This window comes from Rhipicephalus microplus, chromosome 3, assembly GCF_043290135.1.
Source record: "Rhipicephalus microplus isolate Deutch F79 chromosome 3, USDA_Rmic, whole genome shotgun sequence".
Classification (NCBI taxonomy): Eukaryota; Metazoa; Arthropoda; class Arachnida; order Ixodida; family Ixodidae; genus Rhipicephalus; species Rhipicephalus microplus.
Genome location: NC_134702.1, coordinates 203,117,849 through 203,189,937, shown reverse-complemented (window position 1 = coordinate 203,189,937; position 72,089 = coordinate 203,117,849). Strand labels below are relative to the sequence as shown.

Below are 72,089 nucleotides of genomic sequence, written 5' to 3'. Positions count from 1 at the left end.
AATTTTCTAAAATTTTCACCAAGTCTTGTAAATTCTGCACATATATCATCATGTACGTTGTCCATACTGTGATTAGTGCATTTATGTAGTGTATGTATAGTTATTAGTACTATGGACTATGGAAATCCTACGGACTTGGACACTTTTGTTTAAATGTGTAATGTATGTTGTGCTTTGTCTTTTGTTTGTTATTGTGCTTGTTATACAGACGCTTGTCCCTTAGCTTTGTTGCGTCCCATGAGAGAATAAACTTTTTCTAAACAGGCGCAGTGTCAAGTGCCAAGATCGCAGAAGGTGTGAGTCGTAACACGGGACTGCTTGAAGCTCTCCCATAGTAGAGTACCAAGTACTCTAAATAGTGGACAAATTTGTCTAAACACAAAAGCCCAACCCCCGCGCACGCGAGTGGCGTTTTTATTTTTTTATCAGCGTTGTTTTCAGGTGCACTGCCTGTTTCTGCGGGATGGTTTGGAAATGCTGGCTTAGACGCAGTAAAAAAAGACTAAGAAGGCACTGGAATGGATGAGCACAATGAGTGCGCGAACGTGTATAGCGTTCCACGGCTGTCATCTGCTCGATGCGCTGATCGCGGAACCGCGGGGACAAGACCGCATGCGCAACGCTGGCACATTACCCCCGCATCTCATTGCGATTCACGGGGAACAAAAGGGAAACAAAGGACGCTCGGATTTCCTTATTGCGTCTCATTATTGATCTAGAGATTTATTAATCTCTTCAAGCAACAAATACATACACTACACCAGTCGTGTTAAATAATTTTCGCCACAGCACGTGCCACTGTTGGCAACGTCAGAGCATAGTCGTCTATAAAGGACCAACGTCACTGCATCGCCGTGTACGTAGGGCCATTCATACGCGCACGTCATGCCATTATCCTGTGGGCGTGTGCCCTGAACAGGAAGGGGGAGCAGCGTTCATCTTGAAATTTGACCCATTTCCGCCGCACGTAGCATTGCAAATTTTGGTAGACGTGATCATGAACGTCTCATCTATACGCATTGCGCTTGTCAGCTCAAAATTGTCAAGCCTGCAGATGAGTGGCCTTTTTATACTTTCCCATAGTAAAGTCTTACGCACTCTAAATCGTCGAACATTTGTTGTCATTGATGCCCCTGTCTGTGATGATAAGTTTTTCAAAAGCCAGCATCAATGATTTTTTCCCCCAACAGCCAGACACAACTTTGAATCCGCGAACATTGTTTGCATCCATGTTTATTCGCAATGCCCACAAAATGTCACCCCACCAATTGGAGTTAATTAGTGTGTTTCTGAGTATATTTAGTAGGCAACAAAAGGACAGCGCCACGTAGTCGCTGCCTTGTGCGGTTGTGCTAGCCTTAGTGTTAACGATTTAGAAAGAAACGAACACAACGACTTTGCGTGTTTCCTGCATCAATGTACGCACCGCGCTTTCCGTGACAATATAAATCTGATCCGTTCTCGCGTTTTCGTATTTTCGTGAATATACGTGGCAACCCGCGCTTTCAACAATAGCCCACTGCGCAAATAATCAGCTTTGAGGGGTTTCCTACAGCCATGTAGATTATTAAGTGTCGTCTCCTGACTATTACCGGTTGTAATCCCCTCATAGTACTTGCATACAGCATTTGTCAGACCTTTTTTTTGTGCATGTATCACATAACATTGTACGTGGGAAGTCGCACGTACCCGTGTGACTTCCCGCGTACAATGTGCGTGACAGTGACAATGCATGCGACAATGTGCATGTAGACATAAATCTTAAATAGGCCAACGCTACACCGCTTATTTTTGTACGTTAGTTGATATGAGTGGCCGCACACTGCAACCGCATGACTGCAAGTGATTTGCTTGTTGACCGGCTTGAGAGCAAAGCTTTCTCCGCACCCAGTTAGCGTGGTGACGTAGAGTGACCGAAGCCGTTCGGCAGAGGAAATTCTTCGATAGCTTTCAGCAGTGATGGTGAAAAAAAATCCCAGCATATCCACGGAGTGAATGATCATGAGTAGGGCGAAGCGTCCGTCAGTCCTTCCGTCCATGCGTCCGTCCATTCGTCCAGCCGTTCGTCTGTGCGTTCATCCGTCCGTCCACCCATCTAGCGAACACTGCACGTAGCGCCATCTCGCATCTTTTCATCATATATTCTTCATATCTAAGTACCGCCGTCCAGCAAACATTCAAAGGTAATTAAGATAAACAGAGTATTCAAGCAACAAGAATACTACATAAGAAAATAACGCCAACAATACAGCCAGATGTTCTGGACATAAATTCAGAATATGGAACCAAATAAGGCCCGACCCAAGACTGTCTCTCTCCAAACACGGGATGGTACCAGTTCTCACGTAAAAGAAGAAATAGAACAATACATGACGCAGCATTTTAGAACCGTACAAGCAGATTACGACATACCAGTGCACCAGCTCGGAAGTAACACAACAGAAGGCTGATCTACAGTACAACAATAAGACGGAACACGAAACAGGGAAATCTGAAAAGGAAAATAAAAGACGCATTGGTGCCATAAAAAACCAGCAAGCATCTAGTTTCGACGATATCCCAAATGACTTTCTGAAAGCTTTACGTGCAAATGTTAGAGAAGTGATACTCAACTGCTTCAACAACATTCTTGAAACATACGACATACGAGAAACATACAACTCATCCACAAAGGCAAAGGAAAAGCAGAAAATGACTTCAATGCCTATCGCCCAATAGCAGTGCTCAGCAACGTCTTTAAACTCTTCAGCATAACTTCAAATCACAGACTACAATCCTATTGCGAAAAAAAACTACATACTGTGTGAATCACAAAATGGCTTCCAGCCCTGGAGACGCACTAGTGACCACATATTCACTCTCACTCAAGCGATAGAAATGAAACACAAAGAAGAGTCACAACTCTACCTCACCTTTCTAGACGTGGAAAAAAGCCTACAATTCGGTCTCACATGTGAAACTATGGCAAAAGCTTGATAAAGTGCTTCTGGATAAGGAATTTACAGAACTGCTGAAGGCACTCTACGAGGACTGCACTGCAATTTATGAACTACATGGCCACAAATCACGAAAAGTGACCTTAAAAGCGGGTCTAAAGCAGGGATGCCCATTATGACCAACCCTATTTATTATATATATAATAACCTTTTGAAAACACTTCATGAAAATGAACCTTGACTGAGACCATCGACAATGACAACAGATAACCGAGAAGAATACACAAAATCTCATGTTTGGCATTTGCCGACGACATTGTACTTCTGACTGAGTCGGCAACAGACCTACAGGACTTCTTAAATATCTGCTCACAAAGTGCGAATGAGGACCACCTCAAGTTTAACACCGAAAAGAGTGAACGGATGCTCCTGAACTCAGGCTCTGACGAAGTGACATTCACACTGCAAGGAAACCGTATAAAGAAGACGACAAAATATAGACACCTCGGAATTGAAATATCGGACAAAAAAGATTACCTGCAACAGCGATCCGGATTGATTACAAAGAAATCAAACCGCCTAAAGGGCAGGATGTGGCATCTTTCCCGACACTCATACAACCCGTACTCGGTTGGTCGAGTTTTGTGGAAAATGCTGGCTGTGCCAGCGAGAACGTATGCTGTAGACGCACTGACATACCCAACTAAAACCATTAAGTGCTTAAACAGACATCAAAACAAACTCGGACGGTAGTTGCTGGTGGGAAAACTGTACGCCAGATGCCGTCATAACAGGTGAAATTGGGTGGTTTCCTTTCGAAATTCGGGGGGCAAGGTTGAAATTCCAGTACATGGGCAGACTGAAATTCCTGTCCGAAACCAATATCAGGCGACGGATATACCTGCACCTGCGATACAAAGGCATTAGAACTCTCTGGATGCAACGTCTTGCAACATTAGAAACGAAATTAGGCTCAAATCCAAGGCTCCACCAAGCCAAAACAGAAAGTTGATGGCGCCAGAAAGTGAGCGAATGGATCAACAAGATCAGCGCGGACAACTGGCCTAAAGCGGTCGCCAAAAGACGCAGCCTATTGGGTTACGCGTCACATAAATTGGCACTGGGCACCAAACCTCTATACAAAGGCGACAATCAGTGTGCAAGTGCACTATTGTTCCAATCCAGCACAGGTTCTCTGGCGACTCAACAACGACTCCATGAACTCTTCGACTATGACCCGACGTGACGCCTGTGTGGAGCAGCCGAAGAAACAATCGCCCATGTTCAGGTTTGCCCGCATCTGCACGATGTGCCTCGCACCATGCCAAGTCTGCCGGAACTTTTGGGACTGTCGGGCCATACAGATGAAACCCATTTCAACCGGGTAAATTCCACAAAGACTCTCCTGCTACGCTGGGAGGGGCTTATAGAGGGGCCGGAAACGCACTGGCCAAGGAAACGCCCCACACACCTTACTCTTCTTCAACCCCGCCCACCGACAGACCGTTGCCCGGTTTCGATGAGTCGGGGCAAACAAAAGTGATCCAACACGTGAACAACCAGGTTTAAACCAAGTGAATGGTGCGGGTGCCAAACACGGCTTGTCCTTACTCGGCTCGACTTTCACCAAACCATTGTGCGCTTGTATGTGTGCGTGTGTGTGCGCGCGCATAGAGCAAACTACCATGGCGCCTGGCTAGTGCACGAACAACAAACCAATTATTTATTTATTACTAATTTGATTCCTGTGGTGCATGAAACGCCTGCCCTGTATCAAAAGGGAATAGGAACAATGACTTACTTACTAAACCAAATGTGGCTACCTACTACTACTACTCTCCAGCATACATCGGGGACGCATGACCTGCGGCAAGGAGCTTCGCTCCTAAAACATTTTGACGAGGAGGATTATTCATTAAACATGGAAGGTCTGAAAGCAATGAGAGTGACAATGACGAGGAACAATCAGCTGCTAATACACGAAAAGCGAGTCGCACTTAACGTTCCCTCGTGTGTTATTATGTTTTATCGCTCATAAGTCACTTTCATTGTATTTATTGTACAATATTCTTCGGCGAGTTAAAAAAAACGCAAAGTTTTTTTTTTCTGCAGTGCATGTAGCGTTAGTATGGATACTATGCACCGCTGCATGCCTCGAGTACGCTGGAGCTCTATCAGTGAAGCGAAATGGCTAAAGCGATGCTACGTTAAGCTACGGCCACAATCAGCGCCTCTAGGCTAACTTCTCCTGTATTTTACCAGTAGCATTTGAACAGCAATTTCGTCCGACTAATTTTTGGAATGTCGCGAAATTCGGCGATACAAACAGCATCAATATGTAATTTTTTTCCGATATTCATGTTTGGGTAATGCTGATTGAACCTGCAACATCCGCCTGCAGTGAATTACGCACGGCTACAATCTGAGCATGGCTGTGACGCAAGCGCTATTGAACGGGATGTTAAATGCTTGCGTTTCGTTGAAGAAGCAACTCGGTGTTCCTGATTAAGCTAGTAATCACGAAAGCGTAATATTTTTGCTAATCATCATTACGTTCAACATTCGGTTCCGTGCAGCAATAATGACCCTATACTCGCTGGCAGCCTACTACTGCGGCAAATTTGTCCCGCAAGCTCTCTGCATTTATATATACATGAATGTGGCCTTCAGCTTATACCTAGTTATCTGGTTTTCCTTATTACACACATGATTTCGCAGAACATCCTTCACGCACGGTAACGGAGCCTAAAGATAACCTATCCTATCGCGGCAAATATTTAGGTGGCGAGCATCTGACGGTTTGGAAAAGTGTTCTTTCTCTATAGGTTTCAGTGCAGCTCATGACTTCATCCGGTAAAAGTGCTCCGTGCGCTGTACGTTCACTTGCGCTATGTTCCCATGCAGAGAAGTTGGTTCACCCCCTTTAGGTGTCATCTTGAATTGTGAAGCTTTCAAGAGCATTGAAAAATAAACAGAGGCGCCATGGGGACACCTGCATACGATCACCGGGACAAAATGTGCTGAACAGTACACTGGAAGAAAAAAAATCACTCCGAGGTCGGAGTAAAGCGCTTGTCCTCCAGCGTCTCTCGTATTCGGAGCAATTTTTTCTCTCGACATTTAGCGCCGCGCAATTCCTCCGGCGAGCCGAAGCAAAGATATTGCTACAGCTCGTTGGAGGAATCACGTGGTGCACCCAGAGTACTTTTAAAAGGCATTTCACTCCGGCCGACCGGAGTAATTGCTTGGCGCCGTCGGAATACTTTTTACTGGCATTTTCGTCCGGCTGGCCGGACTGACTACGTGGCACCTCCGGAGCATTTTCAGTTGGTTTTTCACTCCGGCTATCCGGAGCTTTTGTGTGGTACCACCGAAGTATTCTAAGAATGTAGTTACTTCGTCCACATAGAATTTCGATAAGGTAGACCAGTACTTTTTTGAAGTGTTTGCTCCACTCTTTATTCATTGTATGCTGATCGTTTCACGCATTGTTTAAATGAAGGAAGTCCCTATTCTCATGCAAGCACTGCAGAGGTACTGTGTATTCTTTTCCACTGAGCTGTAGCAGATGACATTCTAGGAAACATTTGAGTTTTTATTCTTTGATTTATTCAAGATAAGATTCGAATTCTGGATGATTACCCAGAATTTAGAAAAAGGAGGCATAAATGAACAAAAATTGGCAGATCCAACGTACAGTAGGAATCGATGATATGCGAAGCACGAATGAGCAATGTTGATATGTCCCTTTGAAATCAGCACAACGTTACGAAGTGGAGGTAAATGATGCCTTACATGACTTCCGTGTCATTAATATTATGTTTGGATGTGTCGTTTACTTTTGTCATCCATTCACGTCACGTGATACCAAATTTAGTACATGTAGAGCTAGCGAAGCGGCCGCGAGCACGCAATGGGCGTGGTTTGTTGACATGTTCTTACATGACACGCGTGTCAGGATAATCATGTTTGCACCAGTCACACTTTTTGTCATTTATTGACGTCACGTAACACCAAATTTGGTATATGTGGAGCTAGCAAAACGGCCACGACCGCATCATGAAGGGCCTGATATACTCCAATGTAGCGTTGATGCGCGCGCACGCTGGGCACAGTGACGCTACCCCCCTTATTCAGAACCGCTGCTTCACTTGATCTTGACTTGTCACCGACTTCAATGCAGCAAAAACGCGTTTTGAACAATCAGCCTTTAGGCAGTGCCAAGGCAGCGCAAACGCACAGACGCGTTGCGAACAGCTGCATTGAAGGCAGTTTCAAGTCAAGTTAAAGTCAAGTAGCGTTTCTGAATACGGGAGTACGTTAGCAAAACGCGAGCACTCTACAATCTGACGCCAGGTGCGACTAGCACCCGTCGGCACGGTCCGACGGCCACCGGTGCGAAGTGCGACATGCTGCAATTCGCGCCGATGCGCTACCCAGACAACACTGCGTCTCCCTCTTTTCGTGACGGAGGGACGCCGGGCGCACTCAAACGCGCATGCGTCAAAGCAATGCTGCGCGGCGTGCACCTGCTATAGCAGGACCGGCGCCTGGCGTAACAACGCCGGCGTGACGCGACGAAATGAACGCCGGCGAGTAGCGCACCGCGTCACGTCGAAATGTATTGTCGCCTTGATTGTGGCATGTATAGTCATCTTCTCACATGACACGACTCATGATTATCATGTTTGCACCAATTACATACCTTCGTCAACCAATGGCGTCACGTAGCACCAAATTGAGCATATGTGAAGCTAGCGAAACAGCCGCGAGCGCATCATCAGTGTGGCATGTCGTCATGTTGATACATGACACGCATATCGTGATTGTCATGTTTGGATGTGTCATTTACTTATGTCGTCCGTTCACGTCGCGTAATACCCAGTTTGACACATGTGAAGCTAGCGAAATGGTCGCGAGCGCATCATGAGCGCAGCATGTAGTCATGTTGTTGCATGACACGCGTCTCATGTTTATCATGTTTGCACCAGTATATTACTTTCTTCATCTATTCACGTCCCGTAATACCCAGTTTGGTATAAGTGAAGCTAGCGAAACGGTGGCCAGTGCATCATAAGCGTGGCAAAGTCATGTTGTTACATGACACGTATCTCATGATTATCATGTTTGCACCAGTCACATACCTTGGTTATCCATTCACGTGCTGTAATGCCATATCTGGTATATGTGACACAAGCGAAACGGCCACGAGTGCATCATGAGCGTGGCATGTAGTCATGTTGTTACATGACACGCATATCATGATTTTCATGTTAGGATCTGTCGCTTGTGTTTGCCATGCAATCATGCCATAGCATACTAGTTTGCAACATGCCATGTGAAAGAAACCACCGAAACAGGTGCAGGACCATGAACTGTAAATCATGACATTCATGACATACACGTCATGATTTTCATGTTATGGCTAATCAACTATGTTCTTCGTACGGTCAAGTTGTGTCATAGCAAGTTTCGTATTCATCATCATCATCATCGTCATCTTCATCATCATCATCATCATCAGCCTGACTACGTCCACTGCAGGACAAAGGCCTCTCCCATGTTCCGACAGTTAACCCGGTCCTGTGCTTGCTGCTGCCAATTTATACCCGCAAACTTCTTAATCTCATCTGCCCACCTAACCTTCTGTCTCCCCCTAACCTGCTTCCCTTCTCTGAGAATCCAGTCAGTTACCCTTAATGACCAGTGGTTATCCTGTCTACGCGCTACATGCCCTGCCCATGTCCATTTCTTCTTCTTGATTTCAGCTATGATATCCTTAACCCCCGTTTGTTCCCTAATCAACTCTGCTCTCTTCTTGTCTCTTAAGGTTACACCTACCATTTTTCTTTCCATTTCTCGCTGCGTCGTCCTCAATTTAAGCTGAACCCTCTTTGTAAGTCTCCAGGTTTCTGCTCCGTAGCTAAGTACCGGCAAGATACAGCTGTTATATACCTTCCTCTTGAGGGATAGTGGCAATCTACCTGTCATAATTTGAGAGTGCTTGCCGAATGTGCTCCACCCCATTCTTATTCTTCTAGTTACTTCAGTCTCGTGGTTTGGCTCTGCGGTTATTACCTGCCCTAAGTAGACATAGTCTTTTACAACTTCAAGTGCACTATTACCTATCTCGAAGCGCTGCTCCTCGCCGAGGTTGTTGTACATTACTTTCGTTTTCTGCAGATTAATTTTAAGACCCACCTTTCTGCTCTCCTTGTCTAACTCCGTAATCATGAGTTGCAATTCGTCCCCCGAGTTACTCAATAATGCAATGTCATCGGCGAAGCGCAGGTTACTAAGGTATTCTTCATTGACTCTTATCCCTAACTGTTCCCATTCTATGCTTCTGAAAACCTCCTGTAAGCACGCGGTAAATAGCATTGGGGAAATTGTGTCCCCCTGCCTTACACCCTCCTTGATTGGTATTCAGTTGCTTTCTTTATGAAGCACTATGGTAGCTGTTGATCCCCTGTAGATTTCTTCCAGAATGTTTATATATACTTCATCTACGCCCTGATTCTTCAGTGTTTGCATGACGGCTGATATTTCTACTGAATCAAACGCCTTCTCGTAATCTATGAAGGCTATGTATAGTGGTTGGTTATACTCTGAGCATTTCTCTATTACCTGATTGATAGTATGAATGTGGTCAATTGTTGAGTAGCCTGTTCGCAATCCTGCTTGTTCCTTTGGTTGATTGAATTCTAATGTTTTCTTTACTCTGTTAGCAATTACCTTCGTAAATAGCTTGTATACTACAGAGAGCAAGCTGATCGGCCTGTAATTCTTCAAGTCCTTGTCATCTCCTTTCTTATGTATTAAGATGATGTTAGCGTTCTTCCAAGACTCTGGTTCTTTTCCCGTCAGGAGACTTCTCGTAAACAGGGTGGCTAGTTTTTCTAACACAATCTGTCCTCCATCTTTCAGCAGATCTGATGTTACCTGATCCTCACCAGCAGCTTTGCCCCTTTGCATGCTCTCCAAAGCTTTTCTGACTTCTTCTATCATTACTGGTGGGGTGTAATAAGGGTTACTGCTAGTTCTTACAGTATTAAGGTCGTGGTTGTCTCGGCTACTGTACAGATCTCTGTAAAACTCCTCCGCTATTTTAACTATCCTATCCATAATAATAGTTATTTTGCCTTCTTTGTCCCTTAGTGCATCCGACTTTTGCCTACCCCAAGTTTCCTCTTCAATGCTTTGACACTTCCTCCGTTTTTCAGAGCGTGTTCAATTCTCTCCATGTTATACCTTCTTACATCGCATACCTTACGTCTATTAATCAACTTCAAAAGCTCTGCCAGTTCTATTTTGTCTGTTGCACTTGACACTTTCATGATTTGACGCTTCTTAATTAGGTTCTTCGTTTCCTGGGAAAGCTTGCCAGTGTCCTTTCTAACTACCCTGCCTCCAACTTCCACTGCACACTCCGTAATGATACTCGTCAGATTATCATTCATTGTATCTACGCTAAGGTTGGTTTCCTCACTAAGAGCCCAGTACGTGTTCTGCAGTGACACTCCGAATTCCTGTACTTTCCCTCTCAGTGCTAGCTGATTGATTGGCTTCTTGCGTATCAGTTTCTGTCGTTCCTTCTTCAAGTCTAGACGAATTCGACACCGTACCATTCTATGGTCACTGCATCGTACCTTGCCAATCACTTCCACATCCTGCACGATTCTAGGGTGTACACTCATTATAAAGTCTATTTCCTTCTTATTTTCGCCATTAGGGCTCCTCCATGTCCACTTGTGGTTTTCTCGTTTTCGGTAGAAGGTATTCAAAATCCGTAAATTATTGCGTTCTGCGAATTCTACTAGTAGCTCTCCTCTGGCGTTTCTAGTACCGATGCCATAATCTCCTACTGCCTGGTCTCCAGCCTTCTTCTTCCCTACCTTTGCATTAAAGTCGCCCATCACTATAGTATACTGTGTTTTTACCTTGCTCATTGCCGATTCCACGTCTTCATAGATGCTTTCAACTGAAGCGTCATCATGGCTGGATGTAGGCGCGTAAGCCTGTACTACCTTCATCTTGTATCTTTTATTCAGTTTAATTACGATACCTACCACCCTTTCATTAATGCTATAGTATTTCTCTATGTTGCCAGCTATGTTTCTGTGAATTAGGAACCCCACTCCCTGTTCTCTTCTGTCTGCCAAGCCCCTGTAGCAAAGGACGTGCCCATTCTGTAGCACTGTATAGGCCTCATCTGTCCTCCTAATTTCACTGAGCCCTATTATATCCCATTTAACACCCTCTAGCTCCTCGAATAGTACAGCTAGACTTCCCTCACTACATAAGGTTCTAGCTTTAAGCGTTGCCAAGTTCAGGTTCCAATGGCGGCCTGTCCGGATTCCAGAGATTCTTAGCACCCTCTGCTGCGTTGCAGATCTGACCGCCGCCGTGGTCAGTTGCTTCGCAGCTGCTGGGGACTGAGGGTCGTGAGTTATTTGACGTAAGCATGTGGGAGGTGGTGGCCAGATACTGCCAATCCTTCTCTGGTGAGGGAGTGCGTTCTCGGCGGTGTTTGCCGGTGAGGCCGCACCCCAGGCCTCTTAATGCAGTTCCATCAACACGCGGATTTTTTTTTAATCCGGTTGGGAACTGCGCGGTACCGAGATTTGAACCACGGACCTCTTGCATGCGAGGCGGATGCTCTAACCACTACGCCATCGCCGCATCGTATTCATATCATTGGCTAAACGGCCAGGAGAGCTAAAAGTCGTAGATAGATAGATAGATAGATAGATAGATAGATAGATAGATAGATAGATAGATAGATAGATAGATAGATAGATAGATAGATAGATAGATAGATAGATAGATAGATAGATAGATAGATAGATAGATAGATAGATAGATAGATAGATAGATAGATAGATAGATAGATAGATAGATAGATAGACACGCTCAAAGTCGCTGAAGTGCGCTAATAAATGCCTCGCATTTATTATGCTAAAAGCCTTTAAAAACAAAACACAATAAGACAAATCAGATGAAATCAACAGCACTCAAGTTTAAAATGCAGCACTTCAAAATGAATCCCATAATGCTGCAAAACGATGCACGACAAAGGAAGAAAGCGTGGCCACCGAGAACAACTCTTCACCATTCCCGAAGGACCATCCATCAGATTCATTGTTGACACAAGAGTTTAGCTGATTGCTTACTGCATAATTTAGCAAAAAATAATTATAAATGCGAACTGCAAATCATGCGAGAGGCACGGAAACAGCTACGGACATTATACAATCTGGGAGTCTATAAGAAGAAACAACTTCTAAAACTGACCACACACACACACACGCGCGCGCGCGCGCGCACGCACAAAGACAGGATGAGCGTTCAATATAAAAGCACATCCGATGTATTCCGGTGTGGGACAGCCGCAACATGGCAAAAACACACCCCTTTGACGCGAACACAGTTCAAAACTAATATATAGTTTCCTATATATTTCTTGATGAATAGCTATACCTTTGCTGAAACATTCAAAAGCAATTTTCGACTAAAATAATCACATTTCAGTATTCTTGTAGACGGCATTAGTAATGCCCTCGCCGATAGTTTCCTTATTTTACCAAATAATAAATCTGATTATTACAGTCACATTTTAGTGCAGGCTCATCGTCATAGTTCTCGCAAAGTGGTCCCTTACGGAATGCATGGTTGCTGCCTGTCTTTATGGAAAGCCTAGCTATATCTCCTTTGTAAAATAATTTGCGAGATAAGTTGGCATTGTTTTATTTTTTTTAATTTGCACTGCCCGCTCTGTTTTGGTACTCGTCGTTGTGAAGATTTTTTCAAAGTAGCTATTGTATCAGCAAGTATTTCTTCAAGACAAACAGCTCAAAGCACAAAATAAGGAAAAGTTGACTACAACGTAAAAAAAATAAATAGGAAATAAAAGGCACAAACATTACGCCACCTAAGCCAACTGCATTTTCACAGAAATAAGACAAGGCCCACCAGTTTACTCAACTGAAAGCTCCGTGCGCACGTTTGGAGGCCACAGAAGGCGATGCACGTGCAAGCGTCACGATGAGCGTCCCAGGCTTGAAAAAAACGTTCTTTTCACTTCTTCTGCGCAAAAGCCAGTGTCGTTAACTACGTCTCAGCACTGTTCCCACTCCCCTCTTCTGCCGAAAAAAAAACTGCAGCCACGTCCTTGGCAACACGACTGAAAAGAGAAAAAAAAAATTGGAGCAGCAAGGATTGATGGACATGTGAGGTTTAACGTCCCAAAACCACCATATGATTATGAGAGACGCCGTAGTGAAGGACTGCGGAAATTTGCACCACCTGACGTTCTTCAACGTGCACCCAAATCTGAGCACATGGTCCTACAAAATTTCCGCCTCCATCGGAATTGTAGCTGCCACAGCCGGGATTTGATCCCGCAACCTGCGCGTCACCAGCAGCAAGGACGGTAATCTCTCTCATTATCAACACAGAAAATACGGCTAGTTTTTCGAAAGGGTGCCTTCTTTCTCTCTCTCTTTCACTACAATATCCACTCAGTCTTAGAATGCTGAGCCTGGCTGTCATATGAGTTGATGTTACTACCTCTCCCCCCCTTTTTTTCACAGAAACGTCGAGCGCTGCATGAGTCGATCTGCCAAGCAACTCCTCTTCTTTTCTTTTTTTTTGCATTCCTCGTCTCTAGTATCGTCAGTTTGTTTCGCCCCTCTCTTTTTTTTTCCTGAAAGCACCACGTCCCACGAAGAGTCTATTATACGTCTAGAATAATATCTCAGATGCCAATTATCGAACCAAAATAACTTTTTCACAAATTTGAGTGCGGGTATGCGTTCTAAAAGTCTGTATCATTTATAATGCCCTACGTTCATTGACTACATTTATAAAGAATTAACAATGATTTTAGTTATTCAACTTTGATTAGTTCAGCTTACATATTCTATGAAATTATTTTTACGCAGTGGTAGACCTCGACCTGGCATTTATTGATTTTGAAAGCGAAAAGTGTTACCGTTTATGTGTACTGACAAGACCAAAAGTATATTTTAACCAGTTAGGTTTACCTATACCAAGTATAACGTTTGATAGAATCAATCTAAAGTATGATATTTTTTATTGCTGCATATCTATTCAGTGTTCCAAATATCACTGCGACTTCCTTTAATTTACCGAAGGTATTATGACGTTAATATTGCGCAAAACAGGACGGGTACAAAAAAGTGAGCAAGCACAAGCGCTTGTGGTGTTCACTTTTTTGCCCTACATTTACGTCATAATGAATCAGTATTAACTCGCTCAGCTCTCTGTTTTGCTTTATCGAAGCTATATTAACAAACAAAAAACACGTAGTCCAAACAACGCATTATCAAAATCCCCTTGATTTTTCACTGACGTCTTGTGAAATAAGACAATTGAATATTTATCATATGTTTGGTTTATCAACCCATCATTATACAATCTTAGCACTACCTGACAAGAATAACAGGTAATTAAAAAAGAGCTCACTCACTATTTTTTCGCCGCACCAGCAACCGCCGGGTCCCTCAACACTCGCGAGAGCACAAGGTATCGTTAGCTGCCAGGAACCATCACACGATTACCGTTTGCACAACTTCCTTCTGTCGTTGATAACCATCGTTGGTGCTTGTTCCTTGTAATATCGTGAATGTGCTCAGAACGGTTTCCTTTTCTCCAACGCGGTCGAACGCTTCACACGGTCTTTACCGTACCGGCTTGGTCTGCCCCATGTCGGTTTGTGGGAAACGGCCTCCCGAAGGCGAGGCTGCCTACGTCATTCCTCGAACAGCCAATGAGTGCCAGTGAGCGATGACCCAGAGCAATTGGGGAGCATCCACCGGGGCAAAAGCGATGTGCGGGAGCATTTCCGGAGGAACCACGGGCGCATAACCAGGGGATCGGCCCCGCTTTCCTTCGGTTTCCTTCGTCTGGCGATCACCGGAAGAAATTGGTGGCAAACGAATGTATTTGTACCGGTACAATCCTGTTTGAGTGAGGTCACCGGAGCAGAGTGGGCGCATCCTTCCTGGATTCCTCCCAGCTGGGTATATTTTGTTTACAGCGTTTGACATTAAGTTCTATATTGTCGATCATATATACTAAAAATCTCCAATCAGTTGATTTCCTCTAGTATTGTACACAAGGAGTCTAAATCACTCAGTTGTTCTTCAAAACAAACACTCTTTTTCCGGAGTATTTTACTACCTTTGTGGCACAGCCTTACTAGCGAGCAGCAGTACAGCTTGTAACCTTAAGCGTTACTAACCAGGGAAGCTTTCTTTGCGTTTTCAACTAAGTAACTACTAAGCGACCTACGTTGCCAGATCTTTCCTAGATGCCGCTGTATATTTTGCCGCAATGATGACATCATAATCGAAATTTAGGCAAGCTTTAATTTTATTGATTACTTTGAAATAGAAGTTTCGTACCACGTACCGGCACACATATAATCAAGTAGAAGGTCATATGATGATGCGTAGAAAACAATAATTTTCTTATAAATTCGATGGTTCTTAACCAGTATATCGTGTGCGATCCTAAAGCAAGGGTATACGAATATCATACGAATATGTGATCAAGTCTTTATATGTATGTTGGTTTACTGGGCACGGGATGCTTGTAGAGAGCTAGTTAGTCTTAATATAGAGCTCTAACCTCACACCCACGGGACGGCTTTATGCTCTCCCATAGTTGAGTACCAAGTACACTAAATTGTTACCCTTTTTTTCTAAACATCGGCACTTGAATGTATATCAAGATATATTAGCATGTCGTGAAAACGAACAATGTAACGCATAAATGTCTTCTGTGTATCTATATTTTTTTCAGAAACGAAAGTCTCTTATACACGTGCTCTTCCGTCGTAGAGTACTGTTGCGGATCCCACCGCTGCCACCAGTTGTTGTGGGTCGGAAGGAAGGTCTCTTGTGGTAGCGTGGTGTAGCTTCGGGTTGAGGAAACGACCGCTTACAAGATGGGGATACGAAAAAACAAACAGGTTTATGGCACTATTTACACTTATTTACAGCATAGAAAGGTTAGGAGTTCACAAACCACGAACGTGGTGGTTGAACCGTTACATGGTTCAGAGCGACGTCCTGCACTCTGCGGCGTCGTTATAAGCCCTGTCCGGCTCCTCCTTCTTGAGGGGAAGACCAATCACACACACACAACAGGCGAGGGGTACTAGCATGCACGGCGCACGTGAACATCCAATAGTGAGTCGAGATCACTGCACTGAAAGGTGGCGCTAGAGGGGTTCTTCCTCGTCGTGTGTGTCGCTGGTCGAAGGGTTCCCACGCTCCTGACAGCAGACATCAAACGGTCCGCCGATTTGTTCGCTCAATTAGCAGGGCAATTTGTGGCCGCGGCCACGGTTTCTTCCAAGGAAGACGCTGTCTTTGTTGTCCTCTCTGGAACGGCTTACAGTGTCGTGGCGACACGACGTCTCATCCTCCGGCAAGCAGGCACAACACCTGGCGGGCATAGGCAGCCGGCCAGGCGGCTACTTGTTTGAGGATTAAAAGAGCGCCGCTCCCCCGTCATCTCTGGACGCTGGTTCCAAGAAAACTGGGTTCCAAGCGTGGGAACGCTGCCCGGCTATACGCTTCCCAGCGACAGCATGGCGCCTACTGACGACGGTCATAACAGCTTCCCCCTCGCCAGATGAGTCACGGAGGGCAGCAGTCACTGCTGCTGCTCGCAGAGACGACGAAAGGGTCTGTAGTTCAATGCCAGGAACTCGCCTTTGCTCGTCGCATGGTCTAGGTAACTGCCGAAATCTTCGACAGTGGTTCTGAAACTCGACCACATGCACGAGCAAGCACTCGGCCCCCTTCGATCAAACCAAGCCAAAAGAGGGATGGCAAACCAATTTTAATTACTAGCTTTAACAAAAGCTCACACTCAGAACTCTCCGGACTCATTTGCGCTGAGAAACCAGACGTGCAACCTTACACAATTCACATAATAAGATGCACGAAAAAACTAAAATATCAATTTTGATACATCAAGAGCGCCCTAGAATGGCTTAGAAAGAGCGGCTGAGCGCGTCAGCGTTTCCATTCAATTTGCCCTTTATTTACCTAATATCGAAATGATATTTTTGGACAACCAAGCTCCGCCTCACAAGGCGACTGTTCTTTGATGTCACGGTTTGCAGCCAAGTAAGGAGACACTGGTCTGTCTCTACTTTAAATTTAGCCCCTCTGAGATAACACTGCCACTGATGAATGCCCTACACAAGGCAAGCGCACTCCTTTCCTGAAGCACAGTATGGTATCTCACGAGAGCCCAATTTCCGGCTCAAGTAAAGTGCAGCTTTGCTTGTTACCATTGTCGTCCTGACATACGGCTGCCTCCTTCTTTTCATCGCCGACTACTTTCATTGGTTTTGTCCCGCTGAGACCATCGGTCCGGAGCTCGAATTCAGCGAGCGCTAAAATTGTTCTGACGTCAGTCTTTGTTTACGGCTGCCACTACTTGTCGACAACGGCGACATTAAGCTATCTAGCTTTTCTGAATGTTTGGCCTACACTGTGGCCAAAATACTCTTCGTTTGCTCAGTATTAGTAAAAGCCTACTGTTCCGCTCATATGATCCCTTGATTAATCACTCTTCAAAGTATAGCCAACAAAATATAGGAGACAAACACTGCTTTCTAGAAGGTTCACTTGGTTAAAGTTATCTGCCTATGCTAACGCTTCTGAGAAAAAAAACCACTGAGCTCTCTTGAGCGTTTTCAATTACTCTCAGTTCTACAGCGTTGCAAATTACATGGTACTGTTAACCAGACGCATAATTCCTCACAGTTTGTCTTAATGTTCATTCGAACGTTACGTTGTGACACACCGTGTACAACACAAAAGTAATCCTAGGTGCAATACTCATTAAAGCACCTCCCAACAATTGCATAGGTTTTACGCTAAAACAGTACACTAGAATGTTCTCATTACTACTAGCGCGTAATGACAACTCCACTGTGTCGTGCCAAGCTTAATTAATTTACGAAATCGTTCGGTTTATGCAAACATCTTCCTCAAATGCTCATTCACGCCACATCCCCATGGCAGTGAAGGCATATGATGTCGCACTAAACCTTTGAAAAAAAAAACTAGAAAAATGACACCTTTTCTCTCTTTTTACCTTACACAAAATTTTCGCACTTAGGATTAAACTAATTCGATGCTGACTTCAGGCTTTGGCTCAGCGGTTTTTCTGCTGAAAATTTTCCACCGCATTACGTAACTTACCAAATTTAAACTGGTTGAAATCTGCATTTCCAATGCAATACTGAGTAGTCATAATTATTCCGCCTGTGCAAAAGTTACTCATATTGACCGCCCCCTTTTCTCATGGTTCCTTTAATCGTACACGATGGGGTCGTGGTCCTGGCGGTATTCGAGCACGCCAGAGGCTACAAAATGCACAAACTCTAAGCAGTGCACTGCCGTCACACCTCTGTTTCCACTTTGGCCTGTTCTTCTCAGGAATTTGAAAGGGGCGCGAGGAGCAGGGGTGAAACCTGTGCCGTTTTTTTGTGTTCTCCCCTACGCGGTATTTAGCCACTCTGCGCTTTCGACTTTGACCCACCGGGCAAGGCCGCTTTCCCGAAGTCGTCGAACGCAACCGTGCTTTTCGTTGGGGTAACGCACCTCGTTTCCCCCCTCTACACCTGGCTCGCCGCTTGTACCTCTCTGAACGCCACCATTGACGTTTCTTGAAACGGATTAACGGCATACCCTCTCGTCTTTCTTGTGACTGAGTGGGGCCTGTCCTAGGCTTGCGCAGTGACGAACGCCTCCGCTTCTTCGTTTTTCTGCGATGTTTGCAAACCAGCTCGGTATTATCGCTGCACTGCTGAAGCGTGGCGTTCTTGCTCTCATCAGCCACTGCGCTAACCATGCCTACATTTGACGATGTCGAAACGTCCTCTTGAGGCACAAAGGAGGTTTCCAGCATCTTACTGGGCCCATTAGGGCTTCTGGTACCTTCCTCATGCACGCAAGGAGCGTCTTTCGACATCGTCCCTACCTCCAGACCAGCCAAGGCCTCGTTCTCTACATGCTCTGCATTGATGCATTCGAGAATACGCGGGCCCTTCTCTGGCGCAATCTGTTCCGGTCGCGCTTTATGAGGCGCCTCAACTTCCGGCGCTTTGTGACGCGCCTCGCTTTCACACTCCGGTGCGAGTCTTTCTTTCTTTTTGCTAACAGAATTTCCAAATCTTCTGACTAGCTCTGCTTTAACAACTTCGTAGTTGTTCGCGTGCTGCTCACTGAGTCGCGCAACAACATCCGCTGCCTCGCAGGGCAGAACCGTGCGTAGCTTCTGAGACCAGGTGTCTCGCTCACACTTCACTTGACTACACTTTCGTTCAAAGAGTCTAAGATACAGGCCCATATCCCATGATACCTCATATGGCTGCATGTACCTAGACATCTCGAACTCTGCCTCATGTTCGAAAAGTACTCCTTGCTGGGGTCCCAACCTCATACTCAACTCATAGTATTGTTTGGAAAAATTTATCTTGAGGTCTTCTCTTTCGTCTTCACTCTTTCCTTCCATCTGAGCTGCTCTTAGTTTTCTTTCAATAATGAGGTCCCATTCTTCACTTAGTTCCTCATCATCAGCCCCCAAATCATTAATCGCTTGAATGATTATGGGTTTCCGTGCCAAACCCTTTGTATCGATCCCTAATTCCTCACACAACAGCAACAAGTCTGACTTCTGCAGCTGCCGTAAGTCTATATTCGTACCGAGTGCTCGCTGCTTCCAAAACAACTTTCCGAAACGGCGAAACTGAGTCTTTCGGCAAAGTTAACTGCCAGTTCTAAAATTTACCCTCCTTTAGAACCTGGTTCACTCAAAGGAAACGCCAAGCACTCACCCATACGTGATCCATGTCTCGAGCCAGCTGCTTCTCCTGGGCCGACTGTTGTTCTCACTTGTAGCTTCGTATCCCACCGCTGCCAACCAGTTGTTGCGGCTCGGGGTGCTGAGTCGTATCCCACCGCTGCCACCAGTTGTTACTGGTCGGAAGGAAGGTCGCTGGAGGATACGAAAACAAAACAGGTTTATGGCACTATTTACAAATATTTACTGCATAGAAAGGTTGAGGGTTTTCACAAACCACGAACGTGGTGGTTGAACCGTTACATGGTTCAGAGCGACGTCCTGCACTCTGCGGCGTCGTTATAAGCCCTCTCGGGCTCCTCCTTTTTTGAGGGGAACACCAATCACCTACACACAACAGGCGAGGGGTACGAGCATGCACGGCGCACGTGAACATCCAATATTGAGTCGAGATCACTGCACTGAAAGGTGGCGCCAGAGGGGCTCTTTCTCGTCGTGTGTGTCGCTGGTCGAGGGGTCCCACGCTCCTGACAGCAGACATCAAACGGTCCACCGATTTGTCCGCTCAATTAGCAGGGCAATTTGTGGCCGCGGCCGCGGTTTCTTCCAAGGAAGTCACTGTCTTTGTTGTCCTCTCTGGAACGGCTTACGGTGTTGTGGCGACACGACGTCTCATCCTCCGGCAAGCAGGGACAATACTTGGCGGGCATAGGCAGCCGGCCAGTCGGCTACTTGTTTGAGGATTAAAAGAGCGCCGCTCCCCCGTCATCTCTGGACGCTGGTTCCGAGAAAACTGGGTTCCAAGCGTGGGAACGCTGCCCGGCTATACGCTTCCCAGCGTCAGCATGGCGCCTACTGACGACGGTCATAACAGTACCAAGTACTCTAAATTGTTCACTAGTTTTTTCTAAACATCACAGTAACGTTAAATGAAGTAGTAAGACGCCATTGATTACTTAAGGGGACAATGCCACTTCGTTTTTCTGATCCCATAATTTTGTAATAGAAGCATCTTGATATTGCCACGTTCCATTTCCCAAGTTATGTTATCGTCCTAAAACACTACACAAAACTGCAGGCGCAGTTTGCGCTGAGAGTTGTGTAGTGTTTTGGGACGATAACAAAACTTGGGAAATGGAACGTGGCATTATGGTAATGCACGTGCACATATAACAAAATGGGCGTAAATCACTATTTGCTGTGTTGCGAACAAGTTAGTAATGAACTAACCACTCCACTGAGCACTTTCCATTAATTGACTAGGTAGTAAATTTTGCTGATATGCATTTTATTACTTTCACTTATTAGGAGGCTTGTGCTTTTTGCGACAAGTGAATGCTTAGTACTTATTTAGTGCTTTTGCAGACTTTTTTTTTAAGAGTGCACAATTTAAACGCCGCCGGCCGAGTTTGATGCAGCGACCGTATGCCTGCCAGAGCGCTAACCGCTTTATTCCACTAGACTATATATGTTTAACGTGATCTCATTAAAGGCCAACGCAGGCAATGATTCAAGGTAAGTATATCTCAATTAATAGAATAGTCAGTGAGCCCGTTCATTTGCAGGTTTCCGCCATTTTGCAGGCTTGAAAGTATTACAGATTGTTTTCAAGTTATTTTATAGATTGCCTCGAAAGATACACTTGGCTTGTCAGAAGTATTGGCAACAGGGCTTCTGTATGTTTTTCGGTATTGCGTCTTGTTTCGTTTATTTCAATATTTTTATTCGTCGCTATACCTTTCTCGCGAAAAAAAGGCAACAACGAAACTGTATATTACTATGTGCGGACTCTTGCAGGCCAACTCCGGGAATTTTTCAACCATGTTCGAGTAATCATGATTTTATACTTCTGAGACACCCTCATTACGTTCCGATACCTGAAATCCTCAGCCACTTGGAAAATAATCTTCAATAAGCAAAAAAGGTGCAATACCGAAACCTAACCAAGTGTATACTGTCTACGTAGGACGTACTACTTGTTAGAACTGGAAATCCAGCAAGGCATGCGGGTCCCGCAAGCGGGGAGTATACGAAAACTGTAAAAGTCGGATGTGTGGCCCATAACTCATTACCACGTGCCACCCATCGCACACCCACCCACACAGAGAAGGAAATCAGGCGCCCAAACAAGGATGCGCCAGCCAAACATACACCATCTACTGCAGACAAGCAGATGCCGCAGTGGCGCCTACGTTTTGTTCCTCCCATCGCCTTGCAGAGCTTGACGTCACACACTGCACGTGTCATTGCTGCCCCCAGAGAATTCGCAATGGTCAATGCAACACGCACAGATGCTCTTGTAGTGTAAGGTAATGCGCACAGATGTTCTCTGTTTCTGTGCGTTTTTTGCGCTAGGTTTACCAACCCACCCCGAAAGACAGCCTTCAGATGTCCCTGTCTACCGGGAAACAATTCACGACATATCGCGAGAAACCAATGCGAACGGGGCCCGATAACGCACGCGTTCGACTTTCGAAGGCGAAGCAAGGGTTTCTTGTAAGTTCTTTGATGTTAATAAAAACTCTGGTAAAACGGAACATGTGTCTAAACAGCGATACGACTCGTTATCTCCCCAATAAACCAGCTAAACAAAGTATAACACAATCTTTAGTATTTTCATTGTGCTTCCGCATGCATTCTGATTCTTTTCATGAAGCGGCCGCCACCTATGAAGTACTGGACCATCTTCTACTAATCAAGCGCAGTCGGCGGATAAGTGTTTTTTTAACCTTAGGTCTATATTTCCTCAATGTCTGTTTGTTTGAAGATGCAAGGCGAAGAACGCTGCTCTAAGCCTAAGCGGCGTCGGGCCGTTGGCCCGACGAAACGCTACTCGCATTTCCGCCAAGGCGCGAGAATTGCTGACGACGACGTGGCTGCGTCAACCGGAGCCACGACATCGATTGAAGAGAAAACTCAAGGCGGAGAAAATGGTATACCAGCGTCTCGCAAAAGAAGCCTCTTGACAACGGGGGATGGTTCACTGCAACGTACCACAACTTAAGGCTGATCGCCGTTCCGGAGACCGGGGCCGAAGCGGCAGCGAAATCAGCATCGGGCCAACCTAAACAGAAAGGGAATCCTCTTCGAAAAGAGAAACTGCCTCGCCTGCCGAAAACCGACTTCAAGGTCATCATTAGACCGAGGGATGGGCTCAACATCCGTCAACTAAGCACGCATCAGATGGCACGCGCTATAACTAAGGCATGTGGTAACCCAGACATCTGCAACGAAGGCAATCTGCTTATACGGCTGCGCAATGAATATAATATCGCCATAATCAGCACGCCAAGCATGGAGACCGCCAACATTGTGCAGAGCCTTTGAAGTATACGTTTTGGTGCAAAAGATTATGCAGTGATGGCTTACGTAGCCGCGCCGGACAACTCGTGCAAGGGTGTTATTCACGGACTGGACGCCGGGACCACGCCAACCGAATTACTAGGCCATCTTCGGGTGCGTACCCAAGGAGCGAAAATACTTTATGCGAGAATGCTTCGAAAATCTCAAAGTGCCGTCATTACCTTCGAGGGCAAGATCGTCCCGCACTATGTTTACTACTACGGTGGGGAGACACGTTGCTACTTCTATCGATCATCGCGGCAAGTTTGCTATAAATGCATAGGACGGACGAACGCCCGACACCAGACGCCGCTGTCTGCTCAAATAAAACCGAGCCAGTCATAGAGGACGGACACACCTGTGAGCCCCGGTGTGCGCTATGTAAGGAAGCACACCCTACGTGGGAAAAGGAGTGCAAGGAACGTCTCAGGAGACCGAGAAGCCTACAACCAAGAACAAAAGAGCAGACGGCTGCTGGAGCACAAGACGCTGATGGACTAGGCCGGGCCCGGAAACGCTGGTTCAGCAGGGATGTCAGCTCACCATCCAAGTTCCGATCAGCATCAAATTCAAGGTCACGGTTGAGATCGGCGTCCAGGACCCGCCAGGCTCCAGAAACCAGGAAAAAAATGACAGCATATCCACGGAGTGAATGATGGAGAGTGGGGCGAAGCAATCGTCCGTCCATGCGTCCGTCTGTGTGACCGTCCATGCGTCTGTTTGTGCGCCCGTCCCTGCGTTCTTTCATGCATCCGCCCCTGCGTCCGTTCATGCGTCCATCCATGCATCTGTTTGTGTGTCCGTTCGTTCATCTATTCAACACTCCAAGTCCCATCATCTCGCATCTTTTTATCATATATTCCCCATATAGAAGCACCGCCATCCAGCGGACATTCCAAGGACTAAACGAGAGGTAACACAACGTTATACACTTTCTTACGGCCTGCGCTTTGGGTCCACTTCCCACCTTTAACCACCTCGAGTTCATGGTATATTCTAGTTTACTGTATTCATGGCACTGCGACCAAACGCTCGCTAAACCTTTCGAAAACCAAGGAGGTTACGCCCAGCGAGTATAACGTAGCAACCTTTCCCTGTCAGATAGGGCTCAATTTACATGCCAATGGCTGCTAATGAGAAATGAGAGACAGGAGAATTCGGCTTTTACTTTCTTACGGCTTGCGCTTCGTATCTACTTCTCATTTTTAACCACCTTGAGTTCATTCATGGTATATACAAGTTCATTGTATTCATGGCACTGCGGCTCAACGCTCGCTAAGCCTTTCTAAAGCTAAGGAGGTTACACCTAGCGAGTATAATGTAGCATCTCTTTCTTGCCGATAGTGCTCAATGTACATGCCAATGGCTGCTAATGGGGATCGCAGCGTGCGCGTTGACTAAAAGCCGAATGCTCATGTCTCTCATTCCCCATTAGCAGCCATTGGCATGTACATTGAGCACTATTTTTTATTGTTAAACAACGCACAGAAGAAATCTCTCACTGGCACCACCTTGGAGGTCAAGTGTTATACATATTTCGGGTATGTGCCACTGGTGGTTACATTCGAGGGACGCCCAAGCCACGCCATAAGGGGCTTTGCCCCTAAAAGCAGCAGAAGAAACCCGTCACCAGGAAGGAAGAGGACAGTGCAGTGAACAGGAAAGCGCCTTTTTTCTCTGCCTCTCCCACTGCTCCAAATAACACGAATACACAGACGGTACTGGTTGGTAAGAATGGCAGTGCGCCACCTAACAACGAAGTAAAAGAATTAAGGCAGACTATTCAGACACTCTGGGCAGAATTGAAACGCCGAACTCCGACAGAAACTAAACGATCTCATGAAGGCCCTGAGAACAGGACAGACCGATGCTAACCCCAAACAGACTTAACTCTGACAGCTACCGTAGGGCGCCAGGAATTCACAACTACCATGGCTGCCATGAAAAATGCCCTAGCAAATCTCAGCAACCTCATCTCCAACATCCAAGTTGAGGCGCGCAAGGATAGAGAACGTCTGGTGCAACTCACGGCCATGAAATCGAGAGGCATACCCTTCCCATCCAGCGGAACGCCAACTTCAGCTCCCTTCTGCACAAGGCAGAACAATCAGCAGGCAGAAAGGGTCTTGTCATCCTTGGAGACGTTAATGCATGGCACAAGAGCTGGGGATATGTCACATAAACTCAGAAAGGCAGAGATTTGGCCAGAGAAGATGATCACAGAAGGTTAAGCCTCATTACAGACCACACTCAATCAACGCGAGTGGGGAACAGTATCAACCGAGATGCGTGCCTGGACTTGGCGTTCGTTAAAGGGGTCAGGGAGGCCGGATGGGAAAACGGCGAGGAAACGCTTGGCAGTGACCACTGCATTTTGCGTATCCATATAGAAACGCTCCCGATTAAGAAACGACATGGCCTGGCTCGACTTACAGACTGGGAAGCTTTTAGAAAAACTAGGGCAGCATTTGAGTACAAAGAAATTGCGGACATTGATAGTTGGGTCTCGGGAATCAAGGCAGGCTGGAAATGATTAACCCGAGAAGTTACCCTATCTACAAACACGCCCGAGCGGGACAAGCATCTCCTACACCTTTGGAACGCACGTCGGGTCCTATTAAGAGACGGAGGCGGCGGAAACACAACCGCAAACTGATACTTAGGATTGCCGCAGTCACTAGAGAAGCCGAAGAATATGCAACAGAGCTGTCAAGGTGCAACTGGGACCCAAAATGTAACAAGCTACAAGATATACAAGGATGGAAAAGGACATGGGCCTTGCTGAGGGCCCTCATAGACCCAACCACGACCAAGACTCACACTTGTAAGACGACCCAAAAGATTGCACATCGATTACTAGGCACAGAACTGCTAGAACATATCAAGCTGCGCTATATTTGCGATACAACGAATACTGACTGCAGTCTGCCATACACTGGTGAAGCTAATCCCGCTCTAGACGAACCCATTACCACAAAAGAAGTTCGACATGCTATGCTGTCGGCAACAAAGAACACTACGCCAGGAAAGGATGGCATCAGACACGCTATGATACTGAACCTCGATGAGAAATCTATCACAAGGTTTGCAGAATTCATCAACAAACATTGAAAACAGAGTACCGTCCCAAACAACTGAAAACACGCGAAAATAATAATGATCCCGAAGTCTGGAAAGGCTCCAAGCTTGGAAAATTTAAGACCCATTTCATTGGCCTCATGTTGGGGAAATGTATACGAGAGAATCGTGCTTCAGAGGCTGGAGACCTTCCTGGAAGGCAACGAACTCATTCAGCCCACCATGTTTGGCTTCCGAAAATGCTTCTCAACACAGGACGTCCTCCTACAAATCAAGGAGGAGGTGCTTACCGATGTCCAAAAATATGGCGAAAACGTATTACTTTCACTGGATCTTAAGGCTGCTTTCGACAATGTCAGTCATAAGGCTGTGCTAGTGGGGCTTAGCAAATTAGGATGTGGAAATAGAATACACAACTTCATCATAGCTTTTTTCAGTAACAGAACTGCCACAATTGGTATAGGAGGCATCCACACTTATACGTTTAGTATGCCCACAAAAGGAACACCCCAAGGTTCTGTGATATCACCGATGCTGTTCAACATCGTTATGATCGGCTCAGCTCGGAACTTCGAAAACAATCAAGGACTCAGACACGCCATCTACGCAGACGATGTTTCAATGTGGGTGACGAGAGGATCTCCAGGACAAAAACAAGATATTCTGCAACGCGCAGCCGATACAGTTCACGACTACGTGCGTCAATGCGGTCTCGTCTGCTCTCCGGAGAAATCAAAGGTCCTGAGAGTCTACAGACGAGGATACAATCTATGAAACTCCATAGACGTCTACATAGGGGGGGAGGAGATTCCGGAAGTATCTCAAATTAAGATTCTCGGCATGTGGATACAAAGCAACTGTCGTATAGACCACACCATCAGACGGCTGTCAAACACTACAGCGCAGATCAAGAGGATGATCACCAGAATCTCTAACAGAAGATGGGGTATGAAGGGGGAGGACACTTGTAGGCTTTTCCAGGGCCTCGTGTTCGGTAGGATTGTATACAGTGTCTCCTACCAAACACCACTCCCACAGGAAAAAGAACAATTAGAGGCAATCCTTAGAAAAGCCTACAAATGCGCCCTTGGTCTACCTGTGAGCACCTCGACAGAGAAATTCCTTAAACTTGGGATAAACAACACAGTGCAAGAACACATCGAGGCGCATCTTCTTGCGCAGGAAATGAGACTACTGCTGACGGGCAGGTACACGCGGCAGACATTGGGCATAAGGGATGCTTGCGGAGAAATCAATAACACGGCGAGCATACCAAAGGACATTCGCCAGATCATTGAAGTCAACCCAATACCTCAAAACATACATCCGAAAATCCATAAGGCTCGAAGAAAAGCCATATCAGAAGCACACGAAAAAATTTGAAGGTGAGAACCGTCGTGTTGTACGTTGACGCGACCACATACAGAGAGCACTCCGGGACAGTTGTAAGCGTTGTTGATCACAAACTTAGGGAAGTCAACAGCGCTTCGATCAGAAGCAACAACATCCTCGAGGCTGAGGAAGTAGCAATCGCGCTCACCATCAAACACCAGAGGGAAGAGTCTACTACAGAAATAGGTACTGACTCGCAAGAAGCGTGTCGACGGTACAGCAGTGGACGCATATCTAGAGCTGCCATTCGCATACTCAAGGGAAGAAAAATCAACTTCTCGAGCTGCTCCATTACGTGGACACCATGCCATGAAACTGTGACAGGGAACCAGCGTGCCGACGCCATTGCCCGAGAATACGCCGTCCGGGGGGCGCATGACGACGAGGAACCAACCACAGTTACTAGACGCTATGGAGGAGTTTTAGAACACCAGAGAGCCCTGAGGAGAATATACCCTCCTCCCCACAAAGACCTCAGCAGAGAGCAGTCGGTTGCCTGGAGACAGCTGCAGACTAATACGTACCCCAATCTCAGTCTTCTGAGTAATATCCATCCGGTAATATACGCCAACAAATACCCGCTATGCAGAGAACACCCCACGCTTTACCACGGCCAACAAACACAGGTAGTGCCAAGAAACTGTAAACCAACACCGGAGCAGTGGGAGGCTGCGCTATCCTGCTCTAAGCCTGAAGAACAGCTCAAGCTGATTGACAGAGCTTGTAAGATGGCAAAGGCCACAGGGGCCCTGGACTCAGGGCTCCACTCTCACCGGAAAAAGTATTTGTAATAAAGTTTTTCATTCTCCCGAAGCAATTCTCAACGTTGCTCATTAGATTAAGTGTCCAAGTTCTGGGAACATCACGCACCAGATACCGACACGTGCTGTGCAGAGGGTTTGCGCGTGGCCCTCATGCCGGCTACAGGAGCGGCAGCGGGCACGCTGTGATGGGCCTTGGCCAGGAACCGGCACGGGCGAGCCTGCGCGTAATGTGTGCCCGGCGTGGCGCAAGGCAATGTCATCAGTGGTCGCTGTGAAACCAGTTGCTGTAATCGCGCGTTTTCACGTTTTGAATGCAAAGCATTTCTTAGCGAACTTCAGCGAATTTGAGCCTATCTATCTATCTATCTATCTATCTATCTATCTATCTATCTATCTATCTATCTATCTATCTAGCCACCTACGACGTTTAGCTTTCCTGGACGTCTCGATGATGGTATCAATACCAAACGTAGTATGGCATAACATTACTGTATGAAGAACATGTTTGGCTAGTAATAACGCAAAAATCATGACATGCGTGTCATGAATGTCATGATTTACATTTCATTGTCCTGCAGCTCTTCCGGTGGTTTCGTTCACATGTCATGTTGCAAATCTGGTATGGTATGACATGATTGCATGGCGAACACTAGCGACAGACCCTAACATGAAAATCATGGCATGCGTGTCATGTAACAACATGACTGCATGCCACGCTCATAATGGGCTGGTGGCCTTTTCGCTAGCTTCACCTATACCAAATTTGGTATTACGGAACGCAAATGGATGGCGAAGGTATGATACTGGTGCAAACATGATAATCTAGAGATGCATGCCATGTAACAACATGACTACATGCTACGCTCATGATGCGCTCGTGACCGTTTCGCGAGCTTCACATGTACCAAACACGGTATTACGCGAGGTGAACGGACGACATAGCTAAATGACACATCCAAACATGATAATCATGACATGCGTGTCATGTAACAACATGAATACATGCAACGCTCATGATGCACTTGCGGCCATTTCGCCAGCTTCACATATGCCAAATATCGTGTTACGTGATAACAATGAATGACGAATGTATGTGACTTGTGCAAACATGATAATCGTGCGATGCATGTCATGTGAGAACATGACTACATGCCACAGTCAATGTGCCAATACATTTCAACGTGACGCGGTGCGCGTGCTCCCCGGCGTTCATTTTGTCGCGTCACGCCGGCGTTGCCCCGACAGACACCGGTCCTGCCATATACTACCAGGCGCGTGCCGTGCTTCGTTTCTTTGATGCATACGCGTTTCATTGCGTCCGGCGTCCCTCCGTCACAAAAGAGGGAGACGCAGTGTTGTCTGGGTAACGCATCGGCACGAAATGCAGCATGTCACATTTCCTGCCGTGCCGACGAACGCAGGTCGCGCCTGGCGTCAGACTATATAGAGTGCTCGCGTTTTGCTAACGTAGCGTCGCTGTGCCCAGCGTGCGCGTGCGTCAACGCTACATGGGAGTATATTGGGCCCTTCATGATGTGCTCGCGGCCGTTTCGCTAGCTCCACGTATCCGAAATTTGGTGAATTTTGTGGTAATAACGTCCATTAATGGCGAAAGTACGTGACTTCTGCAAACATGATAATACTGAGAAGCATGCCATTCAAGAACATGAGAACCTATCATGCCCATGGCATCCCCGCGGTTGTTTTGCTAGCTCCAGATAAAATATATTTGGTATCCCGTGACGTTAATAGATGACAAAGGCAAACGACACATCCAAACATGCAAGATAATCGTGACGCGTTAGTCATGTACAGTAACTTTTACCTCAGAGAAAGAGAGAAAGAGAACACTTTATTTGCGCATAACGCGAAGCAGCCCAAATGGCCGGGCCCCTATTCCAGGGCTCCGCTGGCCCTAGCCATCATCTCTACCCGTTGGACCAGCCAGCGCTGATCAACAATGGCCGAGCTAGACAGCAGTGCCTCCCATTGTTCCTCTGTGTTGTTCATGTTGTGATGTTCTTCATTGTGATGCGTACACTCCCACGTGATGTGAAACAGAGTTGGTGTGGCTCCACACCATGGACATATATCTCTGTATGCTGTGGGGTACAATACATGCAGCCTGTGTAAGTTCGTGTATGTGTTTGTTTGGATTCTGCGTAATTCCACCGATTCCATTGCTGTAAGGTTCTTATGCGGTGCTGAATACAGTTTTCTATTGTCCCTGTAATACTGAAGAATTGTACCAAAGTTAGGGTCTAGGGGCGTTGGATCCTCTATTGCAGTGTGCAAGGAAGCTCGGTGATTTGTGAAGCCTCAAGCCACGCCATCCGCAAAATGGTTCTCGGTAACGCCCTCGTGCCCTGGCGCCCAGATAATGGTTTGGGTGTATTCAACTAGAAGGTCTTCATGAGCTTTGGTTAGAATTTGGAAGACCTTCATACATATTCTGCCTTTATCGTAATTTCTACATGCAGCCTTCGAATCTTTGTTTTTTGTCATTGGGGCTTTTCGCTCCCGGCTCTTTTTAATTGCCAGCGCAGTGGCTATCTCCTCCGCTTCTTTGATAGCGGCTTGGGCTATGGAGGCACAACTTGTGATGTTTACTTTTTGGTCTGTGACCACAGTCACCATGTTCTTCGCATTTGCTGGATATGGTGCAGCGTTAGTAAATCTCGCCATATTCAAATATTTTGTCTTTTTATCTATGTAGGCGGCTCTTGCTTTACGTCTTTCAGCATGTAAAACTGGGTCCATGTTCTTCGGTAGGGTGCATATCTTGTACCAGGCTCTGACTGAGCACGACAATTCCTTGGCTCTTCTTTGTGCCTGTATTTGTTCACCGAAGCCGGTCCTCTGAAGAAGTTTTCTGCCGGTTGGTGTCTGTATCAAGCGGTTAATCTGGGTGGTTACTTGCGCCTCAGCCAACTCATCAAATGTATTCTGAAGTCCAAGCGCTAATAGCTTCGCAGTTGAAGTGCTTTGTGGTAGTTGCAGAACCGCTTTATATGCCATCCTTATTATTTTGTCTGCTTTTTCTTTCTCCTCTCTATTCATGTTGTGGTCGAGTAGCGAGTATGTTAGTCTGCTGATGACTAAGCTCTTTACCAAACGAAGCACGTCTTGTTCTTTCAGTCCAGCACAATTGTTCGTTATTGGAGCTATCATACGAACAATTTGTTGAGTTGTTCGTTTAAGCCTATTCAGTGTGTGGAGACATCGCTGATTGGACTGTAACGACATTCCTAAGATTCGCACAGTTGTTTTCTCTGGTATATTATTACCGTCTAGCTTGAGCTCAAGGCGGAGGCTCGGGTCTGTCCTTTGTTTTTTACTCTTGGAGAACCGAATGAGTTCCGATTTGTCTGCTGAGCACTGAAGTCCCCTTTCTTTAATGTACTCTTCGATGGCTTTGCCGGCCAGTTGAAGCCGCTCTTCTTTTTCTGTCAAGCTACCCTTGGTTGTCCATATAGTGATGTCATCCGCATAGAAGGAGTGTCGGATGTCGGGAATATCTTCCAGTTTTTTGGCTAGACCAATCATGGCTATGTTGAAAAGCGTAGGCGAGATCACAGCGGCTTGTGGTGTGCCTTCGCCCGGTGGGTGGAAGACATTCGATTCGTCTTCTCCTAATCTGATAACAGCGGTTCTTTCAGTAAGGAAGTTCTGTACATATTTGTACGTTCTTTCACCGCAGTTTGTCGCTGCTAGACCATCTAATATGGCCTTATGGCTTACATTGTCGAAAGCGTCCTTTATTTCGTTGGCCATGACAATGTTTTCTCCAGCTTTCGGAACATTTCTTAGTACTTCCTCCTTTAAAAGCAGAATGATGTCCTGTGTCGAAAGATTCGAGCGGAAACCAAACATCGTGTTTGGCAACAAGTTATTTTGTTCAAGGTGCCATTGAAGTCTGGTATTTATTATTCTCTCAAACACTTTACCTAAGCACGAGGAAAGAGAAATAGGCCCGAGGTTTTCTATTGTCAATTTCTTTCCTGGTTTTTGGTATCATAATTATTACAGCATGCTTCTATTGCTAAGGTATAGTGCCATTCACTCAGTGTTTGTTAATGAAGTTTAGAAGCGCGGTTATGGCTTCGTCATTCTTGTTGCGAATCATGGCATTGGTGATTTGATCCGCCCCAGGCGCTGTGTTGCGTTTCATGCTGACGATTGCCGCTCTGACCTCGGCATGCGTGAAAGGTGCATCCAGTTCTGAGTTTGGGAGCCCAGTGTATTTAACCTGGTAAGGGGCTGTGATGGCTCGGGCGCCGAAACACTTAATATAGATGTCTTGAAGGAGGTCATCTCGTGTGTCTGGATACGTGTACAATAATCTTTCTAGAGATTTTTGTCCTTCGAATTTAGTTTTCAGAGGGTCAATTGTGGCTCTGAGGATATTCCATGTCTTTGCTGTTCCTAGGGTTCCATTTACTGAATCGCAAAATTGTTCCCAGTTGGCTGTCGCGAGTTGATTAGCGTACAGTTCGGCTTGCTGCGTTATTTCTTAAATTTCCGCTTTGAGTTTCTTAGATCGCTTTTCCCTTTTCCATCTTTAGTAAGGTTTCTTCTTGCTTCCCACAGGTGGAGAAGGTGAGCGTTAGGGGTGTCATCTGTTCTGGCGACGGTTTTGGTGTGCATTTGCTTTCCATTTCGAATTATTTTGCACCACTTGTCCAAGTCGTCTATGGCAGTTACATGCGCTTTTAGCGATTTTCTATATGCATGCCAGTCTGTAATTTTAGCTGTGCCGATGTGTTTGCAGATTCGGCTGGTGCAGATTGTGGTGTTTAGTATGTGATGAACACTGCGCAGGTTTTCAAGGGTGTTGTACCAGTTCACGCTGTGGCAGTTTTGTACTATCATCAAGTCCGGACTTGTGTCCATGGATACGCTGTTGCCTATTCTCGTTGGTATCGCAGGGTCAGTTAACAACGTCATTTCCGTTTTCTCTATTTGTCTTGCGATATTCTTGCCTTTGGTTTCTTGCTTCTTATATCCCCAGCTTGCATGCCTGGCATTAAAGTCCCCAACTATAATTAATGGATTCCCTTTCACTAGTTTTGCTGTCTCTGAAAGAGCATGTTGAACGTTGCTTTCTTTTGTCTTGGGGGACTATAGATATTATGTGCGAAGGTGCTCTTTCTACAGCTCCCTTTGTAGGTTATTTCTGTTATGATATGCGGGATATCTGCCTCTTCTATGGGCTAATAACATATTTCTGTAATTGAGTTATCGACTAATGTAGCAACTTTCCATTCTGCGTCCCCGGTACTGTAAATTTCGTAGCCCCGTGATTTTGGTTGTGTACCGGCTTTCTGGACTGCTATGACAGCAGGTGGCTTTTGTTGCGACGCCACCAGCTGCAACAGTTGCCCTCTTTTCCTGCGGAAACCACGGCAGTTCCACTGCCATATTTCACACTTTTCTGAAACCTTTACCTCAGCCTCGTAACATTGGGCTGATTTTAAAGTGACATATCGGCCTTTCTCATTCGTGCTTCGCCTATTATCGATTTCCACTGTACGTGAGATCTGCCGATTTCTTTACTACTGATGAATGTTGCTTTAGGGGCGAAGCTTCTTAAAGTGGCACCCGTTCTTCCCTCGTCGTAGTCGTAGTGCATAACCAGTCTTATGCTTTGACCTGCAAGGTGGTGCCGGTGCAAGATTTCTCCTGTGCGTTGTTAAACAACGAAAAATTCGCAGCGTGCGCGTTAACTAAAAGCCGAATTCTCCTGTCTCTCATTCCCAGTTAGCAGCCATTGGCATGTACATTGAGCACTATCTGACAAGAAAGGGTTGCCAGGTTATACTCGCTGGGCGTAACCTCCTCGGTTTTAGAAAGGCGTCGGGCCGCAGTGCCATGAACACAGTGAACTAGTATATACCATGAACTCGAGGTGGTTAAAAGTGCGAAATGGACACGAAGCCTAAGCCGTAAAAAAGTGTGCGTGTGCCACCTCTCGTTTAGTTCTTGGAATGTCCGCTAAATGGCGGTGCTTCTATATGCGGAATATACGACGAAAAGATGCGAGATCGTGGTAATTGCAATGTTGACTAGATCGACGAACAGACACACAGACCATGCATGGACGGACGCACGGATGGCTGCACGGGCGGATGGACGCATGGACGGACGCAGGGGCGGATGCATGGACGAAAGCAGGGACGGACGCACGGATGGACGCGCGGATGGTCACACAGACGGACGCATATATGATGAAAAGATGCGAGATGGTGGTACTTGGAGTGTTGACTAGATGGACGAACGGACACAAAGACAGATGCATGGACGGACGCAGGGGTGGATGCGTGGACAAACGCAGGGACGGATGCACGAAGAGACGCACGCATGTACGGACGAATGGACGCACGGACGGTCACACAGACGGACGCATATATGATGAAAAGATGCGAGGTGGTGGTACTTGGAGTGTTGACTAGGTGAACGAACGGACACAAAGACAGATGCATGGACGGACGCAGGGGCGGATGCGGCGTGGACAAACGCAGGGACGGACGCACGAAGAGACGCACGCATGTACGGATGGATGGACGCACGGACGGTCACACAGACGGACGCATATATGATGAAAAGATGCGAGGTGGTAGTACTTGGAGTGTTGGCTAGATGGATGAACGGACACAAAGACAGATGCATGGGCGGACGCAGGGGCGAATGCATGGACGAACGCAGGGACGGACGCATGAACAAACGCGCGAACAGACTCACGCATGGACGGACGGATGGACGCGCGGACGGTCACACAGACGAATGCATATGTGATGAAAAGATGCGATATGGTGGTACTTGGAGTGTCCACTAGATGGACGAACGCACACACAGACAGATGCATAAACGGATGCACGGATGCTACACGGACGGATGGACGCATGGACGGACGCAAGGGCGGATGCATGGACGAACGCAGGGACAGGCGCACGGACGCACGAACAGACGCACGCGCGGACGGACGCATGGACGGTCACCCGGACGGACTCAAGGACGAACGGAAGCAAGAACGAATGAACGGACGGGTGCTTCGCCCCACTCTCCATCATTCACCCCGTGGATATTCTGCCAATTAAGTTTTTTTTCGTCGATACGGCCTCATGAAGTGCGAGGCCTACGTGGCAGCTTTAAGCTTTCCCACAGTAGAGCTTAGTAAGCTTCACATAGCTTCGTCGTCGTCGTAGACGCCGAGAAACGTTCGAATGACGTCAAAAGCATAAGGAACTTTCCGCGAAGTTTCTTGTTTTTGTTCAGTTTTGTTGCTTTCTTGACTCTATCGTAAATCTCGTAGTCTTTGAACACACCTTCAACAACAGCACCTTCACTAAACTCAACTTGCACAATGGGTTCGGTGGCAGCACGCCATAACTGTAGTTGAAAAGTGACTGGTATTGTTACATCGATACTGGGAAGAGTGCCTTATGCTTCAGATATATATGGTGGCAAGTCATTGTTGAATAATGTAAAAAGCATCCAAAGAGATAAATGAAACTGCACGTGCATTGCGTTGGAGATCTCGGCGTACACGTGGAGGTGCGTGGCAAGTAACACTCCCGCAGCTCACAGGGCTACAGACATGAGGACACTGTCGTGGGTGTTATGAATTGTAGCCTCCAAAGTCCCTAGATCTTTCCCTAATCATTCTTTAGTAGTGACAATACTGCAGCACCACCATGTAATCTCACTGGCTAACACTCGTTTGGTAGTCATGATCTTCTCAACTCTACATATTCCAGCTTCTGGTGAAACGCGTCCTCCACTCACTGACGACTGGTGATTGGCAAGAGAATAAAGGTGCTTTATTATAGCATAATGTCCACTAGAATATCTGTGGCTAATGTCCTTAAACGTGCGTGTCTTTGTAAATTTTTCAATTGAAGAGCAAAATGCCGGCAGGCGCCGGCTGCGCGTTAGGAAGGGTCGGGAAAGGAGGTAGTTGTCGGTACAAGGCTAAATAAAATCTAGGAACTTTGGGAACGTCATGCGCCGACGTCAGGCTGCCAATAGAGAAGCTAACGCACAGCTGTTGTTAGAAAAATGGAGAAAGGAATGAAAAAACCAACGGTCCCACCGATGTTCGTCGGTGAAAAGTTTTGTGCCCGACTTGCCGGACGAGTGGTGCTGCTATTTTCGAACTCGTCGGTTCTGGTCTGGCGCATGGGCTCAGAAACACGGGTTATGGACCATGACCTGAAACTTTCCTCAATTTAGGAGTAATTTTTGTTTGATTTTGTTAACGTGCTCGCTGTCGAGATGGCCAAATGCGTTGAACTCTAGAACATTCACCAACGATGCCAGAATTTCTTCGTTTCCACATGCATTTTGTTCTTGAGGTCTTCGTCATTGAGAGGATAACAGGTGCGATTGCGCCACAGCTGCTATAAAAAGCCGCTCTATAAGGACACTGACGCCGGCTACTCGCCCTTGCGTCAACTGTTCCGTTGTTCCCACAGAATTCCCACTAAGCCACAGAGCGTACATTTTCCAGCTTGTTGAGAGCGAGATATTCATATACGCCACATACCAATCGCAGCCTTCACAGCTCAGCAACTTCAGCGCGTTTATTTCATCTGTAGCGGTCTGCCAATAAAATTCTGCAAGTAATAGTAACTAGATTACGATGTTGATTGATTGATATGTGGGTTTAACGTCCCAAATCTACCATATGATTATGAAAGACGCAGTAGTGAAGGACTCTGGAAATTTTGACCACTTGGGGTTCTTTAACGTGCACCCAAACCTGAGCACACGGGCCAACAGGGTTTTCGCCTCCATCTGAAATGCAGTCGCTGTGCCGGGATTCGATCCCATGAACTGCGGGTCAGCAGCCAAGTACCTTAGCCACTAGACCACCGTGGTGGGGCTAGATTGCGATGTCATGGGCTCCTATTAAGTCCATATACACCCAGGGCTGGTCTGGCGATATCACGCCCGTGCAACTTTTGCTATAGAATTGAATAAAAAGAGCACTGATTTTGTCATGTCACCGTTACAGATTGCTAAAAAAATACTTGCTCTAATCACATTCACTAACCTGGGGTAAACTTCAAAAGTAAACATGTGCTTATCTTTGCTGCTTTGGTTCTCGGCTTCAACCACAGGAATGCACTTCTGATGCCGCTAGCAGTTACATTCGGGAAACAGAACGAGTGCGACTTAAAAAGCTTTATATGAGTATTATACAATATATATTAGAACAGTCATAGGTTAATTAATAAAAGCTTATGTTATTCATTCCTATTCAAGATAATAACTACGTGGTCTGCTCTGGAGGGTAAAAAATTCATTACACTTTCTATTTTTATACCAAGTGTTTGTCGAAGATTCCCTGGCCACACTGCCTTATGAATACACAGAGTAGTGGATTGGGAAGATTTGACGGACACTTTACGTTTTTTTCTGTGGTCTATGAATATTTATTTACTAATACATCCAACAGGTTCGCATATTCAATTCTTCAATTTTCTTGAGTTGGTATGAGCCATGTTAGAGGTCTCATCATCATCCGCACCATCTTCTGTCACGCTCACCGTGAGCACGCTATCGCGAGCTGTGAAGAAGAACTGACCGAGTTCAACGACGGCAGCCCTCGTTCTCGCTCGAATCGAATTCGTGCACTCCTCAGTAATTTCGGCCTTGGTTGAACGAGCGACAGAATTTCTCTCGTCCGTGCTCTCGTCGCCAACACTTAACACGCACGGTCACATCTACCCTGGCTTCTATATCCTGCAGCGTGTCAGTGCTAAGAACCCCGTCGCTGTGCCTCCCACGCTATGACATCAACGGCAGCGAAAAGCGGCTCACGTCAGAGTTCACCAGCACGGAGCATCCTAGCTGGCTTCTCAACTACCTCGGACAAGCAACCTTTCATCCAAGAGAACGTCTACATCCTACTGGGCCACGGCTGGTTTCAACGGATGGTTCTGATTTGCTCCGTGCTCAGTTTCACGGTGCTGCTTCTGCACGCGTTCGCCTACCGGCTGATCGGTCGCCCTGTCGAGCACTGGTGCCGTCCACCCAAAGAATTTCTGGGCATTCCTCTCCAGGAGTGGAAGAACGCGGCAATACCTGTCTTGCCGGACGGGGAATTCAGCCAATGCACCGTATACGAACCTCCAGTGCCGGTAAGCGCTTGACCCTCTCCTCTTATAAGAACCAAGAACGCCATCGTTCGTAGTTCGCGAGCATGCTTAGCGCGTGGTTGCGGGGTATAGACGTAACGGCGTACACTTCGGTAGCATTTATCTTTTCTTTATGTCGTATTGGTAGCACCTTTTTGTCCTTACACATCGTTAGCACCTTTCCTGTCCTTGAATGGTTTTCTACCACGTGGTACAAGTATATGTCTTTGTTCGTCATTACCTGTTACGTGTTTCTTCCTGGTCTATTGTACCTCCTTGTGTTGTCAGTATATTAGACCCCCAACTTGCCCAAATATTGCAAAAGAATCGGACATGTACGCGTTACCATGCTATAGCTATAGTCCAGGTCAAGTTTTTTTTTTCTTTAAATGGTCGTGCGATTGTAAATGAACATGTTCTTTACCTTATGAAATCGGACATGCCCGGACAATTGCCAGAATGTTGATAAAAAGACATTTCGTTTTTCAACAATGCATTTTTGCTTCACCGCATCGAGAAACCGTGTTTTCTGTTTTTTTACGAATCATTGAGGTGGTGCGAAAACAAAAGAGGGTGAGAAGGCCTCTCCTGGGTTTTCGTTGCCTTTTTTTTATGAGCGTGTTCGTTTAAGTACCGACTTTAATTTCAGGAAGCATAGGGATGTCCTACATTGTATGATGTTCGGTCTATACCAATAACAATTTCGGATCAACAATTCATGCGTCTTTTCTTTGCTTTTTCCCGAAGGGAGAAGACGCAAAGGAGCGCCATGTAGTGCCCTGTCGCCATTGGGAGTATGCCGGTGACCGACAGAGAGACAGCATCATCAGCGCCTGGGACCTAGTGTGCGGCCGCCATTGGCTGTACACGCTCTCGGCATCCGCGTACATGGTAGGCGCCATGGTGATCGTGCCCCTGGCTGGCATCGCGTCCGACCGCCACGGTCGTAGGCCGACTATACTGCTTTGCTCCTTGACCATGCTGTTCGGCAGCGTGGCCACTGCTTTGTCGCAGGTATTCACCATGTTCCTGCTGGCACGCTGTCTCGTTGCCGGCGCGTCCAGCGCCACCAATCTCCTGGTCTTCATTGTGCTCTACGAGGTCACTGGCAACGAACATCGCGCCCTTTATGGCATCCTGTCGGCGGGCATCAGTACGGCGTGGGCTACTCCACTACTCTCCGTTGTGGCGCTGAGCGATCCGCGTTGGTGGCTGTCGCACGCGTTCCTTGCGACAGCCACGGCTCTGGCGGCTGCTTGGTGCTACTCGATCCAGGAGTCCCCGGTCTGGCTCATCGATACGCACCAAGTTCGGTTCGCTGAGCACGTCATACTGTGCGCGGCTGCGCAAAACGGCATCGATCTGAAGAAAGCCAAGGCAACCTTCAAGGCGTTTAAGAAGCAGCTGGAGAAGCGAGGCTCGTCTGTTTCGACCATCAGCACCGGCACGGGTGCCAGCACAGCGACGTTTCGCCGTCGAGCAGCTTCCGTCTTCATTTCCTGGTTTGGCGCTAACTTTGCTTTCTACGGAACAGGCCTCCGCGAGAAGACGATCAACAGCCTATGGACCCTCACGGCACTCGCGCTCCAAGTGCTGCTGGTCCTCGTCACCTACAACTTCATCACAAAGTGGGGCCAAAGAAACGCGTTGTCCATGGTACTGGCATTGCTCTGCTTGTCCAGCGCCCTGCGTGCCACCATTCACGCTCTCGACATGACCTTTCCGTGGACAGCATTTGCGAGTCTCATAGTAGACGCCAGCGCCTCCGTCGCAATGGCCATGAACTACTGCTACACTACAGACGTGTTTCCCACCACTATACGCAGCATGGGCTTGTGCGTATCTTACGCAGTCGGACGCGCTGGTGCACTGCTAGCCACTTTTCTGGACACACTGACTGCTGGTAATCTAATAATATTTGACCTCGTCATGACGCTAATCGTGCTCGTCAGCGGAATGGCCATTCAGTGGCTGCCCGAAATATTTGTGCACAAGAAGGTGAGACAACCCACACAGCTTGTTCCCGATACCGAGCAGCAGCGAAAGGAGGCTCTGAAGGCATCCTTAGATCTAGGCACCGAGCCCATCGGCACAAAACGTAAAGCTCGCAAGTCGCGTCGGAAGGCCACACCCTCATCCGCGTCGTCAGGCGCGCGATCTCAGTGTGAGAACTTGTCTTCGGGGTCGGCACCCATTTCATATTCTGAAACTGTTGCTTCTTCGCGTGGTGTTAAGCATTCAAAATGCAACAAGAGCGGCGAAACCGCAGAAGGTGCTTTGCCACTTCCATAAGCTCCTATATCCGACTGAGTGTGCGTGCTAGCAATTAAGCTTGTTTTGTTTTTTTTACTAACGCTGAAAAGTTCCTTAACCAAAGTTTTTAGCCATGTTTCGTTGAACGTGATATGGATTCTTTTCGTTGCGTCTGGTTAGTCTTAACTCTAACAATTCAATTCAGAGTAAGTGCATCAGACACGTGTATACACTGTACAACAGTGATAATCACTTTAAGCTCAAACTGCTCATGTCGTTAACGCATGAAGTGCGTTTGCAATGTTATTTCTATTAATACTAGCTTGTGTGTAGTTTTCACATCCTCGTACGAACCTGTATATCTAGGACGCTGCATTAGCGTGAAGTCATGACCCTTAACATTTCGATCAATACATGGTTATCTTGCTCGCTCAATAAAAGAACGCCGTGGTGCCTTGTTCTGCGCTTCAGCTGAAGTTTTCAAACTTGCAATATTATTTACTTATGTCTGGTAGTTTTGTTTCGGGTGCTGCCTGTGTTGTCGAGTGAGCATCGAACTACTACTCCTGACTAAGCTTAGGTGGGAACTTACAGGTCTCGCAATAAGCCCGCGTTATTAAAATTGTCTAGAAAGGACATTTCTGGTGGTAAATGTAAAATCACTCTCTTATCGAGAATAAACTCTAAAAATTCGACAAATACAACTCTTCCACAGAGTTTTTTTTTTCATGCGAAGCACTAGGTAAGTGAAGCCTATATAGCAGTTTTATTTGTTTAAGCCAAGCTGTGCGTCAGACGATTTTTTTTTAATTTGTGCAGTTTGGTGTATGCCAAAGAAAGGACTGTAGTAAGGAACTTTTTCTCAGAACGGGAGGAACCACTTGCTAAAGGCCTTATATAGTTAGGCGATGTGCCTATTTGAGGAAGCAACTACTAGAAGGTTGTATAGGCTCACTGGGCCTTCTCCCCTCCACACCCTCGACTACCATATTGATCGTAGGCTTCATAGGCATGTCGACTTTAGTGGATATCCCTAAAGTATCCGATTGTATGGCATAAGATCGGTACTGAGATTAGGATTGTGCGTTGATGTGGATAGAGTATAAGACATGGGTCCTGTTGTAATTTTATGAGTTGGGCATATTATAGGAGTTAAAGGCAGACTACAGAAAAAGAAATATTTGCTCCGGTTTAAAGTGCACTCTGAGAACTCTAATGCCATCTCCTTCACTAAGTTCATAATTGGCAGAGAAAATCAAGTTTGAAGCTTTTTCGATAAATTTCGCGCCGAAGTTTCCACGTCTGATGTCTTAAATATCATTATGTATTGTAAGTTTTATTGCCAGGTCTATGGCACTCACAGATTACATTTTACCTCTTTTTGATCGAAGCTAGGTAGGACACCGATGTCTTGTAAATAAAGTATGACGTCAATGTGCAGGAATATCAAAGTGGTGTCTCCACGCGCACTTTTTTTCGTGCTTGTTCTCGCTTACAAATCCGTGATCCAAGGAGCATCATCATCATCATCGTCGTCGACGTCGTGTCGTGGAAGGCTGGTGTTCTCGGGATAGTGAAATGGTGCTTTCCTAATACGTAAAAAATATTTTTGCTCTTGAATGTATCTTTAATATGACGCGTTCCTTACATTGTTACAAAAGCCGACTACGAAGAGTGCAACCACAGTTAATAATGGCGCGTTACGTGTATGAGGCCATTATTGGACCTTTTTCTTAAGCAGTTTTGAGCACTGGCGTATCTGTTTGGTAGAATATTTGACTACCACTTAGAATAGGCAAGAACATCGAGCGTGTAAGAAACAAATTTCTCGATGTCCTTTTCGAAAAAAAAAATCACAGCTGGTCTCCTCATGTCGATAACCTCACAAGACGCATCTCACGTTCCATAGGTAGTATAAGTAGAGCAAAGCAACCTTTTACCCGATGGTTAAAACTTCAGCTATATTACGTAGTAATTGATTCCCATTTACAATACTGCCTTCTTGTGTGGGGAACAACAACAAAAAGTAATGTTAGAAAGCTGCATGTTCTGCAAAAACGTATTTTGCGAGTTATCGAAAATGTGCCATATCTAACTAACTCCGCTCCACTTTTTAAAGCAAATACCATATAAATATACAACACTTACCGGAAAAGAAGCTAAGCAATGCAGTATTCCAGAAAGTAAAGTTATGTCAGAAGAGCTTTAATCGACAATTCCTGGAGAAGGGACACAATTACGAAACTAGAAAAACTATATATGATAAAGGTTTCATGTAAACAAACTATGGCATGCGAAAACGATCTTGCGCTATAGCAGATTTTTAAATCATCATACTACAATAATAAACTTGGTAGAGGAAACGATGCACATGAAATGCTTAAAAAAAGTTAACTTTATCCCTAATTTCAATACAATATATTTCTGTTTTTACCAGCTGCAGTTGATACTGTACATACACTTAGAACATCTTTCTGTTTTATGTATATATAGAACAATCTATATATCTATAGAATTCTGTATATGTTTTGCCTAACGATGTATTGTATACGCAATCTTTTGTGTGTACTTTTTATTATCTAACTGTCACTCATGTTTGAGTTATGTGTGTCTAGAAAGAAATGTGTCACTCAGTCAGGCACTAATGCCTTTTTGTCACCTTTACTAGACAGGACAAATGTACACATTATTTGTCTTTGTCCGAAATAAAGTTGAAAGTTGATATAAATGTTCGTGTTTATTCCGGCTCTCACCCCCATTCTTTGCCTTTCAGTTCCTCCGATTTTCCCCTCCCCGTCACTGCTGCAAACGCGGCCCCGCTTGCTATACAAGCTACATACCGCAATATCGCAAAGCTTTTTTGAAAGTCTGTGGTCGCCATTCCCAGTTTGATACACACTGTCAACCATTTGTAGCTCCTGTCCGCATTTCTTGGGCCATTGAGGCGTGGTATGCTGCTGTTTCCTACGTGTAACATATGGAAAAGGTTTCATTACATACGCGACAAGGATCTCACGCTGTTCCCATAATGAGTTCTTCATGATGCTTCTTACCCACTAATGCCCTCCCATGCAAATTTCGGTGAGCTTCAAGTAATGTCAAGTAAAGACAGACAGACAGACAGACAGACAGACAGACAGACAGACAGACAGACAGACAGACAGACAGACAGACAGACAGACAGACAGACAGACAGACAGACAGACAGACAGACAGACAGACAGACAGACAGACAGACAGACAGACAGACAGACAGACAGACAGACAGACAGACAGACAGACAGATAGATAGATAGATAGATAGATAGATAGATAGATAGATAGATAGATAGATAGATAGATAGATAGATAGATAGATAGATAGATAGATAGATAGATAGATAGATAGATAGATAGATAGATAGATAGATAGATAGATAGATAGATAGTATCTGCAGTCTACTAATAGGTGCTTCACACTTAATATATTAGTTCCAACTCCTATTCAGATGGCGAGTCATTCGAAGCAGCGACTTAAGCCGTTGAATGGCTGCAATGCAAGGCAGAAGCGGAAAACGTTCTTACCTAAAATTTTCCCATTTATTGCGATAGCAATTATATTGAGAGTCTCGGCTGGTTTTTGCCATCATCGCCGCCACCACCGTCATTCACGTATATGTATATGTATGTACATATCCAAGGTAAAGGATGCACTAGCATTTTCTTTCTACGGAGCGAACATCTCCTTTCCGGCCGCGTTCATCTGCACGCGCACTTATCTCAAAAGAGAACAGGGGATGGGGGGGGGGAGGGCGCTTCAACGATCAGCGTGCGTCTTTGCATCCACAGCAGTCAGGAGCTTCTACAGCCTGCGCTCTCAACACATACACAGAATAACGGCTCCAAAAGTGTACCTGGAGCGGCCGTGTTCTCTTACACCAGTGTGTTGTACAGTTACGTGAGATCGGATCTAAATGGGTTGACTGCCAGCCTCACTTCGTATATCAACGCCATTCACTGTTGTCTAATGGGGCCACGTCGCACGAAAGTTGGTTACTTAGCATGCGCATGTTTACAACAATTTTTATTGCCCCTAAAAATGCTCGCCTTGCTTCGTAAAACATTCTAATATGTTGCTGTCACATTCATTCGTTCGCCCTTTTGGTGAAACTGTGACTTTCGTTTTATTTTCGGGTCGATAACGACGCCTCGCCTCTCTTAATACGGGTGGAACGAAATGAGATTTCTCCTCTGCGGACGCAGCACCTGTTCTAGCTCTGGTAACATTTCTAGCCCAAATAGACCGAATAATCTGTCCTTTGGGGCAGCTTCTTTGGTATTTTGCGACAAGAACGTCTGCGTTTTCCTTTGTAAATTCCTGTACCACACAAAAATATTCCTTAGCTGAGTCATTGGTCAGCTTTTTTTTCCTTGTCAAGCTTAAATTTAGCGTTTAAAAATTACAATGCATTAGTTCAACCTATAAATAATGATGTATTAATTATATGTCTATGTAATTCGATAACTTCGATTGTTTCTTTCTTTATCTCAATATTACAACACTCTGTTAAAACAAAGTAATCGTTTTGTCGTTTTACCCTGCATTGTCCATAATTGTTCACTTACATTCACCACCAGTCATCCTTAGTGGGCAAGAGCCAGAGCAGAACAAGCAAGAAAACCGTGCACGCGCGACCGCGAGCTGTGAAGAAGAACCGTGTAAGCGCTGGGGTGGTTCTTCGAGTTATCGCTCGAGTTCGACTCTTGTAATCGTCAATATTTTCAGCCGCAGTTGCAACAGCGACCGAATCTCGCTCGTCTCTGCTTCTGTTGCCCCGACTTCACGCGCAACGATCAGATCTAGCCTTGCTTCCTATCCACCTAGCATATTGGTGCTTCTGACGTCGTCACTGTGCCTTCCCCGCCATGACATCACCGACAGAGAAAGCCGGCTCAGGTCAGGGTACACCACCGCAGAGCGTGCTGGATGGCTTCGCGACTGCCACGGATGCGCGTCCCTTAATCCAAGAGAACATCTACGTCTGTCTCGGCAACGGCAAGTTTCAGCAGATGGTGCTAATGTGCTCCCTGCTCTGCTTCACAGTGTTGGTCTTGCACGCGTTCGCCTACCGGCTCATCGGTCGCCCCGTAGACCACTGGTGCCATCCGCCCGAAGAACTTGCGGACATGCCCCTCCAGGAGTGGAAGAACGTGGCAATACCTATCTTGCCAGACGGCCAATTCAGCCAATGCACCATATACGAACCTCCGGTGCCGGTAAGTGCACTATGCCCTCCTCTTATGAACCAGAAACTTTGTCGTTTCTAGTGGACAGGCATGCTTTGTGAGCGGCAGTGAGTCAGGTGGAACGACCGTACCACGGTAGCACATTCCCTGTTTTTATGGTATCAGTGGCCCTAGTATTTACGTGCCCCTAGCTGTCACACAAAGAAAGCCGAAACTCTGAGATGTGCGCGCAAAGGCGTAAGAACTAGAATCAACATAACCTGTGCTTTCCTTAAGAGGCTTGTGAGAATAAACAAAAACAGTAGATAATGCTGAATATTTCTTTATGAGATCCTAGAACGTCACGAGCCTGGGCAAGTGAGAATAATAAAATTGTTGATAAAAATTTTTATCACTTTTTCGAGGACACGTTTTTGCGTGGCCATGCCGATAAACGCATTTGTCAGCCGACCATCTTGAAGAAAAAAATTGTTGCGCAACGCGACGCATGGACGCACAAAGAGCACAACACTGGCGCTCCTTATTTTTACCGGTGTTGCTTGGCTTAACAATTTTTTTTTACTTCAGAGGTTGTAAACCAACTATGCTAAAACTATGTTTCGACAAGAATGTCGCGACCACACTTGCAGTGCTCCAACAGTAACAAATGGGAAAATGTTTAGTCGTGTGTTTTCGTTACCTTTATTTTTGTTTTTTTCACCGTGTTCCCTAAAGTGTTCACGTAAATTTGTAGATGCAGTAACTTGGGGCCAAGAAAGATTTTCGCATGTAACCATGAAGAGTGCGAAATCAATAACGCATGGGCTCCGCATACTCTCTCCCGTTTCATCGGAAGGGTGAAGACAAAAACGAGCACCGCCAAGTGGTGTCCTGTCGTTGGTGGGACTATGAAAGACAAGGAGACAGCATCATCAGCGCATGGAACCTGGTGTGCGGCCGTCGCTGGCTGTACACACTCTCGACATCCGCGTACATGGTAGGCGCCATGGTGATCGTGCCTTTGGCCGGCATTGTGGCCGACCGCCAAGGGCGCAGGCCCACTATCCTGCTCTGCTCCTTCACCATGCTTTTGGCCAGCATGGCTGCCGCCTTGTCGCAGGTCTTCACCATGTTCCTGCTGGCACGCTGTCTCGTCGCCGGAACCTCGAGCGCCACCGGCATTCTGGTCTTCATCGTGCTCTACGAGGTTACGGGAAATGAGCACCGCGCACTTTACAGCATCCTGGCTACGACCATAAGTGCGGCGTGGGCACCTCCACTGCTGTCCGTCGTGGCGCTGGCTGATCCGAATTGGTGGCTGTCACACGCGTTTCTCGTGACCACAACGGCTTCGGTGGCCACTTGCTGCTACTACGTGATCGAGGAGTCCCCGGTCTGGCTCATCGATATACGCCGAGTTCGGCTTGCCGAGCGCGTCCTACTGCGCGCAGCCGCGCAAAACGGAATAGATCTGGCGAAAGCCAAGGCCACCTTCAAGCTGTTGAAGACGCAGCTGGAAAAGCGAGACTCGGCTACACCGACAACCAGCACCGGCACGGGCACCAACAAATCAACCTTCAGCCGACAAGCAGTGTCCGTCCTCATTTCCTGGTTCGGCGTGAGTTTCGCGTTCTACGCAACTAGCCTCCGCAAAAAGACGATTAGTAGCGAGTGGGCCATGACTGCGTTCGTGCTTCAAATTCTGCTGGTCATTGTTATCTACAACGTCATCATGAAGTGGGGCCAACGGAACGCGTTGTCCATGCTACTGGCCTTGCTCTGCTTGGCTAGCGCCCTGCGCGCCTTCATTCGCACTCTGAACATACCCTTTCCCGCGGCAGCTATTGCGAGGCTTATTGTGGACAACAGTGCCTCTGTCGCGATAGCCATCAACTATTGCTACACCACGGAAGTGTTCCCCACTGGGACACGCAGCATGGGGTTGTGCGTGTCATATGCGGTCGGACGAGCTGGCGCACTGTTGGCCACTCTTCTGGACTCTCTGATGGCCGACAATCTTGTTGTAGTGGACCTCGTTATGACGCTACTTGTGTTCGCCAGCGCGACGGCCATTCAGTGGCTGCCGGCAATATTTGTACGTAAGAAGAAGCCAGATACAACCCCGCAGCTGACCCCTGATACCGAGCAGCAGCGAAAGGAGGCTCTGAAGGCTTCCTTAAACCAGGGACGCGAGCCCATCGGCGCGTTATTCAAAACTCGCAAGTCACGTCGAAGGACCACACAGTCGTCCGGACCATCTGATGTGAAACTTCCGTCTGAGACGTTGTCTCCGGGATCAGCGCCCAACCCGACTACTGAAACTGTCGCTTCACCCCGCAGTCAAAAGCTCTCGAAACGCAGCAAGAGCGGCGTAAGCAGTGAAGTTGCTTCGCCGCCTTCACAAAGTCCTATTTCCCAATGAGCGACTTTCCAATCACATTTTCTAGGTATACTAATATTTACCCTGAAGGACTATTTAACTCAAACCCTCTGTGATGCTTGCCTGCAAGCGACCGTAGTTGTTTTGTACAATTTAGTGAATTTTAATACTAACACTTATAACTAAAGGAAGAACTTTCGACTGTTTATATATGTAACCTGTGCTAAACGCGTGTGTTCTCACCTAGGATCAGTAATTCGCGCTTTTTGTTATACTGAGAACGGACCATGCAGCTAACGCATGTCGTTGATTTGCAGCGTTATATACGCTAATGTATGCGCAGCTGTCACGCCTTCGTACGAACGCGCAATCTTCCAGAGGCTGCATAAGCGTGATGCTCTGTCTCTTGCACTGCACTTAGTAAGTGGCACTCAAGAAAGGTGTGGTGCCAGGTGCGGCACTCCAACGTATATATTTTCAAACCTCCATCTTTTCTTTTACGAACGTCGAGTGGCTGCTTCATTGTGTGTGCTGCGTTTGTGGCGAGCGACCGTTGCAGAAGTCGTTAGTAAACGTAGGTACGGATTGGCTCTCACAATCACGCCCAGTCTTTGTAAGAGTTGCTTTGGAGTACAATTATTGAGTGAACTGTACCAACAATCGTTTTTGTCAGAAGAGCAGAACAAATGCATCACTACGAATAACTTATGAGCTAGTGAGGAGGGCTGCATCAATTGTATGATGGAGGGATCGTTTTCTTTCGTCTGGTGGTGTGAGTGCGCGTCTTAACACGTCTGGTTGATTGTGAGGTCTTTTGATATTCGTGTTCACAAAGCTCGTAGCGTTACAGTTGCAGCGTGTTATAAGCGCCATTACATATATTAGCGTTAGGTATTTTTGGGCGACTATGCAACTTATGCGCCACGTCATGCATTCCGAGCTCGTCTTCCCCCCGTGCTTTATCTTAAAGTGATGGCAAACTACATAGGTTGCCGTAGATGGACACCAAGTTTTGCGCAATAAATACAAAGTTAAAACTCATTCATTGGAGCCGCTTGCCGCCTATGAGAGCTCAAACTTAGAGCCGTAGTACAGTAGCGCAACCGGTTGCCGTAAAGCGGCCTCGTTTGTGTAGAAAAGAGCGGCAGTGATGTAGTCGATTACAAAGAAGTCCGCACTAGAGATCTATCAAACATTTAACAAGGAAATCGCCAAGGAAAGGATCTAAGATTATACTCGGGGTAGTTCTCTACTATTTGAGGCCAGGACTGGAGTATTGCAAACCAAAGCAGATCGGGCCAAATACGAAGGGCTAGACACGCAATGCAGTGCGTGGGGAGAGGAAGAGGAAACTGCCGAACATTTGATAATGTTCTGTAAAGGGTTTCACCCTATAGTTCAGGATGATGGCGCAGAGTTTTCAAAACACTGATGTTTAGGGACAGGGAGGGCAAAATAGACTTTAGGCGGGTAGAATTAACTAGAAGGAGGTTATCTGATTGGTGGTCAAGTCAAGGCACATGTGAAAATTAAACCCTTCACAGCAAAGTACGAGTCCTCAACCTCACTATTTAAAGGTAAAAAAATAAATCTAGTTTTTGGTTTGCTAAGTATTACGGCTTCCCGTGTGCTCAGATTTGGGTGCCCGTTAAAGAACCCCAGGTGGTCGAAATTTCCGGAGCCCTCCACTACGGCGTCTCTCATAATCATATGGTGGTTTTGGGACGTTAAACCCCACATATCAATCAATCAAGTATTACGGCTTGGTGGCGTTAGCCACCGCCCGATCTAAAGGGTACAGCCATATCAATCCATCCAATTCATCCATCCATCCTTGGAAGAGTCTCCGGGACTCCTGGCTGGAAATACTGTTGCAGAAACGGTGGGATTGAACAAAAAACGTAGAAACGAACACCACATCGCAACATAACTGCGTGTCGGCTACATCTAAATGTGCAGGTCGATTGGTATGGCTTATTTTATTATTTTTTACGACGCGAAAGCGTAGTTTCTCAAGCTGCATTGTAGCGTGACAAAGACGAGTTTAGGACAGCGTTACTTATGCTGAGCTACACGTGTATTTGGTGTCCCCCAGATTACCTAGGCAGCAAAGAGAATCGCCTAAGAGTTCGCACATTTTTCACGCCCGTCTTGACGAGACGCAGCCAGTTCGCCTGCAAAACAACTACAAAGCATCGTGAATGCACCTTCGCGCCGAGTGAAATACTTTCTAGATTACGCCGCTAGCATGCTTGTTCTGCGCGCGAACAGCTGCTTTTACGCGCCTGTGTGTCAGTCTATAGACGTCTACCGGGGTACGTCACAGCGTGACGTCAACGGTGCATGTGCAAGGCGGTGGTTGGCTAAACACTCCCGCCGGTGGGTGAGTGGGGTGCAGTCGCTTAGTGCTTGGGGCAACTTTTTCTTTTCTTTTTGATAGCTTAATATTCATCTCACAGGGGCAACATTAGCTGCGGTATGTGTAAGAGAACATCTGGGTGCGTGGTAAAGTGCGTGATGAAATATTTGCCACGCTGGCTGGCTCCTGATCTCCGAGAAGTGAGCACACGTGGCGGCCTGTGCGAGGAACAGCGGCATCGCCTTCGAAAATGTGCAGTGTTGACTGTGGCGTGTAGTGTGCGTTGAAAGACATCGACACATTGGTTCACCGTTATGGGCCGTTAAACTGGGAATATTGTGCGTGGTGTGCGCAGTGTAAATAACGCGATGCGTCCTGTCTACGAAAGCACTGGTATTCGTTGTGGGCCGGTTGCAGTATCCGGTTGTCGATGGAACTTCATGATCTGACATATTTTAGTCATTTAAAAATGAATTTGACGCGATCATCTGTAAGTGGGTACATCTCAGCACGGCGTGCAGAAAAATAAAAGCGCATGATCTGCGGGTGATAAACGTGCATGAGCCATAAGCATGTTTTAGCGTTGCCGAATCTGCAAATATACGCTCCACCACGGCTATAACTCGTGTTATCGGATATCTGCTACGTGTCAATGCTAACAGCGGAGATTATCGTTTCTTACCTACTTTGCACTTTTACGGCTCGATCCTTATGAAGTGAAAATGCACATTACAGGATTCTGTATCTAACATAAAGGTACGAAAACACGTTATCGGTGTCAAATGCTGCAAGGTAACTTTTCCATATAATAATTAAGTTGTCGGGTTTTACACTACATAAATTTTCACTAGGTAATTATGGAGTTTTTGAATAGGGTCCCTAAAAGTTTGGGGCCCCAAAGCCTTTTGCGTATGGACGCTTTGGATCAAGCAGGAGCGAAGAGATTTCGAATAGGGTCTGCCACTCTTTGGAAACTCCCCTATTCTTTGTCACTCGAATTTTGGCCAGGAGCCGTCACTTCAGTGGGCGCAGTCTGACACGAAACTTTTGGGTGGGCTTCGCGTGCTTTGGTTTTGCGCATGCGCAGTGGCTTTGACGCTATTTCTTTGAGGCCCGTATTCTAAATCTCCCTATTCAGAAACGCAGCGGCAGAATTTCACTTCCATTTTTACGAGGATATGTTAACCGCAGCCTAACGCACGGCAAGAAGCCTTTTCTTTATTTATCTCCGATCACACTTTTGAGCAATGAGTGAGAATCTTATCCGTGACATCGCGCACAGCAGCTCAAAACCATACTGTCCCTATTAGTGTCCCTCTTGTAAAACTGCATTACACATGTCACGATAAAAATTCAATAAGTTTACATCCATATGAAAGTGCCAGCCACCGCGTGCATTCAAAACGTTCGCTTTCGAAAAAGATCAGATTTTTTATGGCTGCCATCTACGTGGGTGAAGCCCACTGCGTGCTAGTCGCGTCTCTCGGTACTCTATAAAGTTTCTTCATCCATCCATCTACGACGAGCAAACGTCAACACTATGAGCAGTGACCCTTCCACGACCCCTTCTTTCAAAAGCTGTCACTTTAGAACATAGCAATATTGAAATTTCTCTCAAAAGATTGAAGATACGCAGCTCTGCTATGCAGAAATATGCCGCCGGCAGAACTTTTTTTGCCAACCAGTCCCTGCTCCGAGAGAGAGTGTGGTGGCGAGGTGCCCGCAGTGACGTCACACTGTTTTCAAACAGGGAGAGGTCTAAAGTTTGTGAATGTTGCGAAAAGCGTCACGCGCAAAATGCAGCTACCACTAAGCGTTTGTGCGTAGCAATCAGTAGCATTCGCTGGTTTGAACAGGCCGTAAGATAAATTCTCAGTTGAAAATGCTTTACAATATAATTCTTGAAAAACTTATTCATTCGCCAAATCAGCAACTCTGCTCCATGCGTGAAGCTTAAGTCAAACATTTTACTTTTGCATTCGAGTGAACGAGAAAAATGAGAACTGTGAATTACTGGTTTTGCGACAAAGCTCCTTAGTATGTAGGCCGTTCCCTCGTAGTATTAGTATGCTGTACTAGTCACTTCTAATTAGCCTCGAGAATCGCTTCCTATATGGCGTTGTGTGTATGTCTCCTCGGAAATGTTATCGCTAGGTGGCGTTAGTGGTTTTCATAGCATATCCACGGAGTGAATGATAATGAGTGGGGTGAAACGTTCGTCCGTATGTCACAGACAGACGGACGGACGTACGGATGGATGGACAGACATACATACATACCTACAGACAGACAGGCAGGCAGGCAGGCAGACATACAGACAGACAGGCAGGCAGACAGACAGACAGCCAGACTCGCTGACAGTCAGGCACCACGCAGACACACAGACGGACACACAGACAGGCAGACAGACAGACAGACAGACAGACAGACAGACAGACAGACAGACAGACAGACAGACAGACAGACAGACAGACAGACAGACAGACGGAAAGACAGACAGACACCCAGAGAGATGGACAGACACGCAGACAGACAGACACACAGACGGACAGACACACAGACAGACACACAGACGGACAGACAGACAGGCAGGCAGGCAGACAGACAGACAGACAGACAGACAGACAGACAGACAGACAGACAGACAGACAGACAGGCAGACGGATAGATAGATAGACAGACACACAGAGAGACAGACAGACAGACAGACAGACAGACAAACAGACAGACAGACACACATACAGACAGATAGACAGACACACAGACGGAAAGAGACAGACAGACAGTCAGACAGACAGACAGACAGACAGACAGACACCACGCAGACACACCGACGGACACACAGACAGACAGACAGACAGACAGACACACAGACGGAAAGACAGACAGACACACACACAGATAGACAGACACACAGACGGAAAGACAGACAGACAGACAGACAGACAGACACACATACAGACAGATAGACAGACACACAGACGGAAAGAGACAGACAGACAGACAGACACCACGCAGACACACCGACGGACACACAGACAGACAGACAGACACACAGACGGAAAAACAGACAGAGAGACAGATAGACAGACACACAGACGGAAAGACGGACAGACAGACAGACAGACAGACAGACAGACAGACAGACAGACAGACGGGTGAACGAACGGCGCTTCGCCCCACTCATCATCATCCACTCCGTGATTGTGCAGTGATTGTTCTAATTTACCTTTTTCTTCGTAACAAAAAATAATACCGAGAAAAATATGAGGTATTTTATTTGTAGTAATTATGATAAACAAAATGAACGCTTCAATGAGCACCCGTCTGGTAGAAAAACTCATGTAATAAAGCAATGAAATTATTGTGATGCATACGTGTAAATGTTACATCATGACATATTTAACATATTGACTACAAAAACCTTGTTCTATACCTTGTCCTCTGCCTTATTTTATGTTAGTTCTCAATAACAATGTCTCTCTGCATGTAAGTGCAGCTTCCGCTTCTGGCGCCAAGCCTTGAGGTCGACATTGGCTAATAAGCCTGCATACAAGAGTCCCAAATTAAGTTTATTAACTATCTGTTTCACTACACAGTGTACTCCACTATACAAATATATTAACATTTACAAGGTTCGTTTTTTGGTGTATATTAGAAACAAGGCAGACACAGGGCTTGAATATGCCAATCAAAACGCGCACTTCACTTCCAGAGATTTAAAAAAAAACTTCAAGCAGGCGTAAAGTACAAGAACTTGCACTAAAAAAAATGAAGCTCTCACGCGGCGCAATCAGTGTCGAGACGCTTGTCGAGTCGGCATACATTTTTACCACGCAAACAGAAACGATATATGGCAGCTTTATTCAAGCGGGCATAGCCAGCTTTGCCCCGGGTGCGTCGCATTAATCTAAATGTCCTTTTTAAAATAACAATGCATTTCATAGTCGTGCTACGACAGGCATCCGGCGTTGTCCGCGGCGGTATCCACGCCCTGGCAGGTGTTATCTCTCCGCTATCACTCTCTCTCATAGAAACAGCTGTGGGCGAATTTGACAAGTTTCACTCGTCCATCACCGACCGACACAAAAGGGCAAGACCAGTGCCGAAGGGAATTCTCTTCACCGAGGAAGAAGAGCTCCTCCGACTAAACAGATAGCAGCTCCGAGTACAATCGCTCTAGGATCGGGAAGAGCGCGCGGCGGCGGTGGCCCGCTGCAACCGCCTCGCAGTGGTTGCGCCTGAGGTAGAAAGAACCGGAAACAATAAGAAAACAAGCGGAGTGGCTTCTCGAACAACGCCCGGAAAAAATGAAGTGATTTACATTGAGGCAGCGAAATACAGCAGCTATGTGCGTCCAGAAGAAGTGTTTAACGATTTCAAGTACTTGGTACTTTACTATGGGAGAGCATCAATGCCTTCAACCCAGAAACATTGGTCTCTCTGTCACTCGATTCCTATCATGCAAATGAAGAGAATTATTAGATGTACTGCGTACATTAAAGAAGTGTGCTGAGGTTGCACGCGAATGAAATAGATTTTCAAAGTAGCCCGTGCTTTGAAGGTCTTTAGTTAACAAAAATATTCAGCATATGTCGCAAAACACTACCGCTGCATTGAACTCCCCGGAACTTTACCGTTGGCTGGGAACCTTTTATTCATTTTTGTTGTAACTGATCGACAGCTGTGTTTAGCTTGATATAGAAAAAATATTCTAACAATTCGCCTTTTCATGCTTCAAGGTTACGCGGCGTGGCGAGAGTCGGAGTCAAAATCTTCGGTTTCCACGTCAGAGATGCCTTGATCATGATGCTGAGCAGCAGCACGCCCACTCGCTCCTGCATGTATAAGCGGCTTCCCCTTCCTTTGAATATCTGCAATTGCATTTTTCGATGGCTGGAACTACCCAAACACCCAATACATCCAGCCCCCGACCGCAGTAAACGGAAGATTTTTGGTTAGCGAGCTGTTCCAGAGCAATGTGGCAGAGGCGCTAACCCCAACGACGAGCTCTTACTGCTTGCGCCGTCCGACGCTGGTACGGCGGCTGCGACAACAGCTGCTCCTTGCCATGACGCCGGTGCCATACCACTCCATCTCACTAGCCCACGTTGAGACGTATCTTCAGAAATCGCAGCCTTGTTAACCATGGAAGTGGTCGCAGTCGAAAGAGCTGAGATCACCCCTGAAGACGCTGCCCTCGAAGCAGGATGAGCCTCTAGCCGCTGAAGCAAGCAACGCGAGCATGCATCTAACGCTCCAGTATCGCCAACTGGCCAGGGAAGCACGTCGGAACCACATATGCCGAACCGATCTGCTCAGCGTCTTTCTCGCAAACCAAGGCAACGGCGTCTGCCAGATGATCGCATCAAAGCCATGATTCACCCCAGGGATGGCCTCAATCTCTCCAAAGTGGGGGAAGCACAACTGCGCGATGCTATTTTACGCGCAGTGGATCTGCATGCAACCACTACTCAAAGAGGACATTTACCACACATGCGTTGAAGCTATAGTCTCATCGTAGTAAGCACACCTAATCTCTCCAACGCGTAAATCTGCAGTCGGATCTCCAAAATACAGTGGAAACTGAAGCATGGGACGTTCGAGCCTACGTAACTTCCCCTGAGAAAACAGCAAAGGGAGTGATCCGCAATATTACCCCTTACGACTCTCCTGAAAACAGCTCAGCAAGTCCTGTTAACGACAACCCCACGATACTACTAGCTCACCGAATGAGAAATACAAACACGGTACTCATTCCATTCAATGGTGATCAAGTGTCTTTTCATGTCCACTATCGAGGAGCCGAATACAAATGTTATCTACATAAGAAGCGCACCACAGTCTGCGACAAATGTAGGGCGTTCGGGAACCGTACAGATGTCTGCCCCAAACTAAATTACGTAATCTTCACGCTGTGCGGCACAGCCAACCCTGCTACTGCTCATCCATGCACCCTTAAGTGTGTTCTGTGTGGTTAAGCTCACCAAACAGGTGACAGAACCTGTCCTTAACGCTTCCAGACACTTCGCCTCCTCATTAATCGTCGCCATGAAAAAGCTAAGCCCCAACAACAACAGCACCTCTCAACCGCAATCTCCACGCAAGATGCTCATCCGGAACGCCAGGAGGGGAAGCCTAGTGACACCCACTCACCGCAGTCCCAGTTCAACCTTGAAACATCGTGTCTCACGCAGCCGATCAAAGCAGCGGCGCAAAAATTAGCCCCAGCAGCTCCTATTGGGTTCCAAGGCACCCGAGGCTTCGGATGGTCCCCCCCTCAGCAGCGGCAACCCGGTCTCATCCTCGCCACTCCTACGGTAAGCTGGACTAGCATGGCCTCCCAACCTTCTCTTACAAATAATACAGCAACCACAACTATACACACGACACGCCTAATCATGATCGTCGGCAGAATTTTTCCTTGGAGGGTGCGAACCAGTGTTGCATCGCGCCTGAGGGAGGAAGAGAGCACTGGTGAGCCTTAAGTGAGGGCAATTGCTGTTAAGGCTTGAGGGGGGGGGGAGTTGCCCCTTTTGCACCCCTCTGCCGACGCCCATGCACCTAATACGGAAACCATGTTAAGTACTATCACACAGGAGCTGCGTTCGATCCTTACGTTAGTACAAGAAGTCCGCGTTAAAAACGCTCCTCTTCGAAAATAACTTGCCCGGCAACCTCCATCCTCTTCATTGCTTCACTCTGTTGACTTACCCACCAATTCTACCCCCAACTCCCCTAAACGAAAGGCTCCGGAGACAGAAGAACCCAACCACACAATCGTCGCAACCACTTACCGCCTCAGCACCCATTTTGCCTGTAGAATCCGTATCGTAGCAGCAACTCAACAAGAGGATTCAAACCGTACTTGAACCGCAGTTACCACTTATGCTTGAGCGAACCATCGCTCAAGCACTAAAGCGATTCTTTGATTCAATGCTCTCAGCAAAGTTAGAACACCACCTCACCTTAATGCTCGATGGAAAGCTGGAAGGGCGAATAACAATTATCCAAAGCAAGCTTGAAGCCACACTTTTGAGTCTTTTCGTCAGCTACAACAGCTGGGTTACGAAGCTTGAGTGGTGTACACATCACTATAGCTCACGCTCGCATCAGAAGTCTTATGATCGCATTAACCAAGATGGCCATGAGTAATTCGCACACTCAGTGTTGCATCTGGCAGTGAAACTGCCATGGCTACCGCCGTAAGAGGGGCATGCTGCAACAATTTCTATCAACGCTCTATGAAACAAATACACCAGATATTATCGCTTTACAGGAATCGGGCGGACAGGCGCTGGGGAGATACGCCTCCTTTACGATTGCTCAAGCCTCCAGCAGTCGCGAAGTCCTTGCCACCCTGGTGAAACGAAATATCCCTGTTATTCAACACCCTCCGCTTCCTGGTACTGAGACTCACATTATAGTGGAAATAATCTTTTCATCTCGCCTGACACCCACTATAGTCTGTTTTAGGTCAATATTTATAGCAGCTCACGACAACCACATCATCCACATACTCTTCTCTTATGTCAAAAAGTTGGCAAGAATTTCCCTTTTCTCGTGGTAGGGGATTTCAACGCGCCCTCACCCGCTTGGGGCTACATCCACGATACCAGAAAAGGACGAATGCTGTGGTGAGACACCCACAATCTCGGCTACATCATTATCACAGACCCGGCATAACCCACACTCTAAGGCAAAATTACACGAAAAAGAAGTAATGGAGCCCAACAGGCGCGCGCGATTAACGGATAGACCGTTGAGGAGCAACCACAGAGGGATGCGTGCGGCGCGAAACCACTTAGCCTTCACTAGGGATGAACTGCCCGGGCATTGCAGGCACGGCTAAAAGCCAAGTTGACCGCCGTTGCCAAGTTGACCAGTCTTCCTTCTCCACAAAACACATGTCCTTCTCCTCCTCTGCTGGCTCAGCCTTCCCCGTATTTTGCCGGCGGTGGTTGCGTAGCGTCGCGCTCGGAGTGCTCTACCACGGCTGCCTGGATTCGACGATCTAATAATTACGACGTGGTACTTGTGTGTACGCCTGCATGAGCATGGGCTGCTGCTTTAGCGTTTCGCTGCACACATGAAGTCTGAAGCAAGCCTCGACAGGTCACCACGTCGCGCTGTATATCTCTGGCTTCAAGATAGTCTCGACCAACGCACGACAGCAACAGTTGGAAAGGCCAATATGGCGGCCAAGAAGAACAATCCTATCGGATATATACTTCAGTCCGACTCGGGGCAGAAAACAGCACTGGATTCTAAGGCAAGTAAGTCATCATTCTTTATTTTACTCTAGTTGTCGCGTGTGCGATACGGATCGCGCTTGCCGGCCACGGGCGTGGTCGTGTTGTATATCGCACGCACGAAATGCATCGCAAAGGTCAGCTTCGGCGTCTGCAGTTCGCCTGTGCTTTGCGACAGCCTGTAAATTGGCCGCCATTGCCATCGGCCTCCCGTAAGCTCGCTCATCGAGTGCTCGCCTGTCTTCGCCACCGCGATGAACTCTGTGCTGACGATATTGGGCTGAGACCTCATTGCTGTGTTGGGCGTCGTCGAAAACACGTTGCGGGTTCTCGTAAAGAGCTTGGTTGTAGTTTCAAGTCAAGGCTGTAGTTTTTCGCGCGCTATAAGTGCACCAGCATGGGCTGGCGGGGTTTCGCTAGAGTCGGAACTCACTGAAAATCGGTCGTCATTACTGGCTTCCGCGTCTGTCAGTCGGTCACAAGCAGCTCGGCGCAGTCGGGTGGCCGCGGCGGCGGACTCGCGTTTGCGCGCTGCACTCACTCGAGTTTTCGGAAACGAGCCGTATTACCGTCAATTTCTTCGGCGCTAGCTCCAAAACAGCTCGGCGCTGTTCGTGGCAGCGGCCAAGCGTACGCTTGCTCTCCTGTTCGAAGTTCGCTGGCGGCAGACACTCCACCTGCAGTGCCGTGCTTGGTCTCGCGTTGGCTGGCTCGAGCTGAACGACGTTGCTCACTTAGGACTCGCCGACTTGTTAGCGGCACGGTTGTTCGCGGAGTTGTGACTGCGGCTGCCGCTCCTAAGCTGTTGCGCTACTGGGATCGAAATGAAACTTCGAGGATGTGTGACATCACGGTGAAATTATTAGCATGTCATATCTCTCATATGTTTTCATTTCACCTTCCACGTATTTCTCATATGCATCACTCATCCTCTGTGACGTGTGACTCACTATTTTACATACTTATTGTGCAGACGTGGGCAAACACCGTGCTGAAGATTGTGCGCTGGCGTCTGCGATGCCCGCCATCCATCTCTTTCGTCAGAGCAGCTTGAGAAGGACTGTGCGAGATTTGAAGGTAAAGTTATTTGTGTGTCATATTTTAACGCTTGTTTTTATATTAACGTGCACGTACTTGTCAAATGCGTGCATCTTCATCTTCTGTGACGTGTGCCCAACTATTTTTACTAACCTATTGTACGTGCAGCCGTGGGAACACAACAGGCAGAAGACTGCGTGCGCTGGCGTCTGCAATGCCTGTCACCTATCGCTTCCCTCGGAGGAGCTCCCCAAGGAGTGAACAAGATTTGACAACGAGACTGGACTTGCACAGTTCACCATTAATTCACTTAAAATAATAGGGAAACTTCATGTGTATGTAGAAAAATAAAAGATTTTGATGTGTCACTTTTGTCTTTCGTTGTTGCCGTGACTGTGAAAGCAGTTACACATAGGTGGCTAACTACTTTTTCACGTGTTCTTTTCTGCGCAATTTGTTGCTCACTGTGCAGAAAAACGGGCAAAAAAAGTATTAGGCTTGGTCGAAAATAAACTAAAAACACTCTGTGAACTGGGAACAAAAAGTTCATCCGATTGGAGTATTTGAGTGGATCAACCGTTCGTCCGGCAAGGTGCAACTGTGAGGACTAACGCTTACCCCGTACGGTGTAAATGTGGGGATTAACAGTTGCTCTATAGGGTGCAAATGTGAGGCCTAAAAGTCCTTTGGGGTGAACTGTGGGACTAACAGTTACTCACTAAGGTGTAAATGGGAGGACTAATTGTTGGTCCCTTGAGGGAACTAACTGTTAGACCCGGTGCCAATAGTCCTGAAAGAGATTAATGGTTGTGGCCGCCCCATTAGTCCCAAAAAGGACGAACCAACCACCCTTTCAACACACTTTTGCCTTAGAGTGTATGTGGTTGGACAGCAGCGTTGACAGAGACAGCACTTTTGACCTCACTTTCACTGCGAACATTACTCATGCAGAGTGGTACAACATTTATGAACATCTAGGTAGCGACCACTACAAAATACAAACGATCGTAAAGGCTGGCCCGCCGTGCAGGAAATTCAAACAGTTGCCCTAGTTCACTGGGATGTCTTCCGTGAATTGCGGGCGTCGGCCTCTCCAAAATCTGCCGCATCGATCGACCAATGGACAGCTTCCTTACCACGAGACGTTAACCGTGCTACCAAGACTCTCCCAAATCAAGCCGTAGGTGACATGGTCAACACCAAGCTCCTGCACATAAGGACGGAGGGGGGGGGTCCTCACTGGTCTGCGCAAGCGCTATAACTCCAACATATTGAACCGCTCAATTCGCAAACGCATTGCTATGTAACACGTCAGATTGAAGATTACACTCTTCAACTTTCCCGCCAGATCTGGCATCAGCTTTGGAACGTTATGGAATGATTACCTAACAGGCCCAAAACATGGAATATTCTACGTCATCTGATAGACCAAACATCAACAAAAACTGCTCAGTGGCACTCATTAGTCAGCGCTTTGCACAATTATCTACACTCAAAGGCAAAAAGGTGTTAAAAGGGTGTGTGATTCGTCCTTTTGACGACTAATGGGGCTGCCACAACCATTATTCTTTTTAAAGACTAACGGCACCGAGTCCAACAATTAGTCCACGCAGACTAACTCAAGAGACTAACATATAGTCCTCACATTTGATATTTATAGAGCAACTGTTAATCCCAACTTTTTTTTTTTAAAAACACCTTACCGGGTAATCGTTAGTCCTCATTGTTGCACCTTGCCGGACGAATGGTTGATCCACTCAAATACTGCAATCGCATGGACTTTTTGTCCCCCGTTCACTCATTGCTTTTAGTTTATTTTCCACCAGGCCTAATACTTTTTTTGCCTGTTCTTCTGCGCATTGAGCAACAAATTGCGCAGAAAAGAACACGTGAAAAAGGAGTTAGCCACCTACGTGTAACTGCTTTCGCAGTCACGGCAACAACGAAGGACAAAAGTGAGACATCGAAATGTTTTATTTTTCTACGTACACATGAAGTTTCTCCGTTCTTTTAAGTGAATTCATGGTGAAGTGTACAAGTCCAGTCTCATTGTCAAATCTTGTTGACTCCTTGGGGAGCTCCTCCGACGGAAGCGATAGATGACAGGCATTGCAGACGCCAGCGCACGCATCCTTCTGCCTGTTGTGTTCCCATGGCTGCACGTACAATAATATTGTAAAAAATCGTTATACACACGTGACAGAAGATGAAGATGCACGCATATGAGAAGTACGTGCAGGTTAATATAAAAACAAGCGTCAAAATATGACACACAAATAACTTTACCTTCACATCTCGCACAGTCCTTCTGAAGCTGCTCTGACGAAAGAGATGGATGACGGGCATCGCAGACGCCAGCGCACAGTCTTCAGCACGGTGTGTGCCCGCGGCTGCACAATAAGTATGTAAAATATTGAGTCACACGTGACAGAGGATGAATACAAATGCATTTGAGAAATACGTGCAAGGTGAAATGAAAGCATACGTGAGATATGCTAATAATTTCAACATGATGTCACACATTGTCAAAGACTCATTTCTATCCCCGTAGCACAACAGCATATGAGCGCGGCCGCAGCCGCAACTCCACGAACCACCGTGCCGCCAACAAGTCGGCGAGTCTTAAGTGAGCGACGTCGTTCAACTCGAGCAAGTGAACGCGAGACCAAGCATGGCGTTGCACGCGGAGTGTCTGCCGCCAGCGAACTTCGAACAGGAGAGCGAGCGTACGCTTGGCCGCCGCCAAGAACAGCGCCGAGCTGGTTTGGAGCTTGGTTTGGAAATCGACATTAATGCGGCCCTTTTCCACAACCTCGAGCGAGTGAAGCACGCAAATGCGAGTCCGCCGCCATGGCCAACGGATGGCGCCGAGCTGCTTGCGACCGACTGCCGGCAAAGCCAACTGTAATGGCGAGCAATTTTCAGTGAGTTCCGACGCTAGCGAAAGCCCCACCAGCCCGTGCTGGTGCACTTACAGCGCACGACATAACACAACCAAGCTCTCTACGAGAACCCGCAACGTATTTTTGTCGACTCCCAACACAGCGACGAGGTTTCAGCCTAATATTGTCAGCCCGGTGCTCATCGCGGCGGCGAAGACAGGCGAGCACTCGATGAGCGAGCGTGCGGGAGGCCGATGGCAATGGCGGCCAATTTCCAGGATGTCGCAAAGTATAGGCGAACTGCAGACGCTGAAGCTGACCTTCGCGATGCATTTCGTACGTGCGATATACAACACGACCGAACCCGTTGCCGGCAAGCACGATCCGTATCACACATGCGACAAGTAGAGTAGAATAAAGAATTGATAACCTACTTGCCTTAGAATTCAGTGCTGTTTTCTGCCCTGAGTCGAACTGAAGTATATATCCAATAGGCCTGTTGTTTTCTCGTCCGCCATATTGGCCTTCCCAACTGTTGCTGTCGTGTGTTGGTCATGACTATCTTGAAGCCAGAGATATACAGTGCGGCGTGGTGACATGTTGAGACTTGCTCCAGACTTCATGGGTGCAGCGAAACACAAAAGCAGCAGCCCACGCTCATCCAAGGGTGCAGACAAGCACCACGTCGTAATTCTTAGATCGTCGAATCCAGGCGGCCGTGGTCGAGCACTCTGAGCGCGGCGCTACGCAACCGCCATCGGCAAAATACCGGGAAAGACTGAGCCAGCAGAGGAGGAGAGGGAGCCCTGGCCACCTTGGCAACGCTTCTCGCGCTGCGTGCAATGCCCAGGCAGTTCATCCCTCGGTTTCGCCCGCCACGCTTCCCTCTGTGGTTGTCCCTCAACGGTCTATCCGTTAATCGAGCACGCCTATTGGGCTCCGTTACTCCTTTTTCGGGTAATTTTTCCTTAGAGTGCAGGTACCCATGAAAACCTTATCCAGGACCTATCTAGTCGGTGCATTGTCAGTGCTACTTCAGTTGATCTCCCGTGCTACACCGCGGTGGATAATCCAGCCCGGGACTACCAGGTTACAAAAGCAAAGTCAGCAGTTCCGCAACTGAGGCCCCATTCAGTGCTGTTATGCCTTGGAGTCCAACTTGAACTTCATTTCTTCTGCATAGGCAACCAGCACCAAAACCAGTGAGCGAGTCAGGCTGATGCAATCACCGGTAACGCTGTGTCTTACGCAGCCAGCACCCGGCAAGCTCCCTCCACCCATGGGTCCAATTCTAACCCGATAACGCAGTCCACGTAATCTAGCTTGGCGCGTCTTACACAACGCGTGGCAGTGCTTCTCGCCCATGGGTGCAATCCAGCGGCGGTTCCTGATTGGCGGCTGTGTATGCAAGGACCAGGGGTGGTTCCTTATTGGAGGCTGCTGACGTAATGAACTTCGGTGCCCATAAAAAAAAACCAAGCGACATGACGACAAGCAGCAGACGATAGCCTCAGAGCAGACAAAAGCGTCCTGAGATATCCCGGCTCTTCGTCACACCTGAGTGCGAGCTCTTTAAGCTGTCGGCCTCAGCGCCGAATATGCAACGTCTATATTTATGCTGTACATAAATATTGGCTTCACTACCATCGCTTTGTCCGCTCCGTCTAGGAGCTCTGCGCATAACTACGTGCGAGCTGAGACAAGCGTTACCCGGCAGTGGTAAAAGCGACGCGATTCACAACAGCAACTGGCCCGGATAAAATTATGAATAAAAACTTGCGAAATCTTGAGCAAAAGCCACTTTTTACGCACAAATTTTATCTTCAAATTGTTTGGGAGTCGGTAGAAATACCAAAACAATGGAAAACGGCCACAGCCATTCTGGTACCTAAACCAAGAAAACCATTCTCAATCGAGATACCTTCGGACAATATCTCTCACATCTTGTATCGGCAAGGTACTCGAGCACGTTGATTACACTCGACTACAAAGGTACATGGAAGACCAAGCCTTCTACCCGCATACAAAGTTCGGCTTTTACCCGAAACTTTCGACCGTGACAAGACGTAATACTGAGGAGTCACATGAGGAGGAGTCACATTATCGACGGTGAAGACGGCTCACGTAACGGGACACGTGGTATTCTGCGGCTAGACCTCACCACGGCATTAGAAAGACGAGTAGACCACGCAAAGCAACAAGGTAAGTGCTACGCACAAGCCACGCACGTAGCATATGTCGAAGCAGCGGAATATCCTACGCATCAGGCCGTGGCCCTTGCTGTCGCCACTGGGCCGCAACAGAATATTACGAATTCAGCCTGCATGAAAATTAGGCACGCAAGTTAAAAAATAGAACTGCTGTCAACCGCCAAACTAAGTCATGCACGGACTTAGCAGAAGTGCAGCAGTAACAGAAGTATTAGAAGCAGGACATAGAGACCAACGTTACAGAGGCCGAAGGCATTGTTTTCAGTTTGCGGAACATAAACCTAAAATCTGCCGCGCTGTCGGACAAACAGAAACAATATCGACCCGAACATGGTCCTTTCTCCTGCCACTTGGTGGTGTTCTTATCTGAAATCCCATTGTCATTGAAGGTTAAGCACAGGCACCTATTCGAATCACGCGTCTGTGGCACCCGCACGAGTATTTCTCGGCATTCAGGAAGCGTTACTTACGTACCAAGGTGCCTGCGAAATGGCGGAGTGCCTCTAAGCTACTAAGCAACAGTTGCCTACGAGAGGCGATGCTTTCGAAAGGGCGTCAATGCCTCTAACATGTTTGCTTGATAGATTTTGGCACTTGACAGTTCTGTTTAACAACCTGATTACGTACTTCTCATGCAGACATAATTCCCTACATCGTGGTTCTCGTTCTTTGCTCTTTTTTCAGCTCTGTTCTTGGCCGTCTAATAATTTATCTACCTGAAGGGCCCTATAATGTCGCCTTGTCGAACAACCTGCTGTCGTCGTGTCACCCAGAGGCGAATCGCCGCCTCACTATGTGTGACGCGTTGACATCAAAACAAGTCGTTTCGCATATCTTACCGGGGAAGTCTAGCGGTGCTCCTTCTCGCGCTGCTGCTGGGTGCAAATGTGCTACCGCGACGTCGAGCGGGTCAGAATGGATGTTGCCGGAGTCTCGCGTGATCCCTTACCTTCGTGACTGGCTATGCGACAAGAGCGAGGGTAATGCATGGGCGCTGGGAAGTTTCTGCCCGGCGTTCACGATCCGCACGAGTCGAAAGAAGGTGAACCGCTCACAAATCAAGCTGCCGTATGCAAATATAAGGATTTGCCTAGAAGGAGCAGGCGTCTCACGGCAGTGTCGTGAATCAAGACGGACTCCTTCAAAAGGCTTTCCCGCTTACGCGCCGTTTGAAGACCGGAAATTGAAGATGGCTATGAGGACGGCTTAGTCGGAGAACCTTCTGTGTTCATACTGGGGGCACGAACCTCTCACCACGCCACTTGTCAATAAAGTGGCTAGCTAATCGAACCCCAAATGATAAGTAAGCTAAATCCGAGACACTAGTGGCAGAAAAGTAAACTAACAGTTGGCTAGAACTCAGTGCTCAAGTTGAATGCGTGGTGCACTTTTTCAGGCCTAGAGGGCGCTTGCGTTTGCTAAAACGAAAATTGTTTGCGTTAGAGTACCAGTGGTTTTGTGTGCAGCTTCCTTACTGACACGTGCTGAGTGCACTAAGCCTGGTTCGGTCACTTCCTTTTCATGCCGCTTCAGTGGTCGCTGCACAGTGTGTGAGACTTACACGTGGAAGCTACCGAACGAAACGTTTGAAGGGTGGTGGGACTCGACCCTGACTGCACCAGTAGCCATGGTTGACAGGACATCGCTGCTGCTAGCTGCCATTTTGGTGTCCTCTGTTGTCGCGACTGACACCGGAAATAAGAGAGTTATTCGTGAGTCGGTGGATTCTCATTCTGATTTCATGTGGCTTTGAAAAGGCGAATAGAAATTACCGTGGTATGGGACTCACACTGGAGGTTTTAAATACCTGAGCAACTTTTTCTTTATATATTTAGTGCACAACCGATCACGATGTGCGTCAATTGTATAGCACTTAAGCTAAAACTCATGATCGCTGTTCGCAGTCCACTTACCGACGTTGCCTTGAGAAACTTTGGTGCTTCATCGGGTCATTTATCTCATATATGTGATCATAAATAGAGAAATAGAGATGAGGTATATGCATATATTGCTGATTTCAGAATGTCTGCGATTTCAGATTTTTGAAGAATATGCGATTCTTTTCAGAATGTATGCAAATGTATTTAGAGAGTAAACATTTCATTGTCAGACGATCACATGAAAGGGAAGGCTTTCTCGACTTACGAGAACAAGTTCGAAAAGAAAGCTACCAGACTATGATTTCGCCGTACATCCGCACCTTCAATTGCGCGTTAGCAATGCGAATGCTGCTTACACAGGTAGATAGCCTCCTTTTGTGAGCGTACTTCATGTGTAGAAGCAGTTGGAAAATGTGTCAGAAATAAGCACTGTTGTGGTTATCTTTTGTTATTTATTCCGTATTGGTGATAAATTTGAGTACACCATTCAGAAAGCATTTCAAGTGTAATAATTTAGTCTGCGCCATTTGCGTAACAAAATATATTAACCATGTTACACAGATGGTACTCTCAACTTTTTATGCCGAGGACAAGATTGGTGGTGATGGTTATTGTTACCTAGATAATTACGGACGTAACAGTCAAAATCTTGCTTTTCTGAGTCTAAAGCAGTATCACAGCTAAAAGCTTCACCTAGTATCTGAACTTAAAATATAGTACAAGCGCAATACTCACAACATTTGACCTTCATCTTCTTCATCTGTATATAACCATCATCACGGTGAACGTCGTCTTTGTTCGAATCGTTGATCGGGCGATGTCGCCTAATAAACGCCATCGCGACCCCAACGCTGCTACTGTCTTACAATACACATACAGTCACCTGCATCTTAAGTTCGGGTAATATTTCTGTCGAGACTAGATACCAGCGCTGCACATGAAGTCATACTATTTCAGCTGTTCAATTTGGTTATGAATACGTAATGAAGCAATAGATACACCAAAAGGAGAGCTACAAGGAATGTCTATTTATGCTAGATACAATCACATCAAGTCGACAATGAAGAGGCGAAAACAATAAGAAAGCATGCGGGTTATCTTTCATAAGGCATGAAGATTCTCAAGTAAGAAAAAAATTGGCAGCATATCCGCGGAGTGAATGATGGAGAGTGGGGCGAAGCATGCGTCCATCTATTCGTTCTTGCTTCCATCCGTCCATGCGTCCGTCTGTTCGTGCATTCGTCCCTGCGTTCGTCCATGCATCCGCCCCTGCATCCGTTCATGCATCCATCCATGCATCTGTCTATGTGTCCGTTCGTCCATCTATTCAACACTCCAAGTACCACCATCTCGCATCTTTTCATCACATATTCCCCATAAAGAAGCACCGTTGTTCAGCGGACATTTCAAGGACTAAACGAGAGGTGGCACACGGACACTTTCTTACGGCTTTATGGCTTGCGCTTCGGGTCCACTTCCCACCTTTAATCACCTCGAGTTCATGGTATATACTAGTTCAGTGTATTCGTGGCACTGCGGCCGAACGCTCGCTAAACCTTTCGAAAACCAAGGAGGTTACGCCCAGCGAGTATGACGTAGCAAACTTTTTCAGTGAGATAGTGCTCAATGTACATGCCAATGGCTGCTAATGGGAAATGAGAGACAGAAGAATTCGGCTTTTACTTTCTTACGGCTTGCGCTTCGTATATTCTTCCCACCTTTAACCACCTCGAGTTCATTCATGGTATATACTAGTTCATTGTATTCATGACACTGCGGCTCATTGCTCGCTAAACCTTTCTAAAACTATGGAGGTTACACCCAGCGAGTATAACGTAGCAACCCTTTCTTGTCAGATAGTGCTCAATATACATGCCAATGGCTGCTAATGGGGATCGCAGCGTGCGCGTTAACTAAAAGCCGAATGCTCCTGTCTCTCATTCCCTATTAGCAGCCAATGAAATGTACATTGAGCCCTACTTTTTATTGTTCAACAACGCACAGAAGAAATCTCTCACCAGCACCACCTTGGAGGTCAAAATGATATACTTGTTACATACTACAACGGCTACGAGGGATGAACGAGTGCCGTTTAAAAAGCTTCGCCCCTAAAATACAGTGAACGAGAAATCTAGCGGCAGCACTGGAACGTCTGTAGTAAGTGGTTATCATGTCTTAGGCATTATAGGATAATTGAGCTACAGTACGTCTAATTTGAGCGTGTAGCAATGCAAAACAAGATTACCTAGCTCTGGTTCAACGTTCAAGTGACAGCAAATATTAGTACTTGCGCCCACTTTTTACAGCGAAAACTGTTATTAGATCCCAACACGGGTCACGCACGTCCACGCAGTTGTCCTTCGCCACCGCCGGTGTCCGTAACCTATACCACAAGACATAAGCAAAAACTCATTAAATAAAAAAAGTCTAAGGACACAAAGTGATTCCAACCCGGGTCCGCTGCGCACCAGCTCAGTATTCTACCAATGAGCCACGACACCCTTTTCTTTATGTATTGAAAATGAGCCGTGACAGCGCATGGGACTCGTTCGCGAACTTGCCTTAGGCAGTCTTTATGTCGGGAAAGTAATCGTGCTAATATGAGTAATAAAGCGTTTTTAAACATCAAAGGAAGAACCAGGCGTCACACAATGCCAATCGCGTAAAGAGTGGGTTGTTCAATAATCCAACTCATTACAAAAGCTTGTTCTAATTCATATATTAACTTTGGCGCATACCCACTTCAGGCAGAATTCTTCCTTGTCGTCAGCCACTAAATAAAGGTATTGCACAATTATTTTAACAAATGTCTAACGGATACCAGGCTCCTACAAAGAATGGTGAAGCATACCATAGTGAATACCAGCCTACTACACAAAAATTATTATTATCAATGCAGCACATGGTACCCATCTAGCGTGCTTGTAGAAGTTACTCAAAGAGGATTAAGGAAAGGCTCTGTAAGTCCCCTCTTCAAGCTTTCGCTGTGACAATGCCGCGCGCTCCGCGCAGGCCTGACGTTTTTTTTCCCCAAACTGAGATGACGACGAAAGGATCTTATGCAGCTTGACACAATAGCGGTTGTCTCCAATAGAGTAAATAAAAAGTATTATTCAATATTGATGGGCCCCTAGAAAACACTTAGGACAGGCGCATTATCCTCTCTTGGCGTTACCTGTCATCGCAACACAATTTGTGATGCCAGTAGTATGTTCCCGGGACGTCATAGATAGTGTTGGCATGCCGGTCGATGAAGAACGGATCCCAACAAGAAAACATGACTTTTTATTATCGTGGTAACAACAGTGAGGCAAGCATACCGACACTGCGCTCGAACGGTTGGAAAAACAATCATGCAACCGAGCTTCTGCAGCTTGAGTTTTATATCTATCAGTGGGGACGTTAAGCCCCCAGTGAAACTGCGGTGGGCCCCGCCGCGGTGGTCTAGTGGTACTTGGCTGCTGACCCGCAAGTCGCACGATCAAATCCCGGCGGCGGCTGCTGCATTTCCGATGGAGGCGGAAATGTTGTAGGCCCGTGTGCTCAGATTTGGGTGCACGTTAAAGAATCCCAGGTGATCGATTTTTTCCGGAGCCCTCTACTGCGGCTTCTCTCATATTCGTATGGTGGTTTCGGGATGTTGAAACCACATATCAATCAATCGAAACTGTGGTGACGCTGTCCCTTATCGGAAGCGTGTTGCAGCAGTTGGATGCCTCACGCCGGGCTAACCAGCGACGAGACAGAAGCTGTGCAGGTTTGTGCGCAGTAGTCGCTACAAGAGATCAGCTCTCGATTGTTCCGTATACGAGGGATATCAGTTGTCAGTTACCTCCTACGCTGCTTTGCTATGTGGCCGCCAGAGGGATAGCCAGGGAGTAGGACACCGGCCGGTGTTCGCCTCCCCCCCCCCCCGTGATGTTTTTCATCATGGCATACAGAGCTAAAAACAACTCTTTCAAGGAGGTGCCCCCTCCCCCCTTTCTTCTAAAATAACTTCTTACTATGCCCTTGGTGGTCTTACGCACACTCTACGTTTTCTGTCTTGAATATCGTGTGCGATAAACTGAATTTCGTCGTTTGGTGCATTTCCGACAGCGCGAGCAGACTTGACTGAGTATTGCCGAAAAGGTCGAAATCATGACAGGCTCAAGGCTTAGTACTAACATCATTTATGCACTTTATAAAAGAAATATGGCAGCAGGAGATTGCGGTTGCAGACACGGCAGGGAAGATGAGGAAGAAACCATTGGTTTATTTGAACTCGGGGTGGTTTTAAGGGGGCATTCAACTTATAAATATTTCCCATTTTCAGTCCGTCTGTAAACACTTCAACGGCCACACAACGCTCGTACCGTTCTTGTCTCACCCTGCACTTGACGACTCGCGCTTGTCTGAAATAAGTTAGCCGTTCGCTTGTTCTTATCACCGGAATGACTCGTGGATTTGGTTGTTGCGGGCCTTCTCGCGCAGGGTGCTTCTGGGGAAAGTGCAGCGTCATCCACGGAGCCTGGAAGAAGTGCGTGCCGAACGAGCAGTGCAACGGCAGTGAGTTACACTGCGAGCGACAGTGCATCCTGGAGCATACGGGTGAGCAAGTGCGTGTAACACTCTCAGAAAAAAGAAACCTGAGTATTCAGAGAGTATTTTTACCACACAACTTCACTTCAATAAAAATTGACTATATCGAGAGTATTTCGGCCACGCAACAACGCCCTTGAATATTCAGTATTTTGGGAAGTAATCAGGGTGAACAGCGGCAGTACCTCGGACAGGCTGGCGTACGTTTTGATAGGAGGACCTTGACAAAGATAGGTCCTCCTATCGAAACGTGGGCCAACCTGTCTAAGGCACTTCCACTGTTCACCCCGTTTACTCCACCAAGTGTTTGTTTCCATATGTCGGCTCCCATCTTGATTTTAGTATTTTGGGAACTATTTATGACACGCATGTATACACTCTAATAAAGAAATGAGTGTTTGGGGATCACTTCTGCCATGCAACTATATGAAAAAAAATTGAGTATTTGGTGCCAAATGATTGCGGTCGTCTCTCGCAGTCCGCTTGTCAATAATAGGATATGTTACGAGTCATAAGTGCATGCACACACTGCGCACGTTTA

At 46.8% G+C, this 72,089-nt stretch overlaps 1 protein-coding gene across 1 annotated transcript; it reads left to right on the top strand.

Moving 5' to 3' along the window:
- Nucleotides 1-38,160: 38,160 nt before the first annotated feature.
- On the top strand, nt 38,161-40,800 carry LOC119173548 (solute carrier family 22 member 7). The gene is made up of 2 exons (XM_037424384.2): nt 38,161-38,511; nt 39,256-40,800. The coding sequence occupies exons 1-2, from the start codon at nt 38,161-38,163 to the stop codon at nt 40,798-40,800; spliced, it is 1,896 nt and encodes a 631-aa protein (XP_037280281.2).
- Nucleotides 40,801-72,089: the final 31,289 nt, after the last annotated feature.

Bases quoted from the DNA above. Each gene is read 5' to 3' on its own strand.
- LOC119173548 (XM_037424384.2), top strand. From the start codon at position 38,161: ATGACATCAACGGCAGCGAAAAGCGGCTCACGTCAGAGTTCACCAGCA. The intron at 38,512-39,255 runs GTAAGCGCTTGA...TTTTTCCCGAAG, and splicing joins TATACGAACCTCCAGTGCCG to GGAGAAGACGCAAAGGAGCG.